A 71,780-nucleotide genomic window follows, 5' to 3' on the forward strand; every position below is an offset into this window, starting at 1 on the left:
ATAGAAGTAAATATTTTGGAAGCAAAACTTAATAACATTTGGGAGCTAAATTTTGGGATCGAACTTAGTCAACAGCTGAAACTAGGCAAGGAAGAAAAAATAAAAAAAAGAAAGGGAAAAGAAATTGGACATAAATGTTTTGAGATCGGTAAATTTTGAAAGAAAATTCATCATTTAAAATTTTTGTACAAGAAAAATTAGGAGCCAAAAAAGTTTATGCAAAAGATTCTGAAATAGAGAATTTGGAGGTAAATATTTTGATACAAAATTTCAAGAAAAAACAAAGAGACGAAAAAAGTTTAGGACAAAAATTAACACAGGAAAGTTGGAAAAAAGAGAAGGTGGAAAAGTGGAGCAACGAACCGCAGTACCTGGTGCGTGGCACCGTGGCCCACTAGCCTAGGACCCTAGGTGCATCCGTGCCTGGCAGCGCATCGACCGCTGGTAGCGCTCCGCGCGGTCGACCGCGGAACCAGCATTGAGGTCTGACTCAACGAAGCAACCTAAATATTTAATTATTGACTTGACACAGACAAAACTGACTGACCAGGACTCTAGTTGATTAAACAATTGAACCAGCTAACACAAGGCCATGCGCCACTTTAGAACATATTAAAATAATGCGGCACCAATTCTAATTACCCTATCTCGGTCATTTTAGCATGCAGCCTTGCATGTGGTCTAACATGAGACTTGTATTCATTCGTTCCTTGCTTCTCTTCTTTCTCGCGTAAACTGGCTCCAATAAATAAATTGTTGTATGGTATAACTGAAGCATTCACGTCAACCAAAAATGAATCAAACTTCATAAAAGAATTTGTTATTGTTCCAGATTCTTTTGCAAATCTAGAAACAACAACTTAATGTGTCATTGGCTCATCAGATGGTTTGTAGGATTATGCTCAGAATATGCAAGAAACAACACTAAATAGAGCATCTACAAGGATCGTGAAACATGGATACAAGATGACACCATTATAGATATTTCCAAAAGCCAAATTTAACATTGCCATGTTGAAAAGCTCGTCGAGATGATCGAATTGGACACTTGGATCACCCAATTCGGAGTCCGGACGCAAAAGTTATGCAAATCACAAATTTCGGACCCGTGTCGTGCAGAGGTTGCAGGCCGGCCGGCCTAGGTGAGGCCGGCCAGCCCGGCACCTTTGCAGAACACATCTCGCCTTGCCACAAGACCACTAGAGACCCTCCAATGGACCCCTATGAACTGGATATACAAGCAAATACAAAAGTTATCACCGAAAGGCCTACCACATGGATTAAATGATCCATTTTCAGCACTTGTCGAGATCTTTTAGACCGGAGCACCACCATGGACTTCATACACATATTGATCAGCAAGCCCGTGAAATGAAGGGCCGAGACGTGCTAACTCCCTTAGGCCGGCCAGCCTAAGGGAGGCCGGCCAGCTTGCAACTTTCAGCGTTGAACCAACACAACCTACACCGACACCAGGAGGAGATTAGGAGCGTCCACGAGAAGGTCGGCGCCAAACGGAGGAAAACACAGGCCGGCCGGCCTAAGGGAGGCCGGCCAGACCCACTTTGAAGCATCTCGAGCTCATCTTCACGTGGAAGCTACGTCAACTGACACTCTTGCGTACACCCGACGCCTCGGCCAAACACCGACCTCTAGCATCTATAAAAAGAGAGCAACACCCTCACTCTCAACACACACCAAAGGAGCTCTCTTCTCTCACTTTTCCTTTCTAGAGTAGGTTAGGTAGTCTGGGAGTTAGAGTTGAGTCGAGCTTGTCTCGGGATTCCGGAATCGTCATCGGAAGTCGGGTATAAGCTCTTGTATCTTTTCCTTTGACATTTATCAATATAGTTATCTTCTATATCTTTTAAAGTAAGCTTTACTTTCCACATTTATTTATCTTCTCAAGTTATCATACTTATGTGCAGAAGTAATTCCTTTAGCTTAGGCTTTGTATCTTTCTTGTTTATCGGGATCTTACCTTACGGGTTTTCTCACCCGGACTAGGGAACTCAAGTTAGGTCCCTAGATTGAGGGGAATTTCTCTTGTTCGCGACAAGGGAAATCCTAACACCGAGTACGGACGTGGTGTCTGAGCTTAGTGTTAGCTAGAAAGTGTGTTTCACCCCACGGTACCGTTGTGGTAGGCGGCAGGTGGTGACAGCCCTGTCCGTCACTTGTAGTCCACCACGTTCGGGTGCTTTCATAGCAGTAGTGCCGACTGCGGTTGACTCCCTTCTCACCCCAGTCTGAGTCCTTCCCTGAGGCTGCCGAAGTAAGCTCTAGGTTCCCGATAACCAGTTAGAAGCAAGGTTTAGTCTAGAGAGGCTAGCTCGATAGTTTAGAAGTGTTTTAGGAGTCTTTCTCGCTCGTTGTCCTCCTAGCTGCTTACCTCTCTAAGGATTAGAGTCTCCTGTGTCAGACGGTCATCGTGGCCATTATCTTATCTATCATATCAGGCTTACCCCCACTAAATTAGTCGGTTGATATCTCTAGTAAAGTTTGTCATTCGATTCTTCGATACTCTTTACCATAGTGCTTCCTTGAGGAAAATTACGATACCCTGGAATACTCTAAGGTGAAGTGCTATAGCGGTGATTCTGTGCGCCTGTAGAACCTATATTCTATTGAGCATAAGAAACACCAACATCCATAGCTTGAGAAGTTGACAGTGCTTGGATGACTAGTTCGGCTACCAAGAGTGAGATCTGAGGGGGCACGACACGAGGACGAACTCTTCGCAAAAGTGACTCTGGATTAGGCGTGAAATTTTGCGGCAAGATGAAACCGGTCATACACTATCCTGTTTTCATATCCACAAAAGACAGAAAACAAAGCCAAGTTAGCCTGTTTAGCAGGCGGATACCAATTTCGATTTTGTTCATAACTTTTGCCTTATGTAACTTTCAGCGTTGCGCCAAAAATGCTTGTTGGCGCCTACCAACATCACCACTGAATGACAGTGATGACGCTCGCAGACGCCAAGGGGGTGGCAGGTATTTCATGAACCACGAATAAATCCGCAAGCGCACGGAATACCGCTGTAGCATTTTACCCGCGAGTATACCGGGGTGTCATTTATATTTTCGCAGGGAAGGCGGCGAATGGAAGTACATAGGCTAGTTAATGAACTGATCTAGATTGGATATTCAATTGCATAAACAGGGGTAAGATAGATAACATGGTAGGAGGTAATGTGACACACACACAAACTACCCTCAGAGATAAATAAATAAAAGATGCTATAGGTAGGGAGAAAGGCAGAAGTTAGAGCTCGAGTCAGATGTGCTAGGCTAGCTATATCTATGCTATCGTATGGTTAGATTATCAAAGATTAAAATAATACAACAGGGAGAGCGCTCCTCTAGCTGACGGGAGAAGCCCGTTCACCTAGGCGGCTTTATGTACCTCCTACCTCCCAATCAGAACATGGAGGATTACTAGGGCGTGGACAGGGCTGTCACCACCTATCGGCTACCTCTCAATCTGTGGGAAAGGGTGACATCCAGCAACACTTATCTAGTCTAGACACCACGTCTACATTAGTAAGCGATACTATAGCATCCCGCGCCGAGCCCCCACCCTCCGGATGGACAGACATCACACTAGAGCAAACATACGAATACTGGAACAGTTGATAGAGTTCTAAGGCCAATATGTTAACCATCGCAAGCACAGGGCGATCATGCAATGCAAGCATCGAATGATAACGCAACCAGATTATGAAGCATATATCTGATAACTCAGAACATACTTCAAGCAGATATCGGTAACCATAGTCTAATTCTATTACAAACGACCAGAAATTACAAGAGAGGACTAGAGATGAACCCTTACCAGAACTCCCGAGCAACTCCGGGGACTCGATGACTCCTATACTTCTCCTAAACTCCACTAACCCTATAGACTAAGCAATAATGCCTTGAGGTAAGTGAGGTGAGGTGTGGTGTGTGTGTTTCATTCTCTACCCCCTCCCTTGTATTTATAGGAGGGAGCCACGGCCGTGCAGCAGCTCTACCATGGTGAACCGCCATTAGGAGCCAATGACACGCCACCACGTAGCTGGCTGAAGGCGATGGGGCCCATGGGCTGGCCGGTCGACCAAGGTGGTCGGCCGGCCCTCCCAGGGCGCCAACCGCCCCCAGCTGCTGGGGGTTGGGCTTGTCTGGGCCTCCTCTTGTCCAAAAGTTGTGGCACAGCTTGTCTTAACTGGATTTGCTTTGATTCTTGGGCTACACTTTGTCATTTGAGCCTGAATCGGTACTCTGATATTTTTTGTGATTTTATGTTGGGCCAAAGTGTGCTTGCAACCTACATATTAGCTCAAAAACACAACTTGCATATTTTTCTAAAGGTGAAGTGTGGTTCAGGGGTTTATTTGGATAAAGATGCATGTAAGAAATGCAAACCTTCATGATTTTTTGATCAAGTTGATGCTTAGAAATGGTCGTTAGTGAGCTTCAACAGGCATAAATAGGATTGAGAGGATATCCTAGAATTTAGACTCTAAGCTTAAAGAAGAACTAGCTTCTCCTCGTACTTCGGGCTAGCGTGTTCCCCTGACTAAAAGCCAGACGCTCTCATGATTACGCTCTATTTTCTGTAACCGAATGTGAATGATTACTGGGCAATGGACAGGGCTGTCACCACCTGCCGGCTACCTCTACAAACTGTGGGTATACTAAACAACCAAGTGGTAAAGTCTAGCCTAGACACCACATCTACGCTACACCGTACTGATCCTAATCCTGGCCAAAATTATCCGTCTCTATCAGAAGTCTTAAGCTAGGATCTTTCGCTACTCTAAGCAAACACTCGATCTAGTAAAAGGTAGAAGCTAGAACTTGCAATTAAACTCTAACTCTAAATAACCAAGGAAGTGATGAACACTTACAATGACCGACTAAGCATCTGTTGAGGTACAAGCGGAGAAGAGTGCCGCCAAACCCGGCACTTCCCCTGACTCCTCACTCTCTCCCTATTTTCCTACACACCTAGGCTGCCGAAAGCACCTAGGATGAGCTCTCAAGCTCCAAGTGAAGAAGGAGAGGAGTTGTGTTGTTGTGTGTTCTCCATTTCTACCCCCCTACTATTTATAGGAGGGAGCCACCTGAGTACTACCTCGAGGATGAGCTGAAGCTACCCTGAACCAACCTTCTCCACCAACCAACTGCTGCCATGAGAAAGATTTGAGGCAGTGGGGCCCACTGGGTGGTCAGCCGACCAGGCCCAGTGGCCAACTGCCCCCAACTTGTCCTGGTGGGCTGTCCTAAGGGCCCATATGTCATAGGCATGTGGTGTGAGCCCTGGTTATGTCGGTTCCTTGCTCTGGTGGGCCCTCCAATCCATGTTATAACATGTGTCGCGCTCTGATTGGCCGAAACATTGTGTCTTGGATTATGCCTCACCATATTGCTTCATTTTTAGCTCAGAATCACCTCCACACAATTTGAAACCAACATCTATGGAATACGTTAATAAATAGCCCTATACTAGCATTTATCCCACAGTATGCTTGATTTTTGTGCAGGAGTTAACGGTCGAAGTGGGTCAATATAGACCGTCAACAGGTACCTAGGATTATGCAGCTAAATTTTCTTCCATCTCCTACAACTTAATGCACAAACATGTATAGATATACAAACATATAGATGTAACTACATAAGAGGTAAAATATTGGAATTATGCTCGGGGCTTGACTTCCTGGGCTGTGTTAGTCAAGTCAGCAACAGAACTCGGGTTCAGGTCTTCAATGATTATAGCTCGGTTCACCTGGGCTTCCGAATTTCCTCCTTCATTGTTCTCTAGCACTAACTCGTACGTCCCGTCAGCTAGAGTAGTCGTATCTATATGAAAGCATATGCATGAGTTGTGCTGAAGATGAAGTTTCATTGTTTCCTTCACTATAAAGTAGTAATCCAATAAAACACAAGTGTTGTTTATGAAGCAATTTTAAACTATACTTTACTGGGCAATCGTTTATAGAGTAGTAAATAACTTTACTTAACTCAGCAAGCAAGTTGGGTTTGTCATGTTTGCTTTGTTTTATTTCTCAGATTGTAACTTAGTTTACTTCTACCATTACTAGAAAGTGTTTCTGATGCTATAAAAATTTATGCAGAGTTCATGGTTACATTACAACTCACAGGAATATTTTTAGCTAACAACCACTGCACAGTTTAAACATGAGAAACAACTTAAACAGCTTCTATTCTATTAAGATGCATGTATACAGAGCAAGGGATGCAAGTGCTGGTGCTAAAACCTCTTATGCATGTTTCAGACTTGACACAACCTACAGAAAAAGTTTTAGTACAAAAACATTTACCAAAACAGGAAGAACAACAGTGTAGCATTTAACTCTAACCTAGAACAAGATTTGATAAAACACTTAGTTTTAGTTGGTTTCAGCTTTAAGAAACATATATGAAAGACTCTACTCAAGGAAAAGAAACTATCATGCAAAGATTAGTTTCAGTTCATGCATAGAAATACTAGAACACTTATGTCTCATTTAGCTCAAGTTTTAAATCTAGAACAGAAAGTAAGCAGAAACTGGGTATGCATGTGGGAGCAAGTTACAGATCTTGGTCCATGGATTCTAGAATAGGATGGTTTGCATTTTTAGGATTTTTCTACGATTTACTATGTATTGTACAAGTTCACAGCTTTAGCTCCTACAGTCAAGCTCAGGTTCTTGCAACTGTCTTAGTTAAACTTTCACTCTATACCCTAAAAAGATTCAAATTCTTGCAATGTGGTCCCTGGGCCGGGTCTGAGTCGAGGGAAAGAAGAAACATGGTCGTGTTCCGGCGAGCATGGTTACCGGCGTCGAGGGCTACGGGTGGAGAAGCTTTAGGGGATCAAGGCGCACCTGCACAAGGACTCAATGTGGAGAAAGATGGTCGGAGTCAGCCCGTTGGCCTGAGGGTAAACGCGGCAGCGAGGGCTGCTCAGCTCGACGGCGCTCCAGCGGGAGAGAAGGACCGAGCTCGGGCTCACAAGCTTCGCAGGGATGTGGGAAAGGTCTTGAGCTACTGGTTTTGGACAATGTGGGGCGGAGAGGGTGTTCCCCCGGCGAGTTTGCGCTCACCGGCGCAATGGCGGGCGGAGGAGGATGAATGGCCCGGCATTGGGGCTCTGCTGGGTTTTTAAAGGCATGAGTGAGTGGAGTGCGAGCTGACTAGCATGCACGTGTCGCCAGAACACTGCAATCGGTGGAGGGGGCAAGAAATGGCAAGGTGACTTAGTGATGGCCGTCGGCGTCGTGGCAAGCGCACAAGTGTGCATGGCCGCGTTTCGAGTTCTTGGAAAACCAGAGAGATATTTGTGGGCAAACCAAAGAAGAAACCGTAGGCGTGAGGTCCACTTGGCTGGAAATGGTTTGGCGCCGGTATTGGACTGCCACAGAAACCACCGACGGCGTACGGCACCACCAGGCGCAAAGGGAAAAAGAGCTAAACAATTCCTCTGAACTTGGACAGAACCATGCGGACTGTCTGCGAGTTAAAGGTGGAAGGTCTGGTGGAACTTGAAGAAAAAGAACAAAACATTGCAGACTGGACAGATCAAATGAACAGGAAACAGAGGATGTGCAACACAATAGCAGAAGCATGGACTCCAGCCCGGATACTCCGGGTATACACCCAGATAGTCTGGACAAAGGTTCGGACATCCGTTCAGAAGGTCGGATACTCCGGGTATATGTCCGGATACTTCGGATAAAAGTTCAGACACCCGATCAGGAAGTCCGGATACTCCGGGTATAGGTCCGGATAATCTGGACAAAGGTTCGGACACCCGTTCCTTGCCTCGGAGACTCTGGGATAAAGCCCGGAAAGTCCAGGTTTACTAGCGTGTTGGCTTTATTTAAATTTTTTCTAGCCTTGGGTGCAAAGGTTTAGGCTTTTAAGCTTTGTTTAGCCATCTAAAACACTTAGGGTGTCACAGGCCCGCTCTCTACTAGTATTCTAGTCGAGACAAGTAGTCGAAGTAGTCGATGGCGGGTCGCTGAATATCCCCGCGGCACATGCCAATGTTGAAAACTTGCTCCAGTCTCTGTTTTTGTGTGGAGTCGAACTCGCCATGGAGCCGGCCAATTAGCCAGACCGAGTTGTCGAAGCTGCGGCATGAACTGGAGTCTTTTGGAAGTAGTCTACGCGCATCGTCGAGGGTCCTCACGAAGTCGAAGTAGTCGTTGGTGCGTCAGCGCCGCAAGATGGAGTCGTGTCGAATACCCGAGATAATCCCAATCGTTGCGATCCGTATCATGCTTGCTGTTAGCTTGTGGCAATTCTTGTACATGCCGATATGCATGCATGCATGCATGCATGTACGTACGCACCAGTGGTGCTCTGTGTGCTCTCTAAGCTTTCTGCTAATTGTCTTGGATTATCAACTTGTGATAGCTTAGATATCTTCTCAATGTGTATGTGTCGTTGCTCCAACGGTGAGTTAAAGTGCAGTAGCACCAGATGACCCCATACACTGGTGGGTTATGTATCAGATTATATGTTACCCTGTTTTCAACCACATAAATGTTGGCACCCGTAGCCCCTGCCAGTCCTCCAAACCATCATCTAGTGTAGCACCAGATTTTTCAGTACTTAGGCCCCGTTTGCCGGTGCTCCATCAGTTCCGCTCCTCGCTAGATTCTGCAGAGCACTGCCAAATGGCAAAAACTACACCAGCTTCTCCAAGGAATCAAGGGGAAGCGATTCGCGTTTTTGTACATCATGTGGGAGCGGAAAACCTACTCCCCCCAATTCGCTTCGGCTTCCGTCCCTTTTAGCCGCGCCTGCCGAACCCGCACGCCCACCAGCGGCTTTTCTCCGCTAGGCCGCTCGTCCTTGAAGCTTGAACGTCGGCGGCCCAACGCACTCGTCCTCGTTTGCCTCGCAGGGGGGTCCAACGCGCTCTTCCTCACCCGCCCGCCCACCCGCCGGCCGCCCGAGGCGCTCGTCCTCACCCGTCCATACACCGGCAGCCCAACACCGCTTGTCCTCGCCAATTCGCCGGCCTCGTCCTCACCCCGCAGTCTATTCACTTGAGGAGGAGCTTGATTTGCTGCTCACCGCTGTCAATTCCTTGAAGTGGAGCTCGATTCCCTGCCTATGGATGAGTGTGGCCATCGCTTGGAGCTGGAGGCATGGAAAGCACCACCAAACGACGTATTTGAGGAAGAGAAGCTGGGAGTGAGAGCAGTTGGGATTGAGGAGCGGTGCAAAGGGGAGTTGATTTGGAGTGCGGCCAAACAGACTTATATACATATAGATTTTGAAATCTATATGATATATTTTAAGTGGTTTAAACCGCTCTGTTTAATCCAGATAAAAACAAAAATGCCTCACTTTCTAGTGCCAAGAATTTCTGGAGCTTGGAATATGGAGTTCCAATCAATTGAGGTAAGAACTCTACCAAATAGGCTCTAAACTGCAGCCATAGCTATTTATCTGGGGGAAAAAAGAAAGTCATGTGTCCCAACATACACTGTAACATTACTAAACAAAGTTCCGTTTGAATGAAAACCGCAACAGATAACTAAATAACTGCTTGAAAAAACAATGATGCCGTTTATGGACGCATCCCACAATGGGCTGTTCTATGCAATGCAGAACGCAAGATGAAACACAGGGCGGTATGAGCTGGAAGCTAAATTCGATCAATGGTAGTGTGTGGTTCGCTAATTTCGTTGCAGGGTACAATCTTCAGGGCAGTTCAAATCTGTTACACTATGATTTGGTTGCATAAGATCTGGTAGCTAGGTTTCGTTCAAAAAAAAAATCTGGTGGCAAGGGCCTGAGTACGACAGGCAAACCTTCCTTCTCTTCATTAATCTGCCCCTTCTTCTACCTCATTTACCACGTGAATCAATTACCTTTGCCTTTATATTACCCATCCATGAACCAAACACTAATGCATTACCAGGTACACCGAGCTCCAGCACATTTCCCATGGTTTTGGGACAAAGAAACAAGATAGAGAACACGTTTACAGACCATTTATAATTACAAGTCTTGACACTGATAGAGATGGAGCTGTCAACACGACAAACTAGCTGTAGCAAAACTTCAATTCATACTGCAGCTAAAACAACCAGATCAGGAACGGTACTTGTGTTTTTAGGGAACATCGAAGTCTGTAGCTCCAACACCAAGCCAAGTTCACAAATAAACAGGGTAGTAGATTCATAAGTAGGCATCGTTCCACCCCAAAACATTGCTTTGCATGAGAATGCTCAACGGTTGGCCTTTGCAACACGCTCGATCTCATCCTTCTTCTTGATCGCATAGCTGTAACCAAGGAGCGAAAAAGAAGAAATGTGAGATGCACAGCATACAATAGCGGGCTCAGTAAATTAATGGGAGGGCCAAATCAACGGCCATAGCCATCTGATGCAACGAAAAACAACGACAGTATGGGCAGTAAGCAGCAGCACTGTCAGGCTCGCGTTATATTGATGGTGACAAGACTTGGAGATCCAACGCCTCAGAAAGGTGTCACCATGTAAGCAATGGCAATGTTTCCAGAACTAAGTCAGACCAACCACTGGCTCACAGGCCAAAGTTGATCAGGGAATGGAATTTTATTCTCCTTTGGTAAATTGGTCAGATGTTCTAAACCATTTGTAATCACAAGAATACTGGTATAACACAGAAGAGTAAAACATACCTGTTAGAAGAACCTTTAGCTGCATTGATAAGCTCATCTGCAAGGCACTCGGCAATGGTCTTGATGTTCCTGAAAGCACTTTCCCTAGCACCAGTGGTAACCAGGTAGATTGCCTGGTTCACGCGCCTCAATGGAGATATATCAACAGCTTGCCTTCTAACAACACCAGCAGATCCAATCCGGGTCGCATCTTCTCTTGGCCCACTAAATGAAGCATACAATATGGCCCCATTAGAGACAATAAAGCATGGTGGGCATTTGGTAGCAAAACAAAGCACCAAAAAGTGTGCATTTGTAATTTATTTCACTCATTTATCAATAAGGTATATTAGGTGATTAAGACAAGTACACATTTATTAGATTTTGTAGCAGGTTAGACAAATATTAGCCACATCCAATGTTATCAGGTTATATAGATGTTAGCTGTATCCAATGTATGGAAAATGACAGAACAATAGCACCAAGTTAATGTTCCTGAGTTTCACTAAACCATTCAAAGCCTGCATCAGGTTTTCTTCTGAAAGATAGCTTGCAATCCAGTAACATCAAACTATGCACACGCCATGATCTCAAGTTTCTAACTGATTGCCAGGGTAGCTTGCAATCCAGTAACATCGAAGTATGCACACGCCATAATCTCAAACTTCTAACTGATTGACAGGGGGGAAATAACACACAGGATATGATGATAATTTATACAACTATAAAGGGGAATAACAGGGCTAGTAATGTATATTAAACACTTGATACTGTCAAGTAAGAACATATAATAAACTATGTTCAAAGGGTTAATTTTCAAGGAATCAGGAGTCATCAACGTAAAAGAAAGCACTTCGGTTACACAGTAATTACCTGTTTATGATGGCATCGACGATAATTTGAATAGGGTTGGCATCAGTCAGCAGGTGAATAATCTCCATGGCATGCTTCACAATACGAACAGCCATGACCTTCTTGCCATTGTTGCGGCCGTGCATCATCAGAGAGTTTGTCAGCCTCTCAACAATTGGGCACTGAGCCTTGCGGAACCTCTTAGCAGAATACCTTCCAGCAGTGTGGGGAAGATATATGGCGTGCTTTGTATGACTGACGGCAAGGTAATCAGCCAGAGAAATGTCATTGACCTGCAAATAAAAACATTAAAAAGAACTTAAGATATCATAATCAATACTGCAGACCTAACAAGTAGAACAATTTGACATTTAATGTAGACTTCTAGACTCTAGAGTGTGTAGCCCACTGGAAACAAGCAGTGGATGGCATACGCCAGTTTAACTTCCACCAGTTGGAAACAAACAGTGGAAGGCATACACCAGTTTAAGTCCGACGAGTAGGGCACATGATTAGAAACCTAAATTTCTACCCGAGTCTTAGTTTAGATTGGACAAATCGTACTAATTTCATCCCTGGCGCATGCCAATCTGGTACAAGCTCATGTTCACAAACACGTCTCCAACTAAAGAATTCCCAAAACACATATTATTCAGCCTGATAAATAGAATCTCACCACACATAAAATGCACAAATCGAACCATTGATTTACAGACTAAGCCCCAACTTATAAAGTGGTAATGACCAGAACTAAGACAAACAGAATACTCCCAATACCAAATACGGGAGTCAATACTTCCAATATCAAATCTAATAGTCCGACCGCTCGTCAACGTACATAACCTACAAAGCGGAAACCCAAATCTGAGAAAAATCAGATTACACCAGCGAACCGCTAAACCACATGATACAGGAGATAGAACCCCAATATGTTCGCCAGATCAAGCGCAAACAGAACCTACGGAAACAACCATCTAATCCTCCAGATCTAGCCAACAAGATAAATTGGAAGCCCAATCAAATTATTTATTGCATCTCAGCACGCAAAACACCGATGAGATTTGGGCAGGGGAGGAGAGGAGCAGAAGGGAAGGGAAGGAGAAGCGGGGATACCTGGACGTCATCGAAGGACCAGCGGCCGAAGAGCTTGACCTCCTGGGTGGGCGCCTCAACTTCCGCCATTTCCGCCGCCGGTGAGATCGAGGAGTGCAAGAAGAAGCAGAGCGAAAAGGGCACGGTATTTTTTTTTTTTGAGAAAAAAAGGGCACGGTAGGAGGAGGCGCAAGTGACGGCGGTGGGCAGGAGTAAACCCTAGGCACGCGCGTGTGGTTTATCTAAGGGGTTCGCTGGGTGCTTTAAGATCGGGGAAGATGCTGACGAGGGCGCCCTTCGCAGCTAGGCGCAGATAGCTCGTGAGAATGGGCCGTGTCGAGTCTACACGGTAAGCTAATGGGCTAACGTGTGGATGGGAAAAAGCCTGGGCTGGACCAGCCCTGCATCTCAAACACGAGAGAATTATAACCATCTTCTGTGAGCATCCATGTGCATGACATATGGTTGATTAGTGGGTATTTAATTATTTCAGATCTCAAACTTAAAATTACATTTTTTCTTTTTTCTTACTAGTGGAGGTGCGTGCCAACGGCACATGTTTACAGAAAAATTATTTAAAAATATTGGATTGTATCAAACAACTACTAAAAATTAAAAAAAATATTTATTAATTTGATAGCAATCAAATCTAATCTAATATAAACTAATAAACGAACTCATATCACTGCGTAGAGTTATGAAAAATTAATAAGTAGATTAACAGTGCACAACTAAATCTGAATCAATTATCAATTAAGTGATAAAAAATTATATATATATAGCAACTTCAAGATTTTGCAGCCAAGGATATGTCATGTTCAGTCTATGTGATGTTTGTCCGATCACACTTTTCAAAGCAGTCTGACATGATCCATGGTGAGTTACAAATTGTAAAATATAAAATAATATGAACTGAACGGTTTTTTTTTGAAAAACTGGCAGGAGCACTGCCAAATCATATAAGAAGGGAAAGCAAGGTTAAACGGTACATTAGAGAGAAATTACATATTACATAAAAAGGAAAAGACTCCAACTCCACAAGAAAGAAGGATAACATAGCAAAACTAAGCCACACTAGGCACTCTCAAAGCCGTCTGCCTAAATCCGATATCCTTTTCACAAAAAGAAAAATCCAATATCCTCCAGAATGCAATTGAAAACCAGAGGTGCTATCATTGTTTTGCCTTCAAAAACTCTCCTATTTCTTTCCTTCCAAATGTTCCACGTTGTGTACATGAGCAATGTCGCAACGTATCGCCGCTAGTGTTTTGGGATTGGCTGCAACGAAGAAGTCCACCAAAGCTCTAACTCCACCCCTCTCCGGCCTCCTGACAGGATTATTCGACCAGACTTTTGTATCAAGTGCCAAACTTCCTATGCAAAGACACAATCAAGACATAGATGGGCTGCAATTTCTGCTTCCTGATCACAAAGGGGACAGTTTGGATCACACGGCCAAGCTCGCTTGATAAGCTTGTCTGCAGTGAGTATTTTGCTTGATAAGCTCACATAGATGGGCAGTGAACTGAACGTAAATGTGATGATTTGATGCACTTCTATCACGATTTACAAGCACTCCAATGACCATCAAGAAGTTGTTGCCAAGTTCAACATCAATAAATTTTGCACCCATGGTTTGGTCGAAGTCCGCAACAGGATGTCGAAAACCAATATGACTTTAAAAAGGAATAAAATTTACATAAATAACAAAATTCATAATTCGCGTAGAGTTAAAAGAATACCAGCCTCGAGTCCATAAGGCATGTCTCCCTAGTGCAGTACAGATCCAATGAATACCTCGACCTCACTGGACCAACAGAAGCAACAACAGCGATCAAGTGTACCTGTGATCCATGCGGCTTTGCAAGGGCATCATCCAGGTCCACGAAAAATATGGTAGTAACCATCCTCTTCTTTCTTAGCTTCTTCTAATTCTAATTATTACTACCAAGAATTTTGGAGCTGGAAGGACTGCCCTTGCACTATGTGTGACACATGAAAGAGATTGCATGTATATTGAACAAACCAATAAAATCATGACTTTTCTAAAAGCCAAGTATGATGACTCTGCATTTTAGTTGGAAAACAAACTTAGTTGGAGAACAATGAACAAACTTAGTCCTCTGGCGGCGACGCGAGCATCCTGAACAAACTTAGTTGGAGAACAATGAGCTTTTTTTTTGTGGGTAGAGAACAATGAGCTTAAAGAGCTTAGAGCATGCAAGTACAAAAGCAAATAAATATTAAGCAATGTTCTTTAACCAAAGAGCTTAGACTATGTTGTTGTTGTTGTTCTTTAACCAAAGATAGTTCCTAACTATTAAATGATGATATTCTAGAAAAACACAACTGATGATATAATGATAGTCTTGAAAAAATTAACTATCTCGCACTTATCCGAGATAGCATTTTCTTCAAGCGTTAGGAGACTGATTTCTAGTCAAACAAAGTGGTAGTTAAGCGCAAAACACAAAGAAGTAGGAGTATGGCTGAGATGCAAGAAAGAAGTAAATTTGTCTGGTCGAATTGACTACCCCTCCAGGGCTTCTGTTCTAGGCGTGCTGCAGCTCCGGGGCTTCTATTCTATGCTTGCTGCAGCGCCACCTTGAGCTTGAACGACCATGAGGATGGCTGGGATGTTTATATTAGTATCAAGCACTTCGATTGAACAGGAAGCATAAAAATTGATTATTGCGGGCTAAGGACTGATCTTCTGGGAGGCCAGCGGCTACGGCGATCTCCTAGGAGGCCAGTCAGCCTCTCCGATATGACTGCAAGGCAGTGGCCACACAGACAGAGAATGTGAAGATAACGACAATCAACTTACCAGCAGGAAGAGGCTGAGGCGGTGAGGTGACGCCGTCTGAGCCCCCCGATGCATGTAACCGGTATTGCCCTGCCGAGCTCGAGCCTTGACAGACTCTGACGGTGGCTTGTTGCTCATACCAATCCGTGTGAGGAAGACCATAGAGCAAAAGGGTCAGATTTCATGTTCCTAGAGATCACAAACTAATGAACATTTAGGCAACATGGATATGCCTGCTACCATGAAATTGCAACAAATCTTGAGAAAAATAATTTGTTTCAGAAAGCAAATTCTTTCAACATGAGGGTTTTATTACATAGGATTTCATTTAGCTCTATGCTAAAGAATTGAACTTACCTAATGGTGCCAAAAGGTCGGTCTCCTTTTCCATCTTCAGCACTGCTGACCCATTCCTAAAATTGGGAGATACATCATATTGAGCACAAACATAAAAGCAATATTATCAAAGATCTACTATTCCATGAAGAGTCTAAAAAACCAGAATTGTATACATTGGCTTGAACAAATAAATGCTTAAAATTATTTATGTTCCTGGCAGTGAGGCCTGGCAGGAAAGCGCGAACGGGAAGGGGACTGATACCGCTAGGCCTTGATCTTGAGGGTGTACGCAGGGGAGAGACTAGAACAGAGGATGAGAGTGGATTGGAGAGGAGGGGGTAGCGAGGAACTCTGGAGGTCGAGGACAAATCGCCGGCGGCAGAGGAACCTTTCCTCGCCACGGTCAAAGAGACCTCGCCCCCTTGGGAGAGATTCTATTCCTTCGATAAAGAGTCTCAACTGATTACAATGGGCCTTTATAGATATCAGGCCTAACTTTCCAACTAACACATCAACTAAATAAAAGGAAATACCCTAACTAGCAGCCGCAGGCCCTTTTTTCTCGCCAGGAGGCTGGCGCCTGCGGTAAACTTTACCGACGAAGGCGTCGGTAACATTACCCCCCTCGCCGAGAAACAGCTCGTCCTCGAGCTGGAATTCTGGATAAGTGGCGACGAAGGATGATTAAGAGCTCCCAAGTAGCTTCAGCCGGATCAGAACCTTTCCACTGAATCAACAATTCCCAAATGCCACGATTAAGCCGAGCCCGAACAGCACGTTGTGGAGTAGGAACAACACGACCTCGAACAATTGGAGGCAACTGAATTAACTCAGTGGGAGGAGTGCCAATAAATTTCTTCAAGAGCCCCACATGAAACACATCATGAATCCTGGCAGTCTCCGGCAAACGAAGGCGATAAGCCACAGCCCCCACCTGAGCAGCAATCTGAAAAGGACCATAAAATCTCGGAGCAAGCTTGGATGGACTGGAAGGAGTAATACCCGAAGCCGAGCGATGATGCAGCCTTAACCAAACCCAGTCCCCAACAGCAAATTCCAACTCATGACGTGACTGATCCTGAGTTGCTTTCATCACATCTTGAGCAATCTGTAGGCGCGCTCTAATGATTTCAGAGAGAAATTCATCCTGGTCCGTAATTGTCGGTCTACTGCAGCAACCCGGGCTGAACCCTGCTGATACGGAATCAGCGCAGGAGGTTCGCGACCATACACCACCTGAAAGGGAGTGGCCTTGAGAGATGACTAAAAAGATGTGTTGAAACAATATTCCGCCCAAGGAAGCTACTGCAGCCACGAACGAGGGCGACCACCCACCGAACACAGCAAATACATCACAATAATGCGATTAGTGACCTCTGACTGACCATCTGTTTGGGGATGAAAAACGGAACTCATATGCAGCTTTACTCCCACCAAGCGAAATAATTCAGACCAAAAATTACTTGTGAATACCGGGTCGCGATCACTCACAATGGAGCATGGAAAGCCATGGAGACACACAACATTATCAAAGAAGGCCCTGGCAACAGAATTTGCAGAATATGGGTGGCTTAGAGGAATGAAGTGGGCGTACTTAGAAAAATGGTCCACAATGGTGAGAATAACTGATTTGCCAGCCACTTTCAGAAGACCTTCCACGAAGTCCATTGCAATATCACTCCACATGTTATGAGGGATAGGCAGCGGCTGCAACAACCCAGCTGGATGTAAGTGCTCAGATTTATTACGCTGACAGGTGGAACATCCTTTAACAAATTCTCGAACACATCGAGTCATGTGGGCGTTGTAAAAGGATGACCGGAGGCGATGAAGCGTCTTCTCAGCACCTTCATGACCCCATTTATGAGCCTCCTGAAGTAATTGCTGCCAAAATTCAGAATCATCCGGAAGGAAAACCTTGCCCTGAAATAACAAGAGGCCATCCACAACAGACCACCCAGCTTGAGCAGTACCAGCCTCTAACTGTGACAGCAGTTCACGAGCCTGGGCATTAGAAGCCAATTCAGTGCGCAACCCATCAAAAATAGCAAATTGTGGGACTGATAAAGCATGGACTGCTAGCTGCTCCTCATCACGCCGCGATAAAGCATCGGCTACCACATTCTGCTTGCCCGGTCTGCATTCCACAGAAAAATCATAACCGAATAACTTGCTGACACAAGTATGCTGCGGAATAGTAGTGAGGCGCTGGTCCAGTAAGAATTTGAGACTCCAATGGTCGGTGCGAACTGTGAATGGCCTGCCCCAAAGATACGGTCACCAATGATGGACTGCTTTGACAAGGCCAATCAGTTCTCATTCATAGGCCAGCAGTTTGGCATGCTGAGGAGCCACCGGCCGACTAAAGAAAGCAAGAGCACCGTCACCTTGATGAAGAACAACACCAAACCTGGAGCCGGACGCATCACAGTCAACCACAAATTTCTGGGAAAAATCCGGCAGCTGCAACAATGGCGCAAACATGAGTGCTCGTTTAAGATCCAGAAAAGCCCGCTCAGCATCCTCGGTGAAAGCAAAATTTGAGAGGCAAAACTGGATGAATTGATAGAGAGTATAAGGGGTACAATATATAGGCAAGGAAACCCTAGGGATGGTTTATAGAATCAGCAGCAACCAAGGGATCCTTGCCTATCCTATCAACAGATCCACAAAACCTGGCCGCGGCATCAGGCCGGGCGCACAACCTACATGGGCCCCACATGGGCCGGCCCTACAAGGCTAATACTCCTGTCTAACACGCCCTCGCAGTCTGAGCGTCAGCCACTGCACACGTTCAGACTAGACCGAAACTCCGCAAAGACCGAAGAAGGAAGTCCCTTGGTGAAGACGTCGGCGTACTGAGAGGAAGTCGGCATGTGCAAAACACGAACATCTCCAACAGCAACTCGTTCCCTGACGAAGTGAAGGTCAATCTCAATGTGTTTGGTACGCTGATGTTGCACTGGGTTTGAGGACACGTAGACTGCGCTGATGTTGTCACAATAGACCAACGTGGCACGGCGCATAGGAGCATGGAGCCCTTGTAGAAGCTGGCGCAACCATGTTGCTTCGACAACACCATTTGCCACAGCGCGATACTCGGCCTCAGCACTAGATCTGGACACGATGGTCTGACGCTTGGAGGACCAGGAGATGAGACAGTCACCGAGAAACACATCATAGCCCGAGGTGGACTTGCGCGTATCAGGACAGCCAGCCCAATCAGTGTTAGTGTAGACCACAAGATCAGTAGCAGAAGACGGTCGCAACAGAAGGCCCAAGTGAAGAGTGTCCTTAACGTAGCGGAGAATGCGTTTCAGAGCAGTCAGATGAGGTTCCCGAGGATCATGCATATGAAGGTAAACCTGCTGGACGGCGTAGGCGATGTCAGGCCGAGTGAAGGTCAAGTACTGGAGAGCACCAGCAAGACTCCGAAACTCAGAGGTATTAGCAACTGGGGCGCCATCTGTAGCAGAGACCTTGGGGTTTGTATCCACTGGAGTCAAACAAGGCTTGCAATCCGCCATATGAGCACGAGCTAGGATGTCAACCATGTACTGCTGCTGAGAAAGGAATAGGCCATCATCACGGCGCTGAACTTGCATACCGAGGAAGTAGTGCAGGTCACCAAGATCCTTCATGGAAAACTCGTGCAGGAGAGCAGAGATGGTCCGACCAAGGAGCTCAGTGGAGGAGGCGGTGAGGATGATATCGTCGACATAGAGCAGCAAGTAGGCAACATCAGAACCACGCTTGTAGATGAACAACGACGTGTCTGACTTGGCTTCAGTGAACCCCACAAACAGAAGATAAGTGGCAAACCGGCTGTACCAGGCACGGGGGGCTTGCTTCAATCCATAGAGGGACTTGTTGAGCTGACAAACAAAATCCGGTTGAGCGGAGTCCTCGAAACCAGCAGGCTGCATAGAGTAGACTGTCTCGGTCAAAGTGCCGCGCAGAAAAGCATTCTTCACATCGAGCTGGTGGATGGGCCAGTGATTGGACAGAACCAGGGAGAGCACAGTCCGAACAGTAGCAGGCTTCAAGACCGGACTGAACGTTTCTGAATAATCCACGCCCGGCCGCTGAGTGAACCCACGAAGAACCCAGCGGGCCTTGTACCGCTCAAGTGACCCGTCGGCGTTGAACTTGTGCTTGAAGACCCACTTGCCGGTGACCACATTAGCGCGTGGGGGGCGCGGCATGAGATCCCAAGTGTGGTTCTTCAAAAGGGCAGCATGTTCCTCTTCCATAGCAGCGCGCCAGTTTGGGTCGACAAGCGCGCTACGGAAGGTCTTGGGCACTGGAGACAGCTCGGCGGCGGTGAAGAGAGACGGTACTCTGAAACCGCTCTTCGCGCGTGTGGTCATGGTGTGCTGGTTGCTCACTGGTGGGACAGCAACAGCACCCGTCGGCAGGGACATAGTCGTACTAGAGGACATCGGGGGAGACGCGCCAGGGGATGGCGCCGTGGTGGGCGCCGGGGCTGGGCGCTCCCGGCAGGTGTACACCTGCTGGAAGAGGTGGTCAGGGCGCGCAGAGGGCGCCGTGACCGCCTGGTGCGGCGGTGTCGTCGAGGAAGGGGCCGGCGCTGCGCCGGGCATCGGTGAGGCCTCCGGGGCCATTCCAGGCATGGCTGGAAAACCCGAAGGGGGTCCACGAGCCGCGCGTGGCTGCGCGGAAGGAGCAGGAGCCGCACGTGGCTCTATAGACGGTGGTGCAGCTGCCGAACCGACCACGGGCGCGCCGGGCGAGGCAGGACCGGCTGGGAGCCATCTAGCGCTGCTGAACCAGCCGGAGGAGCGCCGGGCGCAGCCGCACGTGGCTGTGCGGGGTGAGGAACACCAGAACCTGCAAGGAGAAACTTATGCACATGACCGATAGGTGCTGGCACACAGTCAGTAGTATCCAAAAAATCAAGGTCAACCGGTGAGGGAGAGGGGCCCTGCTCGGCATAAGGGAACAAGGACTCGTCGAAAACGACGTGTCGGGAGATGATGACTCGGTTGGTGGAAAGATCAAGGCAGTGGTTTCCTTTATGATGAGCAGAGTAACCCAAGAAGACGCAGAGGGCCGACCGGGGGGACAGCTTGTGGGGAGCGGTACCCGACAGGTTAGGATAACGCTTACACCCGAAAACGCAGAGATGGTCATAGGTAGGCGCAGTGCCAAGGAGGGCGGCATGCGGCGTGCCAGACGCGAGCGTTTTGGTGGGTAAGATGTTAAGGAGGTGGGTAGCTGTCTGAAGTGCTTCAACCCAGAAGCGAGGGGGTAGGGAGGCCCGGAACAGAAGGGAGCGCACAACGTTATTAGTGGAACGAATGATGCGCTCGGCCTTACCATTCTGAGAGGAGGTGTAGGGGCATGACATGCGGAGGTGGACACCGTGAGTGAGGAAGAACGTGCGGGAGCTAGAGTTGTCAAACTCTTTTCCATTGTCACACTGGACTGCCTTCACGGTGCGGCCAAACTGGGTAGACACGTAGGCAAAAAAGTGAGCAATCGTCGGGAAAGCGTCAGATTTAAGTTTCAGAGGAAACATCCATAAGTAATGTGAACAATCATCAAGAATGACCAAATAATATTTAAAGCCCGAAACACTGAGAATAGGGGACGTCCACAAATCACAATGTATAAGATCAAAATTATGTGTAGCTCTTGATGTTGACACAGGAAAAGGAAGACGCAAATGACGCCATAGCTGACAGGCATGGCATAGCGAAGAGCTAGTGTCGTGACGGCAGGTAGGGAGACCCGACGAAGCAAGCTGGGAGAGCGCCTCTTGTCCATGGTGGCCAAGGCGGAGATGCCAAAGGGTAGACTCAGTGGCGGCGGCGAGGGTGTGGGTGACCAGCAGGCGGAGCGGGTACAGCGGCCCGGAGCTATTGCACCTGGCGATCAGTCTCCGGGACAGAAGATCCTTCACAGAACAACCAGACGGGTCAAATTCCATTGAGCAATTGTTATCGATGGTAAACTGTCGAACGGAAATAAGGTTCTTAATAAGTTGAGGTGAAACCAAAACATTATTAAGGTGAAGCTGGGGAGTAAGATCAGTATTACCGGATGTGACAGGAAGCAAGGAGCTGTTACCGACAATAATTGAACAAGGGGTACGATACCGCATGGGAAAAATATGTGAAAGAGAACTGGAAGAAGGAGACATGTGAGAGGTAGCACCTGAGTCGAAGTACCACTCGTTGGTCTGCTGGGGCTGATTCAGCGCCATAGTGCTGAATGTCGATGCCAGAGATTGCTGATCCCAGGACGAGGGACCAACCGACGAGGGGAAGAAGCCGGGGGGCAGTGGAGACCACTGGCAAGCAAGCTCCAAGGGCGCGCGGGGCATCACCGGCTGCTGGGGGTGCTGCTGCGCCAGGAGAGCCTGCTGGGGAGGGCGCGCAGGCAGGGGCGCCAGTGGAGGCCACGGACCGGGCCACATCTGGATGGTGCCGGTCCACGGGTTGTAGAAGGACAGCTAGGACGGCGTGGTGCGGTTCTGGGCGGTGCTGGAGGTGCCCGACTGGGAGCCTTAGCCCCTAGAAGCCTGGCCAAAGGATCCCTGGCCGCCAGAGCCCTTGCCGCCACGGCGGCTGCGGTGGCTCTTGGCTGGCGGAGCAGAGGAGCCGCCCTGGGAGGCGGCGGCGCCCCCGGAGCCCAAGCCGCCAGTCGCCGAGGTGGGGGCCCGAGGGGGGACGGTGGAGGCTGCCAGAGCCGTCGCCTGCGTCGAGTGGTGCTCCATCGTCATCTCCTCGAGGAGGAGATCAGCCTTCGCGTCGACGAAGGTGGGGAAGGGACGCCACCGGCGAAGATGCATCCCGACGGTCTTGAATCGCTCGTTCAGACAGCGGATGACGTTGAGGACGAGGGTGCGGTCGGTGACGGTCTCGCCCAAGTCCTCAAGCATGTCCGCCATGCGCTTCATCTCCTTGCAGTACTCGGTGACCGACAGATCACCCTGGACGAAGTTGCGGAACTTCGCCTCGAGAAGTAGGGCACACGTCTCCTTGTTGTTGAGGAACTGGGACTCAACAGCAAGCCAGGCGACGCGGGCGGTGGAGTTGCGCGCGGAGATGGAGGCAGCCAGGTCATCGGTGATGGTGCCAAAGATCCATGACTTGATGAAGCAGTCCATGCGCTGCCAGTCAGGGAAGGAGGGTGCCGAGTCATTCTGTAAGACATGATCCTGCAGAGAATACTTGCCGACGGTGAGGAGAAACTGGTCGCGCCACCGGTTGTAGTTGCCGGCGGTGAGGTTGAGAACAACCGGGATGAGGGTTCGGATGTTCGAAACCGCCACCACCTGGGCATGAAGGTTGGCGAGCGCAGTAGCTTCATGGAGGAGGAGCACCTGACGAAGTTCGCGGTGGTTGGGAACCTCCGCGTCCTAATTAGAGGGGGCACCATCCACTTCGGGGTCGTCATCGTCAGAGTCGGGTTCGCCGGCGGCCGCGCGCTCCTGCTCGGCGCGAGCGAGGGCGTCGCGCTCGTGAATCGCGACGGCTTCACGCTCCTGAGCGGCGGCCTGGGCCTCCTTGGCGGCGGCAGACACGCGGCAGCATCGGCGTCGGCTGCTGCAGCGGTCGGGTCGGGCGGCGGGAAGGCGGCGGCCGCGGCAGCAGCCTTGGCGGCGGCGACCGCAGGGGGGAGCCGGTTATCGCGGCCTGGCGAGGGGCCGGCCAGAGATCGGCGGCACTGCTAGGGAGGCGCGCCGGGGAGGAGGGCGGAAGCGGATTAGGTCACAGACCGAGATGGACTCTTGATACCATGAAAGCAAAATTGGAGAGGCAAAACTGGATGAATTGATAGAGAGTACAAGGGGTACAATATATAGGCAAGGAAACCCTAGGGATGGTTTATAGAATCAGCACCAATCAAGGGATCCTTGCTTATCCTATCAACAGATCCACAAAACCTGGCTGCGGCATCAGGCCGGGCGCACAGCCTACATGGTTCCAAATGGACCGGCCCTACAAGGCTAATACTCCTGTCTAACACTCGGACCAAGAAAAAGCTTCCTTCTTCAACAAGGCCATGAGGGGACTTGCCACAGCGCCATAAGAAGCAATAAATTTCCGATAATATCCGGTCAGCCCCAAAAATCCGCAGAGAGCCCGCGCCGTGCGAGGCCGTGGCCATGCCTCCACTGTAGCAACCTTTGTAGGGTCCATTGCCACCCCATTCTCTGAAATAATGTGGCCAAGATAGCCCACTGAGGAAGCCCCAAAAGAACATTTGGACCTCTTAACACATAAATGATGTTGACGCAGAAGCTGAAAAACTGCTTTGACATGTTTAAGGTGGTCAGTCCAAGAAGTACTATAAATCAATATATCATCAAAAAATACCAGCACAAAGCGTCGAAGAAAAGGACCCAAAACTTCATTCATTAAGGCCTGGAACGTTGCCGGTGCATTAGTCAAGCCGAAGGGCATGACAAGGAACTCAAAAAGGCCTTGATGTGTTCGGAATGCAATCTTTCCATTATCATCAACATGCATATGGACCTGGTGATAACCACTTCGCAAATCAATCTTCGTAAAAATTTTTGCCCCTTTCAATTCATCCAAGAGCTCATCCACCACTGGAATTGGAAACTTGTCTTTAATTGTGCGGTCGTTGAGAGCACGATAATCCATACAAAAGCGCCAACTTCCGTCAGGTTTCTTTACCAAGAGAACCAAGGATGAAAAAGGAGAAGTTGACGGACGAATAATCCCCTGACTCAACATGTCAGCACACTGTTTCTCTAGTTCATCCTTCAATAACTATGGGTACCGATACGGATGAACAGCTACTAGCACCGTATCTGGCAATAGATGGATCCGGTGGTCATGCCGACGCTGGGGTGGTAAACCACGAGGCTCCGAAAAAATATCAGCAAAATCGGACAGCAAGACTTCCATCAAATTATCAGTGGTTGTAGCAGCAACAGTGGGCTGGAAATCACTGCCAATACCGTGCAAGCACACAGGCAATCTATCACGCCAGAAAGCCATCCAAAGATCCCCAAAGTCAAAACTAACAGGGCCCAACGTCTTGAGCCACTTAACACCCAGGACAATGTCAAAGCCATCTAGTCCAAGAGCGAAACAATCAATGAGGAAAGTGTTCCTGCCAATATCAATCTTTGTTCCTTTGCACACCCCTGGACTAGTGACTCGATCACCATTTGCCACCTTCACAGAAATCCCTGGCAGATATTCAATGACAAGACCCAAGCAACGAGCAACATCCTCATGAATGAAAGTATGAGTCGACCCGGTGTCCACCAGTGCTTGCAGCTGCATTCCAGCCACCATAACAGACAAACGGAGAGTATCCACTGTATTTATACCTGTCAGAGCTGCCAAGGAGATCCCAATATCTTCCTCTGTAGGCTCACTGTCATCATCATTATCCATGGCTAATAGGAAAACCCCTTTTGTGGCGCATTTGTGATCCTTGGAAAAATTTTCTGGGCAAAAGTAGCACTGCCCGTTAGCTCTCTTCTCTGCAATTTCTTCTGAAGATAAATGGCGAAAGCGGGGCTTTGCCGTCTCTGTCTTGGGTGGCTCACCGGATAGGCTGGAAGCTGCAAAAGCACCCGGCGCCTGGAGCTGCTTGGGTCGGAAGGTCGACTTCAATGGTGGAACCATGTTCACTGACCGCCGTTCGTAGGCCCAAGCGAGGCTCATGGCTGACTGGAGGCTTGTGGGTCGCTGCATCTCAACGTCGGAGCTTAGCGGCTGCCCCAATCCCACAGTGAAGAGGTCAATCTTGTGCTGCGGGGTGAGATCATCACAGCGACATAGGAGCGCCAAAAAACGTCGCTGGTATTCCTCCACGGACGATGTCCTCTTCAATTCCTTCAATTCGCCCGGGGAGTTGGAACGGATTGGCGACCCGAAGCTCAAGTTCAAGTACTCGACGAATCGCGCCCACGAGACCATGCCGTAGTCGCGCTCCAACTGGAAGTACCACTTGGACGCCACCCCGTCCAGAAGCAAGGACACTGTCCACACCTTCTCCTCTTCCATGGAGCATGCCCCGTGGAAGAACAGATCACACTTGTTCAGCCATGTAAGCGGATCAGACTCGCCATCGTAGCGGGGGAAGGAGAGCTTGGGTGGCCGCGGGCTACGCCAGCCATCGTCGCCGCCCCGGTTGTAGAAACCTCCCTCACTGTAGTTGTTGCCGCCGCCACGAGGGTTGCGGCGGAAGCCGCCGCCAAACCAATCGCCGCCGCCGCCATACGCACGGCGGTCCATACCCGTGAAAGGCTATTGTTTGGTTTTGGTAATTGAGTGACAACTTAGGTGGACTAATAAGTGTTTATGTTGAGATACACAGGAGATTAGTCCACACAAAGACACTAGTATGAGCAACATGTGCCATGGAGGAGAAATGGCTAAGGGTTGATGCTACGCTCATATAGTGTGATGGAGGAGCTCATTGCATATGAGACATGACATGAAGTCGTGTGACCAAAATGGAGAAGATCAAGACAAGACTTGGCTCAATGGACCGGTTGCAATGGTGAAGGGCAAGTCAAGGCTTTGAAGCAAGGGACCGCGAGGCGGTGAAGTTTGAGCAAGACTTGGCGCCGATGGACCGAGGCAATGGTGAAGAGCGGGCAAGGTCAAGATCGATGGACCAAAGAGGTCATGTGATGATATGGAGTAGATCATATTATTCAAGGAAGATCAAGCCAAGTGTTGACTCATGATGATGACCTAAAGGGTTTATGGAGTTTGGTGCTTGTGTGGCATCAACATTTGGAAAGATGAAATGGAATGCGCAAGGCAAAGTTATGACTTGTAGGGCATTTCATTTCACCGGTCAAAGGTTGTGTAGAGAAGTGCATGACCGGATTTAGGATAGATAGCCGTACTATCAAGAGGGGCAAACTTGTTTGCATATCGGTCATCTAGTGCCACTTGAGCGATCTAACATTGCGATGTTGCTAGGATCGAGTGGCGTGGTGAGATCAAGTGAAAGTTCTTTGAAAATGATTGTGAAATGCTAACACACATGCACATGGTGTTGTTCACGTGGTGGGGTTGGCACATTTGCAAAGGAGAAGGTGTTGGAGTTGATGTTGATCAACTTGTGGGAAAAAGAAATGATGGGCGGACGGTTCGGCCATGTTGGGCGGACGGTCTGCCAGTATAATTCATTTTTGTCCAGAGAGATTGCAGCTCTATTTAGGCTTGAAGGTCGTACTGCGGACGGTCCGCCCCTGGAGAGCGGACAGCCCGCAAGTGTTTAAAAGAAATCGTCCAGAGATGTTGTTTCTCTGGCTTGGGCTGAAAGGTTGGACTACGGACGGTCCGACCTAGGGGCGCGGACAGTCCGCAGGTCACTTAACAATTTGACCAGAAACGTGTTGGGTCTCTGGTGGGTTTTAAGAGTGAAGGGCGGACGGTCCGCCCAAGGGGTGCGGACAGTCCGCCTCTCAAACTTTAAGTTTGTCAAGAGACGCTATGTCTCTGAGTGTTTGGAGTGTCTGAACGGCGGACGGTCCGCCAATAGGGCGTGGACAGTCTGCGAAGGGCTCTAATGGTCGACTCTGACACATAATCATTGCAGTTCTAGCCGTTGGTTTTGAATGGCGGATGGTCTGGTCTCTGTGAGGCAGACAGTCCGCGAAAACTCTATTTTCACGGGATTTGAGTGTAACGGCTAGTTTGGGGCCTCCCTCTATAAATAGAGGGTGTGGCCGGACATTTGAGGTTGCTGAACACCTTGGGGACTTGGTGTCCTTGTGTGAGAGTGCTTGAGAGCCCTTTACTCACTCTAACTTGATAGTAATCATCCGATTGAGTGAGAGAGCAATTCTAGTGCGATTGCTTTGAGAGATTGCATCGAGTGGCACTAGGTGATCGTGTTGCATGATGGTGTGCTTGTTACTCTTGGAGGTTGCCACCTCCTAGACGGCTTGGTGGCAAGAGGCTCCGTTAAAGCCCGCAAGAAGATTGTGCGGTGCTCCGGAGAAGAGATTGTGAGGGGTATTGTGCTCACCCCACGGGAGCCGCGAAGAGCAACTCTAGTTGAGCGAGACGTGAAGAGCAACAAGTGGTCCGGCCGGATAATGTGCTAGAGCTCGGTGTGAGCACTCCATGTGGGAGAGTGTGACTTGAGAGTCACCACTAGCAAGAGGATCGGCGGCAACCTTGGAGCTTGTCTCAATGGGGATTAGCTTGGTGGCAACCAAGTGAACCTCGGGATAAAAATCATCGTGTCAACGTGTTCATCTCTTCTGGGTGGTTTGCATTCTCCAAATCACAAGCCTTGTATTTACATTCATTTATATCTTGTGTTTGTGTAGTTGCTCTCTTGTGATTAGTTAGCTTGTGTAGCTTGCTAATCATCTTCTTGCTTGTGTAGCTAGAAGTAAAGATCCTAGTGTAACTAGTTAGCTTGTGTAGCTTAATTAGTTGCTCTTGCTTAGATTGTGTAGCTAAGCAAGTTGAGCTCTTGGGTTTGGATTGTGTATCCTTGTCCTTGAGCATCTAGTGAGCTTAGGTTTGGCTTTGTGCTTTTGCTCATTAGAATTGTGTAGGAGCTTTCCCGGTTTGTGAAGTACTAGTGATTAGGCTTGTGTGGCTTGGCATTAGAATTGTTAGGAGAGCTCTTGCTAGTTTGGCACTCCATTTTCTTTGTGTAGGATCTTTTTGGAGGTGCCTTAGAGTCACAGTTAGAGGGGTGAAGTCTTGGCTAAGCAAATAGTTTCAATTCCGCATAAGTTTCAGTTAGTCGGCGAAATTAGTTTTAGAAAGGACTATTCACCCCCCCTCTAGTCCGCCATCTCGACCCTACAACCCGCCATATCCGTCGCCGCCAAAGCCGCCACCAAATTCACCGCCGCCAGCCCTCCATAACCACCGCCACCCGGGCCACCACCAAAGCCGCCGCCCACGCCGAAATCCCAACCGACGCCATGCTCGTGCCGTGGTGGTTCCTCCTCATAGCCATCGTCGAGATCATAGCCGCCCTGGAACTTCTCCGTGAGGGCAATGCGCCGGTCGTGGGTGTCCAGCCGATTGTTGATGGTGGCGACTTGGCCGAGCACGCGATCCAGTTTGGCACCAAGGTCCTGCAGGTTGGCGCCCAGTTCACGAAGCGTGGGCTTAGGATCTTGGGGGCCGGTCATGGTCGCCGATGACGATGACGATGCCCCTGCTACTGTCTCTGATACCAAATTGATACTGCTAGGCCTTGATCTTGAGGGTGTACGCAGGGGAGAGACTAGAATAGCAACTAAATAAAACAAAATACCCTAACTAGCAGCTGCAGGCCCTTTTTTCTCACCAGGAGGCCGGCGCCTGCGGTAAACTTTACCGACGAAGGCGTCGGTAACAAGGACAAGCACACAGATCAGACCAGGGCAAGGCGACACGAACGAAGAGAGGATAGACCCATAATTTTCCATATTTCAAATAGTATTCTTGAATGTTAGCTAAGAAACAATTGTTGAAATTATTGTTAGTAGCTCAATTCTAACTCTCATTGAGCTGAGAGGATGACAATGAACTTGGGGCAATTTTCTGATTTTCTCATATTCACAAACTCAAAGCCATGCTCTCCATAGGAGAGATGGTCACTTATTTATACAGTAGGCTGCTGGGCAGCTAACGACTAAGCCAATAATGCTAGTCTAAAGCTAGTCTAACTCCGCCTATGCTGACTGGAAGACTCTCTCTCTCCTGAGTCGTCTCAGCATAGCCGGTCCCAAGCCCGGGTAAAGGAGAAGGGTTGCGTTAGGTTTTGGCAAACCAGCATAAAAAATAACCACTCTAATGGATTTGAAACCCACAAGAAACTCGTTGGGGCGTAACCCTCTTAGCGACGCGCTACATCGGAACCCGGGTGTGGTGATAAATGGGCAAGGGCCGGGTCGCCATCCCCCCAAGGGCGCGTCGTATCGTGACCTGGGTACGATGATAAATGAGCAAGGGTCGGGTCATCACCTGAATGGCGTGCTGCATCTACGCCCGGGTGTAGTGAAAAATGAGCAAGGGTCTTCGCACTTCCCTCGACGGGTGCGAAGGGTAAGGAAGCTAGCCGAGCCAACTAGGATTCGTATAGGTAGCTGGAACGTAGGGTCCCTAACGGGTAAGTTGTGAGAGCTAGTTGATACAGCAATTAGGAGGAGTGTAAATATTCTATGCGTTTAGGAGACTAAATGGAAGGGCCAGAAGGCGAAGGAGGTTGAGGATACTGGCTTCAAGCTTTGGTACACGAGAGCAACTCCGGGTAGGAATGGTGTAGGTATCTTGATTGATAGGAGCCTTAAGGATGGAGTCGTAGAGGTTAGAAGGCAAGGCGACCGGATTATCCTAATCTGGTTGGTAGTTGGAGATTCAGTTTTGAATGTGATCAGTGCCTATGCCCCTCAGGTAGGCCTTAGTGAGAGCACAAAGATGCAGTTCTGGGAAGATCTAGATAGCATTGTTAGTACCGTGCCTAACAGCGAGAAACTCTTCATAGGAGGAGATCTCAACGGCCATGTGGGTGCGACTAATGTAGGGTTCGAGCGAGTGCAGGGGGGTTTTGGGTATGCTAGCAGGAGTCAAGAGGGGGAGGATGTGTTGAACTTCGCGTTAGCCTACGACTTGTTGATAGCGAATACCGTGTTTAAGAAGAGGGAATCCCATCTTGTGACGTTTCGTAGTCGACAACACTCGAGCCAGATCGACTTTATCCTTGCTAGGAGGAAGGATAGACGTGATTGCTTAGATTGTAAGGTGATACCTGGGGAGTGTGTTGTTCCTCAACACAAGCTTGTGGTGGCGGACTTTCGTCTTCGGGTACGTGTCCACCGGGACAAACGTGCCAAGATTGCGAGAACAAAGTGGTGCAAGCTTAGAGGGGAAGAGGCACAAGCGTTTAAGGAAAGGATGCTAGGTGAGGGGCCTTGGGAGGTAGGAGAAGACGCAGATGACATGTGGCTAAAGATGGCAACATGTGTTCGGAAGGTGGCCTCAGAGGTGTTTGGCGTGAGTAGGGGAGGCAAACAGGAGGGGAAAGACACCTGGTGGTGGAATGACGAGGTGCAAAGGGCTATTAAGGAGAAGGAGTGTTTCAAGCGCCTCCACCTTGACAAGAGTGCAGCCAACATCGAGGGCTATAAATTAGCGAAGAGGGTTGCAAAGCGAGCTGTGAGTGTTGCAAAGGGTAAGGCGTATGATGACCTGTATCAGCGGCTAGGCACGAAAGAAGGGGAGAAGGACATTTATAAGATGGCTAGGATCCGCGAGTGGAAGACAAGGGACATCAACCAAATCAAATGCATTAAGGATGGGACAGATCGACTGCTAGTGAAGGATGAGGAGATCATGGATAGATGGAGAGAGTACTTCGACAAGTTGTTTAATGGGGAGAGTGAGGGCCCTACCCTTGAGTTAGATGACTCGTTTGATGATACCAACAGACGTTTTGTGAGGAGAATTCAGGAGGTAGAGATCGGGAGGCTTTGAAGAGGATGAAGGGAGGTAAAGCGATGGGCCTTGATGGTATCCCCATTGAGGTGTGGAGATGCCTAGAAGATAGAGCAATAGTATGGTTAACTAAGCTTTTTAATCTCATTTTTCGGTCAAACAAGATGCCGGAAGAATGGAGGAGAAGTATATTAGTACCTATCTTCAAAAACAAGGGCGATGTTCAAAGTTGTACTAACTACCGTGGGATTGAGCTGATGAGCCATACGATGAAGCTTTGGGAGAGGGTTATCGAGCATCGCCTAAGAAGAGTGACAAGTGTGACCCAAAACCAATTTGGGTTCATGCCTGGAAGGTCAACCATGGAGGCGATTTTCTTAATACGACAATTGATGGAGAGATATAGGGAGCAGAAGAAGGACTTGCACATGGTCTTCATTAACCTTGAGAAGGCATATGACAAAGTACCGAGAAATGTCATGTGGTGGGCCTTGGAGAAGCACAAAGTCCCAACTAAGTACATTACCCTCATTAAGGATATGTACAAGGATGCGACGACATTTGTCCGGACATGTGATGGCAACACCACTGACTTTCCTATTAACATAGGCCTACACCAGGGGTCAGCATTGAGCCCTTATTTATTTGCTTTAGTGATGAATGAGGTCACAAGGGATATACAAGGTGAGATCCCTTGGTGTATGCTCTTTGCTGATGATGTGGTGCTAGTTGACGAGAGTAGGGCAGGGGTTAATAGGAAGTTAGAGCTGTAGAGATGCACGTTAGAGTCGAAAGGTTTCAGACTTAGTAGGACCAAGACTGAGTACACGATGTGCGATTTCAGCGCGACTAGGCATGAGGGGGAGACGTTAGTCTAGATGGGCAAGTGATGGTCCAGAAGGATACTTTTCGGTATTTAGGATAGGTGCTACAAAAGGATGGCGACATTGATGAAGATGTTAGGCATAGAATTTCAGCTGGTTGGTTGAAATGGCGGCAAGCTTCTGGCATCCTTTGTGACAAGAGGGTGCCACAAAAGCTAAAAGACAAATTCTATAGGACAACAATTTGTCCGACGATGTTATACGGTGCTGAATGTTGGCCTACAAAAAGGCGACATGTCCAGCAACTGAGTGTAGCAGAGATGCGGATGTTGTGGTGGTTTTGCGGGCACACAAGGAGGGATAGAGTCCGGAACGAAGTTATTCGGGATAGGGTCGGGGTGGCACCAATTGAGGAGAAACTTACCCAGCATCGGCTGAGATGGTTTGGACATGTCCAACGAAGGCCTCCTGAGGAGATGGTGTGTAATGGGGTTCTTGAGCGGGTCGATAATGTAAAGAGGGGTAGAGGTAGACCTAAACTGACGTGGGATGAGTCGGTTAAGAGACCTTAAGGATTGGAATATCTCTAAAGAGATAGCTTTGGATAGGAGCGCTTGGAGACTAGCTATCAATGTGCCTGAACCTTGAACTTATTTCTTTCGGGTTTCATCTCTAGCCTACCCCAACTTGCTTGGGAAAAAAGGCTATGTTGTTGTTGTTGTTATTGTTGTAAAGCTAGTCTAACTGCTGTCCTTGGGAGGACACTAACTACTGTCCTAGAGAGGACACTAAAGCTAGTCCAAGATGCTAAAGGGTGCTGCTATGGTCCATGCAAGGACTGCAACCCCACAAAGACCAAGAGGACACAAGAGTTATCCATCATTCTCCCCCAAAGTCTTGTGCGTCGTCTTGTGGGAAGGTTGGACCATCCCGGTTCTGGAGCAGAGCTCAAGGAACTTGATCCTCCCAAGAGGCTTGGTGAGCAGATCCATAAGCTGGTCCCTGGTGTTGATGTAGCTCGCCTTGATGCTTCCTTCCTCCAAGCAGCCTCGGATGAAGTGGTACCTTACCCAGATGTGCTTGCTCCGTTCGTGGAAAACGGGGTTCCTTGCCAGGGCCAGAGCGGACTTGCTGTCCACCCTAAGCTCCACCGCTTCAGTGTCTCTGCCGAGGAGATCACCAAGCAGTCGAGCGAGCCAGAGCGCCTGAGTCGAAGTGATGGAGGCCGCTATGTACTCAGCCTTGCAGCTGGACAGAGCCACCACCTGCTGCTTGACCGACTGCCAGCTGACGAGGCACTTGCCAAGGAAGAAGAGGATCCCGCTCGTGCTCTTGCTGGTGTCGATGTCGCCGGCGTGGTCGCTGTCGCTGTACCCGACGAAGTGTGCCGCCCCAGGGCACCTTGGGTAGAGGAGACCGTGATCGAGAGTCCCCACAACATAGTGGATGATCCTCTTCACGGCCAGCTAGTGCTTCGTCGTCGGTCGCTGCATGAACCGACTAACGTAGCCGACGGAGAACGCCAAGTCCAGCCGTGTGTAGGCAAGGTAGCGAAGGATCCCCACAAGGCGCCGGTACTGGGTGGTGTCCACCTCCTCCGCCGTGCTGTCATGGCTTAGCTTCAGCCTCTCCTCCATCGGAGTGAGAGCTAGGTTGCAGTCGGTGAGCCCAGCTAGCTTAATGACGCGCTTGGCATAGGCGGTCTGTCGAAGCGTGATCCCGGAGTCATCTTGGTGCACTTCGATCCCCAAGTAGAAGGAGAGAGGCCCAAGTCGCTCATCTGGAAGGTGGCCTTCATCTCTTCCTTGAACGCCGCCACCTCTACATCCTTGACGCCAGTGATCACCAAGTCGTCGATGTAGATACCCACCAGCAAGGCATTTCCGCCGTTGCCCTGCTGGTAGATGGCCGCCTCGTGCGGGCTTTGCTCGAAGCCCATCCCCTTGAGCGTGGAATCCAACTTGGCATTCTACGCCCGTGGTGCCTGTCGCAAGCCATAGAGGGCCTTGCGCAGGCGTAGCACCTTGCCCTCCTTGCCGAGGATCGCGAATCCCAGCGGCTAGTGCACGTAGACCTCCTCCTTCAAGTCGCCATTGTGAAACGCTGACTTGACATCCATGTGATGGACGCGCCAGCCCTCCTGGGCAGCTAGCGCAAGGAGGAGTCACATGGACTCCATCCATGCCACGGGAGCGAAGGCATCGTCGAAGTCGACTCCCTCCTGCTGCACGAAACCTCGTGCCACCAGGCGAGCCTTGTGCTTGACGACGGTGCCGGCCTCATCCCTCTTCAGCTTGAAGACCCACTTAAGTGTGATCGCGCGGTGACCACGAGGGAGATCAGCAAGCTCCCAAGTGCGGTTCTTCTCAACCGCGTCCATCTCCGACTGCATCGTAGCACACCATGCCGTGTGTCCCTCGGCCTCTACGAAAGACTAAGGCTCGCCGTCGTCGCACGCGAGGTGCAACTGCGCCTCCAGGTCATGAGGCACCAGTCCCGGCACCGGCTGATCGCCGAGAAGGTCCTCCATCGTATGGTACCGCAATGGCTCGCCGTCGTGGTACGCGTCGATGCGCTCCTCGTCGTGAGAGAGCGGAGTAGCAAACTCCACCGGGCTGTGCTCAGCACGAGCAGGTGTCGGAGTAGACGTGCCCGGAGGAGTGGCTGTCGGTAATGGAGTGCGTGGCGTCGCCGGCTGTGGTGGTGCAGGCGAGGAACACGTCGTAGCCAGAGTCGCGGCTGGAGAGCGTGGTGATGCCGGTGTAGCGGGCGCCGGAGTTGGTGGAGGCTAGGGGACTGGGATAGGCATGCTTGTCGAAGAGGAGTTGCCTACTCCCCCAGCTCCCTCGAAGTGAACGTACTCGACGGTGAAGTCGTCGTACGTCGGAGCCGAGCCATCGTCAACTGCCTTGTCCCACGCCCATCCTCGCCCTTCGTCGAACACAACATCGCGCGCTGTGCGCACACGCTGTGTCTCTGGGTTGAGAATGCAGTAGGCCTTCGAGCCCTCCGCGTAGCCGATGAACACTCCCAGAGTGCTCCTATCGTCGAGCTTGCCGATGTGGCCAAGCTCCTTGGCGAACGCGAGGCAGCCGAAGACCCTCAGGTGGGAGACCGCTGGCTTGCGCCCATTCCAAGCCTCATACGGCATCATGCCATCAAGCGCCTTGGTGGGCGTGATGGATAAGTCTGTGTACTTGGTTTTTGTGGGGCTACAGAAGAGGAGATGCTCTTGCTGCAGCACGTTGTGCTTTGCTGCCCCTAGAGGACAGCAAGTACAGCATCTTGACTACCTTTCAGTTGGCATCTAGGACAGCAGTTAGGACTAGCAGTTAGCATCTTGGACTAGTGTCCTTAGCATCCAGCTTGGCTGCCCTGCAGCCCCTTATACAAATGTATCCCCAGCCCCCCCTTGGGATGGCATGGCTGTGTGTTTGTGAATGAGAAAAAACCCCAGAAAATTGCCCCATTCTCCACTATCATCCTCTCAGCTCAATGAGAGTAAAAATTGAGCTTCTAACAACTGGTATCCGAGCCGTACTTTCTTGTAGGTTGGATATCTCTTGCTCCTCCCCTTCCCAAGTGCTGGTAGCAGCCCAGCCACCACCAGCAGTAGCTAGCGCAGCAGCAGCAGCACCGGATGCTTCCCCCTTCCCTTCCCCTTCTCCACGCAGCAGCCCATTGGAGGCGTGCCATGTCCGACGCACCGTCTCAACGCTCGGTCGCCTCGAGCGCACGGCGTCAGCGAGACGCCGAGCTCGCCGCGGCAGAGGAACGTAGGCGAGCGACGGCTCAACGGTGCTGGCAGCGGCCAAGGCGGAGGTGGAAGCAGAGGAGGCGGAAGATGCAGCGCGTGCGGCAGAGGTTGAAGTTGAGACCCTGCGCAGCAGCCTTAGCGGCTCCATCGCCGCCGACACCACCGCCGATAGGGACCATGAGGAGTTGGCGAGGGAGAGGGCGCAGGAGCGGACCGCGCGGTGGGTAGTAGCCCACACCCACGGCGACGGCCCGGACGCCGGAGCGCCCGGCGGCGGCGACCTGGTGGCCCGCGCGCCCGGCGGCGGCGCGCAGGCAGGCGGCCGGGCCCCTGGCGGCGGCGCGCAGGCCGGTGGCAGCGGCCCTAGAGGCGGCGCGATGGGGGGCGGCGGCGCTCCTGGCTGGGGCATGTGCGGCGGCACCCCCGGCTACCACGGCCTCCAGGCGGTGGTCAGGGACGTCGGTCCCGGCGGTGGGTGGCCCACCCTCACCAAGACCAACTACGTCGAGTGGGCCATGGTCATGGAGGTGAAGCTCCAGGTGCAGCATATATGGGAGGCAGTCTGGTACGGCGACGTCGACTACGATAAGGATCGACGGGCGCTAGATGCTCTCATCGCAGCAGCCCTGCCTGAGATGCAGTTCACGCTTTCCAAGAAGCAAACTGCCAAGGAGGCCTGGGACTCCATCGCTACGGCACGTATCGGCAGCGATCGCGCCCGCAAGACCACTCTGCAAGCACTTCGCAAGGAGTGGGAGAACCTGGCCTTCAAGCCAGATGAGAATGTTGATGACTTCGCCCTCCGTCTCAACACTCTGTTGCAGAAGATGGTGCAGTTCGGGGACGACACCTATGATGAGGAAGGAGCTGTCGAGAAGCTCTTCCACTGCGTCCCCGAGAGGTACAGGCAGACCGCTCGCTCGATCGAGTCTCTGCTGGACCTCTCCACCATGACGATCGAGGTGGCGATAGGTCACCTCAAGGTCGTCGACAGCGACGAGCCACAGCTTCCCTCGGGAGGCATCTCGATCGGTGGGAAGCTCCACCTCACTCAGGAGCAGTGGGAGGCCCGGCGCGGTGACAGGAGGAGGGGGGAGCCCTATTCCTCGACTGGTGGCCGCAAGCGCGGCAAGCCGCGAAAGGGGAGCGAAGGCGCCCATGCCGGGGTACGATGGCGCGCCGAGGGTGGCGCCCGCGGAGATGCTCAGGGCGGCGCCGTCGAAAGGCCCAAGGCGGCACGAGACGACGCCTGCCACAACTGTGGCAGGCACGGCCGCTGGGCCAGGGACTGCCCGCAGCGGAAGCGTGGGGGCCAAGCCCACGTCGCGGAGGCCAGCAGGATGACGAGCCGGCTCTGTTCCTACTCCACGGGGACATGGAGCCGCATCTAACGGCACCGCCTGCCACCACTGTACTCCACCTCGACGAGTTGCGCGCCCGAGTCCTCCTCGGCAACAGCTCTGACGACGACAGGGTCGACGGCTGGTACCTCGACTCCGGCGCCACGCATCACATGACCGGGCGGCGGGAGTTCTTCTCCGACATGGACGTCGACATATGTGGCTCCGTCAGGTTCCGGGACTCCTCCGCCGTGGAGATCAAGGGTGTGGGCTCTGTGATCTTCACCGCCAAGTCCGGAGAGCACCGGATGCTCACCGGAGTCTACTACATCCCGGCGCTGCGGAACTCCATCATTAGCCTTGGTGTCGATCACCACGCGTGAGATCACCACGCGTGAGCCGCTCTCATCGAGCTGCCCAAGGCTGATGATGGAGTTCCGCAGCGCCGGGATGTAGTAGACTTCGGTGAGCATCCGGTGCTCTCCGGACTTGGTGGTGAAGATCACGGAGCCCACGCCCTTGATCTCCACGGCGGAGGAGTCCCCGAACCTGACGGAGCCACCTACGTCGATGTCCAGGTCGGAGAAGAACTCCCGCCGCCCGGTCATGTGGTGCGTGGCGCCGAAGTTGAGGTACCAGCCGTCGACCCTATCGTCGTAGGAGCCATTGCTGAGGAGGACTCGGGCACGCGGCTCGTCGAGGTGGAGTAGAGCGGTGGCAGGCGGTGCCACCGGATGCGGCTCCATGTCCCCATGGAGTAGGAAAAGAGCCGACTCGTCATCCGGCTGGGCCTCCGCGACGTGGGCTTGGCCCCCATACCGCCGCTGCGGGCAGTCCCTAACCTAGTGGCCGGGCCTGCCATAATTGTGGCAGGCGTCGTCTCGTGCCGCCTTGGGCCTATCGGCGGTGCCGCCCTGAGCATCTCCGCGGGCGCCACCCTTGGCGCGCCCTTGTGCCCCGGCTTGGGCACCTCCGCGCCCCCTTCGCGGCTTGCCGCGCTTGCGGCCACCAGTCGAGGAAGAGGGGGGACTGTCACTGCGCCGAGCCTCCCACTGCTCCTGATTGAGGTGGAGCTTCCCACCGATGGAGATGCCTCCCGAGGGAGGCTGTGGCTCGTCGCTGTCGATGACCTTGAGGCGACCTATCGCCTCCTCGATCGTCATGGTAGAGAGATCCAGCAGAGACTCGATCGAGCGAGCGGTCTGCCTGTACCTCTCGGGGACACAGCGGAAGAGCTTCTCGACAGCTCTCTCCTCGTCATAGGTGTCGTCACCGAACTGCACCATCTTCTGCAACAGAGTGTTGAGACGGAGGGCGAAGTCATCAACATCCTCACCTGGCTTGAAGGCCAGGTTCTCCCACTCCTTGCGAAGTACCTGCAGAGTGGTCTTGCGGGCGCGGTCGCTGCCGATGCGTGCTGCAGCGATGGAGTCCCAGGCCTCCTTGGCAGTTCGCTTCATGGAAAGCGTGAACTGCATCTCGGGCGGAGCTGCTGCGATGATGTGAGATCCCAGATTTTTAAAATACTAAGCAAGAAATAATAAACACAGAATCATGCTTAATAAGGAAGAGCAATTCAAATTATGCATTTCCTTTGGGAAATAATATATGTGTGTGTTTGAATATGCATGTGTATGTATGTCTATGTGTATATGAAAACAGGTGAGAAAATAAAGTTTTGCACATGAAATGACGAGTTTTTCAAATCACAGTTTTTAAATGTTTAAATTATCTTTCAAATTGAAACCAACAAGTTTTAAAAATAAATTTCAAATCATTGCTTAAATGGACCCTTGCCCAAAACCAATGTTATAGGCTTTCGAATGAATAACAACTTTCGTGTTCCAAAGTTTTTCGAGTTACCACACCAAAATGGGAGAAAAATTTGAATTTGGAAGCGTATAGGGCCTTTTCAAATGCACTCAAGTTTTAAATTTTATCTTTCAAACCTTTGTTCAAATGAAAAAGTGTCTAAAACAAAAGTTGTAGATCTTGAAATTTTAAGCAAGTTTGGTATTCAAAAGTTTTTTGTTTGAGGCCACGAAGAAGGTGAAATGCTGAGTTTACGAACTGGACATTGGAACTTCGAGTTATTTACAGAACTGCCCTCGCCACCATCTCCTCCTTCCCTGTCGCAACACCGTCGCCTCGCCGTTCGTCGCCGTCTAGCCGCCGGCCACGCGCCGCTCTTCCCGGCCAAACTCGCCTCCCGGCTCCCGGATCCTTCCCGACGCTTCTCGACCTCGCCTCGCGGCGCCGTCTTCCTGCGCGCACGCCGAGGACGGCCGCTCGAAACGCCACGGCGACGCCGCGGCCACGCCGTGCCGTGCGCCACTTCCCCAGCTCACTTACGCCCTTGCCCCTCTCCTTCCCCTTTGGCTCGCGCAACAGATGTTCCCGACCTCCCTTTCCACTCCCTTCCCATCTCCGAGCCGAATCGGGCTCGCCCCTAAGCGTCCGAGCTCCGCCGTGAGCCATGCCCCCCCCCCTAGGACACCGTGAAGCCCCCTCCTCCCCCAACACTGACCCTCTAGCGAGCTTCCCCGGCCTTCAGTAGTCCTTCCCGACCCCTCCACTACCGCCCAGCCACACCAGAGCGCCACTGCCCGCCTCCATGAACGCCGGCGAGCCCCTGCTCGCCGTGGCACCGCCCGTCCGCTCTCCCATGGCCCAAATTGAGTACCCCAATACCTTCCTAGCCTCTCTATGAAGCTCCTTAGCTCAGCCAAGCCGTCCCTACTTCACCGGAGTGCCGCCACCAGCGAGTAATGCCGCCGCCGCCCCTGACTCGCCATGCACCGGCCGCCTCCGAGCACCCCAGCCCCCACAAAGGGCCTCTGCAGGTGCGGTTCGAACTCCTCTCCATTTCCCCCAACCTAGCCCCCACCGCCGATGACTCTGCTCGACGGAAAAGGGCCGGCCGCCGCTCCTCTGTTCCTGGTCCGACCAGGGACCTCTAGTTAAAAGAAACAAAAATTCTAGGGTCTAGTTTGTAAAATGTACTTGAACTTCAGACAGCAAACTTTGAAAATTCGTATAAAATCATAGAAAAATCATAAAAATGCAAACTAAACTGTTTTGGAATCCTTAGATCAAAACCTACAACTTTTGTTACAGTCATATGTTCATATTATGCTTCTATTTTAATCTAGGATAAAAATTAGATTAAATAACACATGAATGTATCTCATGTTGTAGGCATGAACCAAGGCTAGTTTTTGGACAGAAGCTACAAACATGAAGGATGAGCTCCATGTAAAATTTCATGCCCATAAAATAATTTTAGCTATGGGTTTTACCTAAAACTTGTTCTAGGCTTGATTAGATACTACGTTTTTGTTAATGTTGTTTCATACTTGTGCTAGTGTTGATTTTGATACAGTAGAGGTATGTTGTCTCATAGATGTCACAGAAAAAGTTTGAAACTTTTTACTCCTACTTAAGCTGCTCATATGATTTTAGACATACATAAATACATTAATTCCAGATAAATGGTATAGTGCTCAGAAAAATATGAAAATTTTACCAGTGGCTTATCTAAGATAGCTGTTCATTCTAGTAAATTTTCAACTTTATATTCTTTATAAAACAGAAGTTACATACAAGTTCTTACTATGCTAGATCTAAAATGTTTATTTTGTTTCTGATGTTTTGCTACAAAAAAGTTTAGGATGTTTTACTTAACAAGAGCTAGCTCAAATAATGATGCTTATGCTAAGTTAAGTAAATGCAATACTAAATTTAACTAGTTTTCGTTAACTAATTGTTTGCGATAGGTTAACCAAGTTAGCTTGATGTGCTCATCCCTATGAGATGCTTGAGTGATGATTGAGTTAAATAGCTTTAGATGCTTATGTAAGTGTGTTGTACCTTATGAATGCTTTGCATGTTGCACTTCTATGCATTCATACATATGCATTGTTGCATTCCATTTAGGTACGATAGATGAACCACGTGAATAACACGACGTTGGAGTCGAGCCAGAAGACAGTGAATGGTGGACACATCCAGAAGATGGACGGATGGATCCCGATGTGCACGACCGAAGGAAGATGTTCGCCGAGCGAGTATTCTGTAACTAACACTGACCTAGTGTTAATCCCAGGCAAGCCCCGGAGTATGTCCTATCTATTTTAAATTTATGCAACTTATTATTCCTATCTACTTGCGCATTTAAGTTTAAAGGAGTTGCTTGGAACCTTAGCTGCATGATTCCTAGGTACCTATGCTTGAACACTAGTATGTGTAGGTCGCTAGATGGCTAGGCCAATGGTTCGGTATAAGTCGAGTGATTTCCTATCACTCGCGAGAATTATAGGAGTTGAATGTTTACTACATACTGCAACTATAAGGCTCGCGTGCGGGGTTGTGGTACTTGTGATATCCCATCTGTTTAGTGAAAATGAATAAGACCACAGTGTGTGGTAGTGGTGGTTAAGCTTTTGAACGTACTAACCATATGCCGAGAAATATAGTAATCGGTAAGCTTAAGTATTGGATTGAACCGAGGCCGGAACATACCTCCCCACCGTGTTTGAACGTTGTTCTCATGCGGCCACATGCGGGTGCAAGGAGGCTCACGACCCGGCGTCGTACCGTGGCGTGGATTCTTGTAGTCGAGGGCGGTTGGCCTGTTCCGTGAAGCGGGAATTGAAGGGAAAAGTCGCGTGGGCGAAGCGAGATGTCGATCCCCATGCGTGTGTGTTAGGTCTGCCTGGCCAGGTTAACAAATTCGATTCGAATCGTCCGTTTCTCATGGTTTGGGACTGCTTAATCCTTTTGCCACATAGAGTAAGAAGTGAAAGATGATGATGATGAATATAGCTGCTTGGATGATGAAAGATAATTGTTTTCACCATGTATGCTATTGGATAGATGCTCATTTAGAATGGTTAATTGAACTAGAACCTGGAAGCTAAAACCTGAAATTAAGGATCTACTCTTTACTGTTTTTCGGCAAAACAAACCCCTCAAGCCAAAATCCTTGCATGTCTAGATAAAGGACTAAGTATATACCCTTAGTCGGGTAAGCCTTGCTGAGTATTAGTATACTCAGCCTTGCTTGTGGCTTTGTTTTTCAGGTGGTACATCGGAGGTTACGTTTGACGTCATGTACGGGCTTCATCATGACGACTGGTTTCGTCGCTAGTCTATCGTGTATTTTGTGCTACACTTGAACTCTGTTGTAATTTTATAAATTCAAACTCGGTTTGTAATAATAATTCAGTTTCATACTCTGTATAGTAAAATTTGCGAAATGTTGTATTCTCTGAACAGCTTTTGTCGATCCTGTTTCAAGTGGTTTAATCGGGATTTTACCCGACAGCACTGCCGGGTTACTCCGTTTTAAGTGCGCGTTAACCCTGGTTGCCGTTTCGGTGATGGTTAGCGCACTTAAGCTGGATTAATTTAGGCGGGACTGCCACAGATGAGAGCATCCAGCGCCCGTCGATCCTCATCGTAGTCGACGTAGCCATACCGGACTGCCTCCCACATATGCCTTACCTGGAGCTTCACCTCCATGACCGCAGCCCACTCGACGTAGTTGGTCTTGGTGAGGGTGGGCCACCCACCACCGGGACTGACGTCCCTGACCACCGCCTGGAGGCCGTGGTAGCCGGGGGCGCCGCCGCGCGCGCCCCAGCCAGGAGTGCCGCCGCCGCCCAGCGCGCCGCCTCTAGGGCCGCCGCCACCGGCCTGCGTGCCACCGCCGCCCTGCGCGCCGCCGCCAAGGGCGCGGCCGCCAGACTACGCGCCGCCGCCAGGGGCCCCGCGCACGCGCCCATCCGCGCCGCCGTCACCGGGCGCGCGTGCCGTCGGATCGCCGCCGCCAGGCGTGCCGGCGTCCAGGCCGCCGCTGCCGTGGGGGTGGGCTGCTGCCCACCGCGCGGTCCGCTCCCGTGCCCTCTCCCTCGCCAACTCAAGGTCCCTGTCGGCGGTGGTGTCGCCGGCGATGGAGCCGCTGAGGCTGCCGCGCAAGGTCTCAACCTCGACCTCCACCGCACGCGCCGCATCTTCCGCCGCCTCTGCTTCCCCCTCCGCCCTGGACGCCGCCAACTCCGCTACAGCCAGCCCGGCCGCCCTCGCCGCTGCTGCAGCGGCTTGTGCCGTCGCTCGCCTGCGCTCCTCTGCCGCGGCGAGCTCGGCGTCTTGCTGATGCCATGCGCTCGAGGTGACCGAGCGCTGAGACGGTGCGTCGGACATGGCGCGCCTCCAAGGGGTTGCTGCGTGGAGAAGACGCAGCCTCAAACGAGCTGCTCGGGTGAGGAAGGAGGAGCAGAGGGTGCAGCAGGTGTTGCTGCGCTAGCTGCTGCTACTGGTGGCTGAACTGCTGCTTGGGAGGGAGAAGAGCAGGAGATGTCTAACCTATAGGAAAGTACGGCTTTGATACCAGTTGTTAGTAGCTCAATTCTAACTCTCATTGAGCTGAGAGGATGACAATGAACTTGGGGCAATTTTCTGGTTTTCTCATATTCACAAACTCAAAGCCATGCTCTCCATAGGAGAGGTGGTCACTTATTTATACAGCAGGCTGCTGGGCAGCCAACGACTAAGCCAATAATGCTAGTCTAAAGCTAGTCTAACTGCTGTCCTGGGGAGGACACTAACTGCTGTCCTAGAGAGGACACTAAAGCTAGTCCAAGATGCTAAAGGGTGCTGCTATGGTCCATGCAAGGACTGCAGCCCCACAAAGACCAAGAGGACACAAGAGTTATCCATCAATTATTGAAATAATAAAAGCAATTAGTGCATATCTGACAGCGAGGCTGCAATTATTGAAATAATAAAAACAAGTAGTGCATATCTAAAAATTTCAGCTGTGGTTCTGAATTAATGAAAGCGGACAAAGAAAATGATCCACATGTTAGGCTTTATAAAGACTATTCAAGCTCCAGCAACCCATCACCTAGTGCTAAGAACAGTCAATGCCAAATGCCCCAATGTGACAATGGAAAATTACTCAGTTTGTTATACCTATTGCTGCATCTAGAAAAAAAATGTCAAGTGTCAAGCAACACATCAGGCCACAAATCCTATCAATCTTAAATGAGCCAAAACATAAGGTTACTGACACAGACATTTCATGTAGTTATGACAGGTATACAATCATGCTAATGAACCATGCAGTTGATTTCTTAGCATTTTGCCTGGGCCTTGAGGAAGCAGACATTCTGTATGACTTGTATATTGTTATGAAGTGTAAATAAATTAACCATTATTGTTATTACTGGATCTAAAGAGGAGATGCATATTTACAACCGAAAACCATTGCTAGGTGGAATGCAAAGAAAATGACTTTATAGTAGATAGCAAGAGAATGACTAATTTGTGATCACTGCTGTCATTTTGAAAAAAAATGAACAAACATTCTACAGAATATTATTCCATAAAAAAGGACAAATCTTGCAAGAACAGAGCAAGGTTCAGGCAAAAAGACATTTGACATCTCTGTAGATATACAACTAACTTTAGAGCTGATCAAACTTCCATGATGACCATTCAAACATCCTACATGATTTTTTAACTGGTGCTCATTCAGCTCATCTATGACAACAAAATTATTAGGAAAATTGAATGACCAATTAAACCAAAATTTGGAGATGAACCTCAAAGCTATGAACTATTTCAGGACATCTGTATTTAATCTGCTAATTGAAGATTCTGATGCAAACAGAGGGTTTGCTAGGAGTAATGAAGGAAGAAACATAGAAAGATAATGGTCAATACCTGGCGACCAAGGCTCCCTGCTCTCATGTTGCTTACCTGCATGAAATTAAGACAAGCATAGGCTAGAGTCTAGACAGCATTTAGACGAAACGATGTATAGCCCGCTATACAAAAGTGATGATCATGGGTAATGAGATAAATACAAACAGACATGTTGCTGTCTAAAGAGCTCACAAATACCTGTATGATAGCTTGCGCATTCAAAGAATGTGCTGCAGCAGTTACTCCTCTGACCTCAGCACCATCCTATCATTTTGTTTCATATAAATGACAGAGGTCCACATATCAAGGTCACAAGAAACTACTGAAAAAAATCTAGGGGAAATACATGGGGCTGGCATAGGACGAGGGAAATATAAAATAGGGAATCAATATTATCATTTCCTGACAGCAATAAAAACTAATTGTACAAGGGGTTCTTCCTTTGCTAAAAGGAAGGAAGCTGGTCATGAGTGATACATTCAGACGAATGAGCAAGCTGCAGCCTAGAAAAGTGCCAATACCTCGCCAGAAGGGTCTTGAACTCTAGTTACACCAATGTCAGAGCCACCAGTTTCTTCACTACAGACAACATTTTCAAGATTTTCATTGGAGAGCTCCTTCATTTCATGTCAATAAGGAGGGATCCATTAATCAAAATCATGATGTACACATGTAAACAACATTGTATAGAGCCATAAGTGTAGCTTGCATGAGAGGTGGAGAATAAAAGTAGAGTGAAGAATGAATACTGTTACGTCATGTGAGCACAAAAAAAAAATTGTACAAGGGGGGTTCTTCTAATATTAAGCTTGATATGTGGTAACATTTTATCACCAGAACCAAAAATGTTAATCACTCGTATGATCCTCTATTCTACTACTGACAAGGAAAACTACAATTGAAGGTCAGTTAATCACTCGTAATAACAAAAAGAATAGGATGCAGACGTGCAGTTCCTAGAATTCAACCTGTCAATTCTGATAGATTTATTGGCATTGCCAAAAAAGTACTAATTGATGGAACAAATTTTGGAAGAAAAATGCAAGTGAAATTCAAGCATATCATTATGAAGGGGCACAAACACATTAATTTTGTAACGGAAATGACCCAGATTTTGGAAACCATGCTCAATAGCCAACCAAATCTGCAATGAGAAGATTTCTGAATCTCTGGTCACCAAAACAAATCATCAGACATGAACAAAGAAACAATTTTGAAGCACGATGAGCATTAGTGCAGCTATTGCTGCCTCAGGGGCATTTCGTCGAATACTTAAACTGCAGGGGCGCACCCAGTGCTACTTGCCTTCTAGGCTTGGCTCATGTTGCTCCGCAACCATGCTCCACCAAAGTTGGAGGAGGGTTTGCCGGCAATGGAATAGTCAATATATAAAATACATACATGGTCAGTACTCTAGATCAGGATCTAAATCAATTTTGGGGGGAGTTAGAAAACAAATGGGAGATAGAGAGAGATGAGAGGGCAAGAGACCTGTATGAACTCAGCAGCACGTGGAGACTGCGAAGGGGGTAAGTGTAGGCAGGGTTTGCGAAACCGTTGGAAACCGGTCCGGTTTGACTGGTTACCTGTCAAACCGGACCGGCCCGGTTTGTGAACCGACCGGCCATAATTCAAAATTCAAATTTGAATTCAAAAAAATGAAAAAATCCCAAAAAATTCCTAAAAATACTACACGGTGCGAAGAATCTAATGATGTAAAACTTTCTCAAAAAATCGTTCATTTAGCCTAATTTGAGGAATTTTGAAGTAAATTCAAAAAAGAAAAAGAAAAAACACGAAGGCCCATTAAGGCCCATGGTGGTCTGCATGCTTAGATAGGGTTCGGTGTCACCCGGGGGGGTCGCGCCCCACACTCGCTCCCTATCCACTCACAGCCGCTCTCTGTCCGCCACCCCACCGTCCCCCAGGAGGCGACCGGCGCCCGCGGCCGGTTAGCCGTGCTCCGTGCCCGGTTGGCCGCCCGGTTTGGCCGGCTTACCGGCGCCCCCCGGATCCGGCGCATACCGGTGCGCGTGGCCGGCTTACCGTCCGGGCGGAGCGGTTTACCGGTCGGTGTCGCCGGTTACCGACCCGACCGGGAGAGAAGGTAAGAGCTCAAAATTTTTGAGTAGAATGCTTGGTTAGGGCATATTTAGGTGTATGATTTAGAATATTAGATGATTTTTTTTAGGATTTAGGTTACATTTAGGTGTATGGCTGAAAAGTTATAGGTTTTAGGTAAGATTTAGGTGTACTAATTTAGGTAATAACAAATGTTTCGTGGACTCAAAGATACATTTCAGCGCATGACAGATCTCCAGAGCGCCGCCCAGGCATTGCAGGAGTTTGACGTGTTTCGGCAGAAAGTTGGCGAGTATAGCAGTGAAATGGCAATGCGGATGGCGATGGACCCAAAGACATCCCCATGTAAGAGTTATTCCATATGAAATTGGTGTTTTCTCTATTCGAATATATTGCTTACATACTCGGTTGCACATGCAGCGTCCTGGTGGATGATGTTCGGATCAAGTACTCCAAAACTGCAGTACCTTGCCATGAGGCTTGTTTCACAATGTTGTTCGTCCAATGGATGCGAGCGGAACTGGAGTACTTTTGCCTTGCTGCATACAAATGTTCGCAATCGGTTGTCGCACAAGAAACTTAATAAGCTTGTCTATGTCAACTACAACCTTCGTCTCCGACTTGAGGAGGTCTCCGGCCCACTGATGCGTGAAGAAGGTGATTTCATTGACCAGCTAGCCCATCTTTCTTTCTATGATGAGAATAATCTGGTGCAGGAATGGATGGAATATGGTAGATCTAACCGGGCTCCAGTTCTGGACGAGGATGATGATGACGGCGACATCCCTCTCCCGTCCCATATTGTCAGAGATCAAATAAACGTGTCAGATCTACGTGAGGCTACGGGGAATGATTCCATCAGCGATTGGGCACGTCAAAATATAGGTGACACTCACCTAGGGAAGAGAAAGTTGCAGAAGGGGCCTAAGAAGGGTGACCCGAAGCGTCGAAAAGGCAAAGAAACAGCAAAACCAGTGAGCAGCGACACCGAGACTGATGATGGCGAAGGTGAGCGTAGTCCTTCGTATCAGGAGTCCGAGGATAGCAGCTCGGCCGATGATGGTGATGATGGTGATGGTGCTGATCCTGATGCTGGAGGTGGTGGTAGTGGTGCTCATGCTGCTGTTGCTGGTAGTGGTGGTGCTCGTGGTGTTCGTTTCACAGGTATACATTGCACATATAAATAGACACATATTTCTGACTATGAGTATTGACTACTAATTATGAAATTTGGTTGATTGCAGGGGAGACTCAGTTCACACATGCTACTCAGGACACCGACCATGGAGTACCGCACTCGTAGAGGAGAACAGGTGGACCGACGGACTATGACAGTCCACAACACTCTTCTTCCTCCTACAGCGATTCCAGGCAATCTTTTCACTACCCCATTCCTAACATCAGCATGCAGCCACCGACGAGATGGGTGTACGAATGGGAAGACCCCCATTTTTATACTATGTTAGTTCAGGAATGGCAGACAACATCGGTGTGGACGGGCCAAACTTGGCAACACTACAAGGCTGAGCTGCTTAGAGTGCGAGGTATCGCTTTGATGTCCACTGCCGAATACCAAACCGCGTCCCAAATGGGGGTCTTCCCATTCCTATGTTGAACTTTCATTTCATGTGTATATGTGTATGACTCCATATTTGTATGCACGCTTATTACTATTGTATTTGTATGCATGATTATAAATTATTGCTTTGGTAAGGTCATTTACATTAAAACGTGCATAGCTAATGCCGAAATTTCCTTTTATTTCACACCGGGGATCCATTTTTTAAGCGTCGGAAAACTGCTCGAAACCACCGGTATACCAGCCAAACCGGCCGGTAAACCGGAATAATCGGCCGGTATGCCGCTAGGAACCGGACCGTCCAAGTCACCGGTATACCGGCCAAACCGGCCAGTAAACCGGTCTAACCGGCCAGTATACCGGTTAGAACCGCTTCAACGGGGAAATTTGAATTCAAATTTGCGTTTGTCCGGTATAAACCGGTTACCGGTCCGGTAAACCGGAACCGGTGGCCGGCGGTTTGGGTCAACCGGTCGGGAAAAAAAACCTTGGGTGTAGGAGGCAAGCACCGGAGAGGGAGGAGATGGGGGAAGGGGAAGCAGGGGGTCCATGGCGGCCGGATCTAGCGCATGCCAGCCCCCACCCCCCAATGTCGGGCGCCGCCCGCGGCACCAGCAGTTAGAACATGGTGCCTGTGGATGGAGCTATGGTCATGGAGGCGCAGCCCGGTTGCCACGTCTGTGGATCTGTTCGGGCGGAGGTTCGCAGTAGAGTTTGGAGAAGGCTAAATTTGCCATAGGACACCGTTAGAAGCGTGACTTTGCTGAAAACCACTAAAAATGTTTGTCTTTGCTTAAAGTCATTACAAATACATATCCCTTTGTTGAAAGACACTATGGCTCATATAATAACAATTTCACCTCGAACAAGTAACAAGACATATAAATCTGGACAAGAATACCCCTGCCCTTCAAATAGATCTATTAGCTGCAACGGGAGCATATCCAACAATAAAAAATACATGGTTCATCGATATTTAAGTATCAGATTCAGCAATACAAAATGACATGGTTTCAGCCACATTTGGCAGCAAGTACATCACATGTTTCAGCCACATTTCCCTAGCAAGTGCAGCAATAGAAAATAACATAATTTGAGCTATAGTGCTCCAAAATATTGCCTTCATGTTTTTTCAGCACACTCTAATTTTTCCTGGACCTGATAACCTTCAATTTTTTTGCCTTTCCCTTCTCAATATTAACTGGAGATGTGGTTTGAGAAGCAACTGGCTCTATGATGTCTTTAAGTTCTAGTATCCTTTTGCGGCTGCAAGTGGATATAAAAGCATATCAGCACAGTAGACATAAGAAATAGAAATGCATAAAGGGTGGAAGAGTTATACCTCCTTGTCATAGGGCTCGGTGTAGAAACTGTAGCGATTGCTCTAGTTGGTGTAGATGGCTCTAGTTCCAACAACCTCCTTGACATGCTGCATGAAGATAGAAAGATGTGAAATTGCAGATTTGAGAAGAAAGACGAATATTCAAATTCAAATTACAGGTCTACCTTCTTGTCACAGGGCTTGGTGTAGAAGCACAACTGATGGCTCTAGTTGGTGTAGCATTGCGAGTTATTTAGATATGTAAGATACATGTAAGGATTGTAAAAAACTAACAAAAGATTGAGTTAAAAAAGCTCACAATGGATCAGCACATGATGGTTGTTCTTGCAGCGAGGCAACAACACTAGATGGTACTACAATGACACTTTTCTTGCCTCGCTTTTTCTTTGGCTTTGGAGGAGCAGGTGGTGGGGCATCAGAACCATATACGTATTCATTGCATGTTTTTGCCATATGTCCAAACTGTTTGCATCTTGTGCATTTTGTGGTTCTTCTTACAGTTCCTCCTTCTGCAGCTGATTTGTACCTTCTCTTTCTTGGTCTTCCTGCTGCCCTCTTTAGAATTGGAGGCCACAACTTAAACCCAGGGTCAACTTTAGGCCATTGTTTGCTATCTGTCATTGGCTTCACACTCTTCTCATAGGCTTTCTTGAACTTGGCAACAGAGTAGTACTCATGAACATAGCATTCAATATTACAACCTCAAATTGAGGTGATAATACACAAGGCATGTGTACATGAAAGACCAGTAACTTGCCAACTCCTGCAGGTACACTTCCTCTCTTGAAGATCAACGGTATGCCTCCAATGAACTAGATCCTTTGTAACACCTTCGACTTCACCTAACATCTCATCATTTTGACCACCATCTTTGTGTGAATACCTCCACATATATTTCTGCCCCCTACTCCTTGAGTTGAGATCCTTCATGATGTTAGGCAACATCTTATCTTTAAGCTTCCGTGCAATTTTTCTTCTCAAGAACATTTTCTGCATCAATAGCTGTCTTATCCTATCCATAAGATCAATTACAGGTAGGGATTTTTCTTGCCTGATCCAGTTGTTGAATGTTTCAGCTATGTTATTTGTTACATAGTCACATTTGCTTGCCTCAGAGAATAAATGCCTTGTCCAAAGGTGCTTATGGTTTTCATGTATCCACTTCATTGCTTCAGGACTGGCTTCATACATCAGATCGTAGTGCTCTTCAAACCTGTGCCTTTGAAAAGCTCTACATGCTGGCCATAAGTGCTTCTCGAAGACCTCACCTCGAAATCGCTTTTGGAAATTTGCGACTAAGTGCCTCATGCACTCTCTATGTTCCACCCCATTTTTGAAGACTTGTGTAACAGCCGAATCAATTCCTTTGCCTGCATCTGTTGAGATCACTAGACCAGGAGGTGATCCAATAGCTTGATGAAGTCTGCTGAAAAACCATAATCAATTTTCAGTTGTCTCTGATCCAAATACACCATAACACACAGGAAACATCCAATTGTGCCCATCAATAGAAGTTGCGGATGCAAGTTGACTCTTCCATTTTCCAGTCAAATGGGTAGAATCCACACCGAGAAATGGCCTGCAATCATTGAGGAAACCATCCACACAAGATTTCAGGGCAACAAACATTCTTGTAAATCTCATCTTATTTCCAACTTGCTCATATTCAATATCCACCAAACTGCCTGGATTGGTTGTCTCCACCTCAGCCTTGAAACTAAAAGCATGCTCAAAACTATCATCTCACTTGCCTTTGAGTTGTTCTAAAGCCATATTTCTACCATCCCACACTACATAATATGACAGCTGCAAGTGATACTCTTCTTCCAGTCTTTTTTTCAATGCTGCAGCTCCAATTGTAGGATCCTTTGTAAGCCAATTAAGAACCCTGTCCCTGACCCAGTCGTTGGTTGCCATGCTATTCTTCTCAACTTTTCCGGTGTTGTGACAAGTGTGTTCAAATGGTATCATCTTTATCTACATCAAATAGACAAAAAAATAGTATACAATCAACACAGATTTGGAATATTAAAAAAATAGTACAAAATTAGCACTTCGGTACCTTCCATGTACTTTCACCTTGCATCTTGGAAGCATGTATCTTCCACTTGCACCCTTCAGCTTTGCAATAACCACGATACCTTGTCGACTCAGAATAGGCATCTGCAATTTCATATTCACCTTTTATTGCATATTGTCTAATAGCCTTCTTGAAAGTATCACCATCCCCAAAAGTTATACCAACTGCTATTGTTGGGTTGTCTAAGTCAGTCACATGGATAATAGTCTCACAACCCCATGCATCGTCAACAACTAGATCGTCCTCCAAGCCAACACACTCCACATCACCATCATTTTCAGAATCGGATGAATCAGAAAGCAAAGTTTTGAAAGGATCCTCATCATCAAAACTGACATACTCTATATCATCATCCACCCAAGGCACTGCAGCACTATTCTGATTTTGCAACTCCAGAAGAGGTGATGCAATTTCAAGTGGAGGTTGGGAATTAATTTGTTTGGCTGGGGCATCAGTGCTTCCTTGTAAAACCCAAGGCATGCTCTCCTGCCGCCCAACATCATGCATAAATTCAGAATCATTCTTTTTGATAACACACACTTGCAATGAGAGTCTTCTTATCTCCCAATACATGTCAATTGCATGCAACAATTTCTGATCAGATGTAATTTCTTCATAGTTACGACTCATTTTGTCCCAATAGGTGACACGCAACTTGTGGTTACATCCTAGGTTAATGTCTGTTGCAAGTTCATTTAGCATATCATCCCAATTCGAGATATCCCTGTCTAAGATCTTAGCAATGCTAAGAGCCTCACAATACTCACGACTGCCATCATCATTAATTTTAACATAAGCGCCTACATGAACAGCAAGCCTGTAGGACGAATTGGGATCCATCCTACACAAACAGTGACACAAACCATAGTACAATCAACACACAATATATATGATTTATTTAGAAAAAAATGAGTCTAACTGTTCGATAACAAGTCCAATTGCTCAAAATTAGCAATAACCCTAGAGGGAAATGAGAGAAGATTGTACCCATCAGGAATCCACGAAAGGCCAGCCGCCTCCTGCGGGAAAATGTTGCTGAGGTATCGTGGAGCCTCCATCTTGCGCAACAGCCGTCAGATTTGGCCGCTCAGAAGGGGCAGCGACGGAGTGGCGCGGCTGCACTCTGCGGGAGGGGAGGGGAGGGCCTCTGTGGAGCGAGTCGTGCGTGCCGAGGAGAGCTGCGTGCCGGGGAGGCCTGCCGCTAGCGTGGCCGCTGCCGGCGAAGGGCCGGCCGCCGGGGAGATCGGCCGTCCGCCTGTTGGTGTGGCCGTGTGTTGGACGGGAGGAGGAAGTCTCGTGGACAGGAGGATAAGGTAGGAGGGTAAAAGTGTCATTTCCTATCACTTCCCAATTAAGTTGATTATAATATTAGTTCTGGTGTCTTCCAGCCAATGCAACTGGTTTTACAGTGTCTCTCGGTAGGGATGTAATTTTTTAGTGGTCTTTGGCAAAGTAATGCTTTTAACGGTGTCTCTGGGCAAATTTTGCCTTTGGAGAACGACTCATGACTTTGTTGCAGACAAGCTGAAAGGAATTAAGCTAGCACTTACCGACCATGAGGCATGAGCGCGCAGGGGGAGGTGCTGGAGTCTTTTACCTCTGTATCATTAAAAAAGATGGTGCATACCTGTGTACCACTAAAAAGTTCGTTCGCACCTGTATACTATCGCGCGAACTTTCTTTGCTTTGTGTACCATTATGGAAGGAAGGAGAGCTAACAGAGGCTAATGGGGCTGCAAAAAGACTATTATACCCTTCCGTGCCTTCGGTGCCAAAAAAGACCCAATGCTGTCCGCCGCATCCCCGCTCAGGTCCTCTCCGCCATCGAGAGCGACGCCGCCGAGCCATGGAGGACGAGGGGCGAGCACTGCTAAGGTCGTGCTCGTCGACCCACGGAGGCTACGGAGCCGGTGAGTCCACGCACGCGCCGCCACCTAACTGTTGAGGTCACAATGACAGGCCCGTGAGTCTTCTAGGATGGCTTGCATTGTTTTGCTGCTTGCATTCTCGAGCCTTGACGTAATGTCGTAATGGTGTTGTTCAATTGAATTGTGCAGAAACAGCTGTGCGGCCAACAAGAAGCTATAACTCATGCCAAATGCCACATTAGAGATTGTAATTGATGTGAATTTTGAGTGGATTTCAGTGAATCATGTGATTGAATGTTAAACTCAGTTTGAAACTGATGTGAATTGGAATTGTAACTTGTGATTGTGCACCAACACAAGCTATTATCAAACTATTCTGTTATCAAACCAAAGTGAAGAAATTATATCTTTCTATCTGAAAGCCTTTATTTGGATGCAGACACTTCTGGAGTTCTGGTTTGGAGAGTGCTTGGCAGCAGCGGCTGCCGGGGTGCGCCTGGCCACGTGGCCACGAACGAAATCGATGAGGATGGCCTCAAAATAGGAGTTGTGGAAGCCATCGTCGTCAATTTAAATCACTCACCGTGCACTACCCGTACGGCCAGCAGGCGTCGCCCCACGGGTGGTGCAAGCTCGAACAGAGGATGCCGCTGTCGCGGCCACCGCACACAGCCTATAGGACCTGCAGCAGCAGCACCTCGGCAGCGCTACCCACAACTTCTTCCAGGCGTCATCGAGCTCCACGGTCTACAACAATGGCTCCAGGTGCCACCGGGTACCACCAGGGCCTCGGCGGCGGCTCCTTTCTCATGCCGTCAAGCACCGTTGTGGCCGACCAGGGCTAGCTACGGGGACGACCAGGAGGGGAAGCTCATTGGGTATGACGCCATGGTGGCAACGACCGCTGGCGGGGACCCGTACGCCGCCGCGAGAAGCCCCCGCGCGGCCTGCGGCAGCCCGGAGCTGCTTGCCCCCGTGCCTGCGGCGGCCGGCCTCGCCCGCCCCCGTGCCTGCGGTGGCCCGGATCCGCCCTCGTGCCTGCTGCGGCCGGACCCGGAGCCGCACGGGCTCCTTGGTATCCTTGGCGGGCGGTGGCGGTGGTTGTGGAGACCGACCCCCCACCCCCACCCCACCCCCGCTGGGAGGGAACGAGAACCTCTGCAGTACTGCTGAGGTGCTCGCAGCCATAGACACGTGGGCCCGGCCCCACGTGTAAGTGACGGAGTCCCTCTGCAGTAACGATGGGAGAGGATACAAGGTAGGAGGGTTCCCTGGTAACTACAAGTGCTAAGGGCAAGATGGTCAATTTACATGTTCGGTTGCACATGCCAGTGCTCTCATACCGTTAAATTCTAACGGAAGGTGCACAGAATGGTACACAGAGCAAAGAAAATTCACGCGATGGTACACAGGTGCGAACGAACTTTTTAGTGGTACACAGGTAAGCACCATCTTTTCTAATGGTACAGAGGTAAAAGACTCGAGGTGCTGGCTGCTTCAGCGTTGGTGGTGGGGGTGGGGGAGGCCGGAGGCACGCAACTGGTAGCCGTTCTGGGGACCGACGTGGGGAGTCCACCACTGCGCCGTCGATCCTGCACCCGACCTCCTCCCCGCCCGGGCGTCGTGCTGTGAATCGGGGAGGCGTTGAGGCGGCGGCGTTGATTTCACAAACGTGGGGTAAGGGAGGAGGGGACTGCCAACGTCGCGGGCGTGATTGACGGGCGGCATCGAAGGTGGGTACATAGGCGGGTAGAGAAAAAAATTAGGTGAGAAAAGTAGCATCAAGATGACGCAATCCTTCTCCTTCCTTTCATTTTTTTTGTCTCCCTAGAGGCTGTCAAACTTATGGTCTTGCATGTGGGCCTTCAAAAGGTGTTCTGTGAGGGGGTGGGTGGGTTAATCTTGGTGAGAATTGTATTCAATTCTTTCAACTTTTATAGTATAGATATAGATATAGATAGTATAGATGGATAGATATAGAAAAATGATGAGTCTGTTTTAATTCCAACCGCTATGTTGTTTACTCCCTCAATTCTCCTTTGATAGACCCATTGCATATATTGGCACCATGATCAAGGAGAAGTACCCTGCTTGTCATCCAATTAATCTTGCCATCATGTACTCCTTGTTAGTGGAAAACAATTTTCTGCGAGAATTCTTCAGTATCTACATTATCATATACATACAATATTTTTTTGGAAACGAACCGCGACAACTATCCACGTTAGATGATTGGATATATCTACTCAAATAGGATTATCAAAAGAGACTACAGGGAGTACAATAAATTCGACAAAAAATACCATATTTTTAAATTTTAAAAACAACATTTTATTAATGTGGTACTTTAACAATTCTTATATACTGCTTCAATATGTTAAACTAGTGGTTCCAAGGGATTCTTGCAATTGTTCCCAGAAACGTGTAATGAACTGCGCCCGACGATCAGAAATGATCGTCTTTGGAACCCCATGCAGATGGACAATCTGGTCGAGATAAATCTCTGCATACTTCTTGGCAGGATAAATTGTATTCACAGGAATAAAATGAGCGGCCTTGGTAAGTCTATCAACGATTACCCAAATAGAATCATGCTTCTGAGAAGTGTTGGGTAAACCAATGATAAAATCCATACTGATGTCCTCCCATTTCCAGGATGGAATGGGTAAAGGTTGGAGAGTACCAGCTACTTTCAAATGACTAGCCTTAACTCTTTGACAGACATCACACTCAGAAACATATTTGGCGATCTCTCTTTTCATTCGAGTCCACCAGAAATTCTGTTTAAGATCCTGGTACATCTTTTGAGATTCTTTGGAATGAAAAGATCATTATGTCATCAAAATGGGGCTAAAGATGAAAGCATGACTCAAATCCAACTTTTACATCCAAGAAAGTCTAGGTGTTTCAACAAACATGCTCCTAATACCAAGTGTTAACTCAACTTATTGTTTAGGCATACTAAACTTATTCATGATGATCCATGCTAGAAATTCCTTAAAATGGCTTATGCAACAAATTTTCAAATCCTAGGAATCAAATCAAACATCATCAAACTATGCATGCACGATCTATTCGTCCTCACAAGATAAACAATTGCCAACTACTGTTGGGCTTACGCGGTTAGTACGGTGGCATAACATAGATACGTCTCTCCCTATAATATCTAGTCGATAAATTCTAACCGTTCTTAACTTATCGAATCGGGGTTAGTGTACCTGTAGAAGATTGACAGAACATATATATATATATATATATATATATATATATATATATATGTGTGTGTGTATATATATATATATATATATATATATATATATGTATATATGCATTGAACCTTTCATGCCAGCACTCATGAAAGCGTTCTCAAACATTACCGCTCACTATAGAAGCGGCATCCATGCGTCCAACACTGCATGGACAGTACTCATAAGCTACCGGGGCAACGTATTGGTAGTAGCTCAAGTAGGCCACTGCTTGAGCATAGCGTTCGGTTCGCATTGCTGACGGGAAGGTCAAACTCCCTCAGCTGACTGAGTATACTTTACTCCCAACATAGTCATCTAATAGTTGGTATATTGGTAGCACCTCAAGTAAGCCACTGCTTGAGGGCAGCGTTCGGCTCGCATCACCGACAGGAAGGTCAGACTCCCTCAGCAGACTGAGGATCCTTACCTTCTTACCTTAGTGTAGGTGCGTCGTTACATAATTTAAAAAGTTGATTGTGCACAAATGTAAGGTTTGACAGAAATGTAAAGTGCTGGAAGTCAGATATACATAAACCATAAGTAAATAGCCATCTAGTAACTCCCTTAACTTCCCTAGGGCTTTACAATCTATGCATAATCCTTATCGAAACCAGCATAGTTTTATAAATTCTTTGTGGGTCCAATTTTTATACGGAAATCAATTTTTAAGGTTCCAACACCTCTGGTGTACACTTGCAGCTCTGATACCAGCTGTGGCAGAATCACCTGAATTATCCCGGCTCAAGTGCGCTGGCCATCACCATAAAGGCAACACCGACTCAAACGCACTTCAAACGGAATAATTCTTGGTCTGTCGGGTAATGTCCCGATACCACCACCGGATCTCGGATCGAATAAGCATACCCCGCACGAAGGCGAGTCCAGAGATATTACAACTATATATTTTACAACACAGGTAAAACAGTTATTACATCAAATTTCAAGCATTATTACAGGTCCAAACCTAGTAAAAAGTTATACAAGACATAAGTTTGAAGTTCAAAGGTTTAAGCAGCGGAAAGAAAACACGACGGCTACAACACGTCGCAAAAAGACACCAAGCTAGCCGAAGCAAGGTATCACTCGTCAGGGTCATTGCCGGCCGAAGACGAATCTCACTCTATGGACCAGCCAGGGGGCAAAGAATAGGGCCAAGTCAGACTAGCGATCTGGTCCTCAAAACTCATTCCTGAAAAAGGATTCAACAGCAAGGCTGAGTATACCAATACTCAGCAAGAATTAACCGTCAACGGATATACTTAGTCCACTTAGCTAGACTATGCAGAGTTTTGTGAGGCTCTGGTTTTCCTTTTGCTGAAAAGCAATAAAGAGTAGGTCCTTCTTTCACATTTTAGCTTTCAACATTATAGTTGATTAACCATTCTATGTAAGCAACTAATTCTAATCAACCATGGTAGAACTATAGTCAAACATCAAGTTTGATCAAGATAACATTACTCTTGTTACTCTGTGTGGCAAAGAGATCAAGCAGTCTCAATATCCGCAAGAGACGGACGATTCGAATCGGATTTCCAACCTTGCAAGGTAAACCTAACACACACATTTGGAACGCCGTCGGGTCGTTCCCAAACAACCGTTAACTTTTCATTCCGGCTTGTGGATAGGGTGACTCTCCCCGACTACAGGGCACCAACTTCCTCCTTGCACCCGTGGTGTTGCGCAACATAAACATAAATAAAAACCTATCTCTAAGAGAGAGTGAAAGGTATATCCACTCACCAGTCTGATCAGCTACTAGGCTTACCGCGTACCATATTTACGGCATGTGGCTAGTACTTTCAAACACTTAACCACCGCTACCACACACCGCAACCTTAACAGATTTCATCAACACAGACGGGGTCTCACCCAAGGTCATCATATCGAACATGACCCCGCCCGTCGTCCTTATAGTGATTGCAGAAAGTAAACAAGCAACTCCTATAGAGCTCGCGAGTGACAGGCAATCACTCGATTTTACCAGTCCTATTAGCATAGCAATTATTCAAACTCAATTCTAGTGTTCAGTACATAGGTTTCTAGGATCATGCATCTAGGGTTTCAATTTAAATCCTAAGAACTATAAATGCACAAGTAAGTAGTATAAAAAGTGCATAATTTGAAATACTGGGTTTATGTTCGGGGCTTGCCTTCGCGGTAGTCACTAGCTAGATCAGCCTTGGGCTCTTCCGGACTTTGGTCCGGGTCTTCAGTCAGTATAGCGGCGTTCACCTGGGCTTCTTGATCAGCTCCTTCGGAAACCGGGATCAGCTCGTACGTTCCATTAGCTAGAACAGTCGTATCTATATGTGATGCAAGAAACAGTATTATAACACATACACTTCACGATAAAGTTGTAGTCTAACAAATAACAATCAAACTTAGCATATGGGCAATCGTTTATAGAGTAGTTACTTAACAAGTCTTACTACATCAAACAACATGATTAACCTCACAAAGTAAGTTTTAGTTAACTCATATAGCATGTAAATCATGGTTTGCTAAGAATTAAATAACTCAGCACACAAGTAGCATTTAAATTCAGAAAAATTACTGCAAACAGGAGGTACAGAGAGCAATCTATCCTGTAAATTTTATACCAAATTATGCATCCAATTATTCAGAATAAAATATTTATTCAGACAGCACCTAGAAAAACATTAAATTCTACAGAACAAACTGCATCATTTATGAAGCTTAAAATTTCTCATAACATGCTTCGTATGTTATGAACATCCTATAAATTTTTCAGAATTTATCTAGGCATAAAACAGAAGTAATAATTTTGACAAAATTAAACCACATATGGTAAAGCTAATTAGCACAGAAAGCTCTATAGTGGTTTTGGATCTCAAATTTTACAGACACGAATATGTGACCAAAATAGAGTTCCACAAATTTTCTCAGATTTTTCTAAGCAAGGAAACTATTTACCATAATTAAAGTATACTTAACAAGCATTAAATCAACGATATAGTTAAACAGATCTAAAATTTCCCAAAATTGTGCAACAGCAAGATTTTAATGGAATACATGCATGGAAAAATTGTCACACCCAGAACTGTAATATTTCTACCAGCACAAATACATTAGTAAAACTAGTAGATCTAGGAATCTTGAAACTTTGACCTAGTTAAACAGGTCAAAAAGGGTTCAAATTTGTACCAGGCACTAGTAACACTTCAAGACATATTCTAGCCAAAAACCACATGAAGTTACTGAGTACAACTCCTAAAACAATTAAAGCCTATTTAATCTATTTTTTTTCTTGGATTAAAATGCATACCAAAAATGAAGATGTGTATGTAACAAAAGTTGTAGGCCTTGTAACAAGGATTCCAAAACATTTGCATTTTTATTTTTCTGATTTTTCTACGAATTTCTAGACATTTTCAAAGTTCAGCCTAGAAACAAAAGGAAAAGGACTGAACTCTTGCAGCTAGGCCCCTAGAACTAAAAAGATGCTTGCAGAGAGGCCCTTGGCCGGAGTCAGAGCAGGGAGGGGCGGTTGACCGCCCGAATTCGGCGGCTCTGGTCATCGGCGGCGAGGGTGGAGGTGCTGTGGAGCTTCAGGGCGCCAAGCGCTACCTGCTGATGGGTCTGGGTCGAGGAGGAGGCAGCCAGAAGGGGGTCATCGACGGTGAGCAGTGGCGGTTCGGAGTACGGGATCGGTGGCGAGGGTGCTTCGGTGGTCGATAGGCGACAAGGAGAGGTCAGGGAGCTGTGCGAGGGCGAGGCGGAGCTGATGGCGGGGTCTGCGTGGGCGGAGGAGGTCTGGAATGGCGGGGCGACGGTGAGCTCGAGCTCGCCGGTGTGCGGGTGGACGGCGGCGGTGTTCTGGGGGTTCGGGGTGGGGAATTGGCGAATGAGTGCGAGGATTGAGATGCGGGGATTCTGCTGGTGCCGATGCGTGCGAGAGATGGGGAGCTGGGGTTCTCTCCCGAGCTCGCCACGGCGGCGGCGAGGTGGCGACCGCGGAGCTCGACTGGGCGTTGTGGCAAGGGGAGGAGAGGTCCAGCGCGAAGGGGAGTGGGGCCAGGAGGTCGCAGGGTGCACGTGCGGCGGTGGAGCAGCAGGAGGTGGCCTGTGGCCCTCCACGGCGGCGGCGGCGCCGCTCTGCTCCGACGGCAGGTGAAGCAGAGAGGGACAGAGGTGGAAGAAGACTGTTGGACCTTTTTGCAATTTCTAAAAAAATCCAGGGATCCTACTGTAAAACAAAAATAAATCCTAAACTAGGGCTCAAATGAAAAAGTACCCAACATGAAAGTTGTTCAACTTTTCAATATCTACAACTTTGATGTTGTGCAAAAATTTATTTGACCAAAGGTTAAAGAGTTATTTTGAAAACGTAGGAAGGATTTTGAATTTTAATGGACTTTTGTCTTTTCCAAAGCAAATTCACCTCAAATTTAGATTGAAATGTAAAATTTTCTGCCATGTAATGATTACACTGAATCTTGCAAATAAACCCTCCACAAAAGCAACATTTACCCCTCTTATTCAAATTAAACTATAGAAAAGACCTTGCATAAATTCATATTTACACATTTAACCTTATATTTTTAAAATAAGACCCTTTTGCAAGCAATTTAAGCACATGATGCATAAAAGAAATACAGTTCTACTGTGCAGACACCTAGGGTGTCACAATGCGCACTCTCAGGCTTGAGACCGTAGATGAAGTGTTGCATCAGGATTTCCTCCGGGATTTGATGTGGTGGCCCGGAGTCTACCAAATGCAAGAATCTAGCCCACGCTACTCCAAGTGATTCATCTCCTTGCTCAAATGTCATCAATTGATTTCTATGAGCAATCACTTTGGAGATAGGATAGAAGAACAAGCAGAACTCGTCCTTTAGTTGGATCCAATCTCCTCCAACTCCTCTTGCAGTCCGGTTGTACCAAAGTCTTGCTCCTCCCGTCAGAGAGAACGGGAATAGCTTCCACCGTAGAGTGTGTTGAGTCACACCGGGTATAAGCAGAAGAGAACAATTCTCTTCAAAGACCTGCAAGTGAGCAAAGGGGCATTCGTCCTTTCTACCAGAGAAGGACTGAGCGTGAACCATGGCTACGAGACTGGGACAGATCTCATAACCATCAGATAGGATGGGATGGCAGGATGGTGGGGGTTCCAAATACTCGCTAGATGGAACTACCGGATAAATAGGAGAAAACTCCATGAGATAAGATGGAAAGTCGTACGGCTGACTAACTCTAAATCTAGTGTTGCTACCGTTCCCCGGCAACAGCGCCAGAAAACTTGTTGGCACTCCTTAGCCTAAACGAATTACTCCGCAAGCGTACAGAGACCAATGTAGCCTTCACCAGGGAGTATACCTGGGATATCGAATCCAAGGAACGGTAAAGCTTCGACCGAATCTAGAACTACTCAACCGGACACACCAAAAGACAAAAGGTAAGAGGGTAAAGGGCCTAACTCTAGATAACTTACTATTCTACCTAGCGACAAGCTAACTACTAACTCGATCTGCTTCGGTGGCCTCAGGGAAGGACTCAGACTGGGGTGAGAAGGGAGTCCAACGGCAGTCGACACTACTGCTATGAAAACACCCAAATGTGGTGGACTACGAGGGACGGACAGGGCTGTCACCACCTGCCGCCTACCACAACAGTACCGTGGGGTGGAACACAACCTGAGATAGCTAACCAAGTCTGGGCACCACGCCCAGGACTATCGAGCTACTTTCTTCTACCGTGTACTTAGATAGAAAGCAACCTCAGATAAGTAGAACTTGCTACTTACGCAGACTCAGGATCTTGCAGATCAAAGAAAGTAATTAAACAAGTAACTAATGCAGAAAGTAAAGCTAGCGAGATACTGAAGTAGAGACAAGGAACTTACTCAAAGATATATTCCTCTGAGGTGGATACAAAAATATAGAGTAAGACCCGAGAAAACTCGAGCCCGCTCCTTTAAGCCTGGTTTGCACCAAAGCTTCTTACCTCACTCTCTCCCTATTTTAATACAAAGAGAACTTCAAGAGTGAACTCTTCTCTCAAATGATGGTGTCTGTTACAAGTGGGAGAGTGAGCTCTATTTATAGTGCTCTAAGGTCGGTTCAGCAGGTGGCATCGGTTGTAAGCCGGTAAGGCAGTTATGCTTAGCTTCCACGCAAAGGGGGGACTCCAGACACTGCCAGGTGGGGCCGGCCGGCCTCCCCTAGGCCGGCCGGCCTGGGAATTGCGCCATCTGGCGCCGACCTTCTCTGGGTGGCTTGGATTGTTTCCTGGAGTCAGTGGTAAGTTGCCGCGGCATTTTCCACGTGCTTCTTAGGCCGGCTGGCCTCACCTAGGCCGGTCGGCCTAGCTCTGGCACATCTCGGCCCTCCATTATCGTGTCATGTTGGTCCAGGGTCTTGTGATGTTCCTCAAGTCAGTTGGGTCTGGGTCAAGTAGTTTGTCACTGAGTTGTGGACCCAAATAGATTTGGTTTGTGCCTTTCGATCTTGTTTAATTGCAATCGTGTTGAACACTTGATCTTGGCTTGATATCTTGCTCAGGGCCATCTCCGAGGAGTCACACTGCGAGAATGGTGCAGGGGTAGACCGGCCGGCCTGGCCTAGGCCGGCCGTGTCGGTATTTACCGCCAAGCCTGCTCCGGGATACCCTTAGTTGTAGGGTTTGTAGGTAGGGATCGACGGCTCTGGAACTCGATGGTGCAAGGAACATGAAGATTTAGACAGGTTCGGGCTGCGAGTTGCGTAATACCCTACGTCCTGTGTGGTGGTTTGTATTGCCTTAGGTATTGATGTGTTTCGAGGGGGCCCCTGCCCGCCCTTATATGTTCGGGGGGACAGGGTTACATGGGAAGTCCTAGCTGAGTACAGTTGGAGTCCTTCTACAACACGATCGGGTAGTTTCCTTGTACTGTAGCTAGTTCTACGCCTATTCGGGTAGTTACAAAAGAGGTAAGGTACATCCATGAGCTATCCCTTACTCTAGAACATTCTATGTCTGTAAGCAGTCCTGCTGCTCCGGGTCTGACAAGCCCCCGAGCTCTTCGTAGCCGAGTCCTGCAGGCGTCGAGTACTTGGCTGGGAGTCTTCGAGTTCTTAGAGTAGTCAGAACAACATTCTGGTTGCCTCTGAATCTTCCTTCAGATACGTCGAGTAGTCCTTCAAGTACTTCCGTTTGCTTCGAGGCTGTGAGGTGCTCAAGCCCCGAAATCTTGATCATATATGGAGCACGAAGTACTCGCGCTCCATATGGAGTAGCCCCCGAGCCTTAGGTTGAATCGTAGAATCAGGCCGAGGGTCACTTCAGTCTTTTTCTTCTTCTTTATATTCCAAAAAATTTGAAAAATAAATCTCTGATACATATATTCCGCAGCCCCCGAGTCTTGAATTTAAATCCCTATATTTAGATTTAAGAATCAATGAAAACTCGTGGCAACAACTAAAAACTTTCCTGAGAAAGAGAGAATCCGTTGGCATCCCAAATATTCACAAAATTGCCCCTGTAGACTGTATAAAGCCAGTTGAAAACTTCCAAGGATTTAACATCTTGAACTCCCGGCCGCCGTCAAACTTAGATTTCACATTTGCCTCTTCTCAGTCAAAATCCAAAAGCCCCTCTCGAAGCCCCTGAGCCAAAACTCATGACTTTGAGATGGCTCCCAAGAAGGACAAATCCAAACTTAATAAGGGAACTATCGCCACTATGTCCACAGGTTGGCGTAAAAGCAAAATGTCTGAATCATTGGTCCGGGAGTTGGAGAATATGGGTCTCCTCCAAGAGCAGGGTGTGAGCCAATGGCGCACTGGTGAAGGAGAAGATTACCCCATGGAATGTACCCTTGAAACCATTATGTTTTGCGATTTTGTAGAACGTGGTCTCACTCTTCCCGTGTCAGATTTTTTCTATAGACTTCTTCAGTTTTGGGGAATTCAGTCTTGCATCTTGCATCTCACTCCCCAATCCATCTTGCATCCTTCAATTTTCACTCATTTCAGTGAGGCATTCCTTGGACTTCTCCCCTATTTCCATCTTTTCCAACATTTCTTCTTTCTTGTTCCAATCCCTAATGCCGCCAATCCGGCCGTCGTCGGGGGATGTGAATTGGTACTCCGCCCTGAGAACCGAGGCGAGTACTTGGCTTATGATCCGTCAGGTCAAGGAGCCGAGTGGAAGAAATTCTGGTTCCATGTTGGGAACTTTGAATCCCCTCTTCCAGAAAGGACTGCTGGTGCCCCCCAAGTCCAGGAGGGCTGGTCGAGTAGAGGACCTGGTGGCAAGCAAGTTGAAGCCATTCTTTGTGCGATTGCCATTATTAAGAAAAAAGGAGTCACTGGAGATCATGTGGTCTCCTCATTTATCAGTCACCGGACGCAGCCTCTCCAGCTGTGAAAGCATCCTGCCTTTAGATATGAAGGTACACAGGATCCCACTAGGATGTCCTCAGAGCCATTGGCACAGTCTGAAGTATTAAAGAGATGCTGCAAAGTACTCGATAACTTCGACAAGTCTTTGACGCTTCCAACACTCTTCTCGGCACAAAATATTCCCGAGACTGCCTGGGTGCATGCTTTGGATACCATGTCGAGTACTTATAGTTAACCAGTTTTGATCTTCTAACTAAGTATTGGATTCTTTCTGTAGAAGAATTATAAATCCTGGTATTGTATGCCTCCGACTTTTGCAAATGCTGATTCTGACGACAGCAAGAAACGGAAGGTGGCTCCCGAATCAATATTGCAGAGGAAAGTTCCAACATTTGTATCCCATTTGCCTCACCTTTTTATTCAGAATCTTGCTTGGCTTAGGGTCCAACATCTTTCGTCGCGTGAAAAAGATCAAATCCAAGACTTCCGCAACTGGGTGTCGAGTGGTTCAGAAGAAACTAGTCGATCAGCCCCCGATTCTCCTATAATTGGATTGATCGAGACTCCGGCTGCCAGTTTTCCGAGTGTAAACACAGCTGAGAAACCAAACGCACCAAACCCTAAAAAATCTGATACTCATGCGGCTGCTGAAAGAGCCTCCAAAGCTGGTGGATCTGGGAGTAGTGAAGCAGAAGGGTCAAAAGGTCCTTCCGTTCGATTGGTGCCCTTCCAGTCTATGCCTCAGTCAACCCAGGAAGAGTTGGGAAAGGAACTGTTTGATGATCCGCTGTTGTCTCTAGATAACATGAAGAAACATGCAGATTGTATGTAGTGGAGCTTTAAATTTACCAAGGTGAGACTTCTACCACTATTTGTCTTCGTCGAGTAGTTGTTAATGTCTGACCAGGTTTGCCTTGTATGCCTCAGGATGTAGCCAATCGATCTTTCTTGAAGTCTCATGCTTTATATAAGACTGTAGACAATCGGAAGATCTTAGAGGAGCAAAAGATCATGATTGCCAAACGACTGGATGAAGCTCTTGATACTCGGAACAAACTTTATGAAGCCATTCAGCAGCATCATCTAGAGATTTGTGACATGAAGCGCAAAATTAAGAACCTTGACGAAGAAAGATCAAAGCTTCAAGAAGAAAATTCCAGGCTTTTAAAGCAATTGCAGACTGCTCAAGCTTGTAAGCACTCAATCTTTTGTCCTGATTTTTCTTTGTCATATCAATATCTGAGATATCTTCCCATCAGGTTCTCCGAAAGACCATACTCGACTAATAGTAGCAGCTCAAGCTCTTGTGGATGTGGTTGATACTGAAGAAGAGTCATCGAGTAGCAAGTCCTTGGTGGAGTGTTTGGAAGAAGCTCCCCAGAAAATATTTGACGTTATGACAGCTACTTCCAAGAATTATCTAACCCACATGATAGGAGTTGTCAAGTCATACTTGCCTCAGTTTAATTTAGCTCTGATAGCTAAAGGAATAGCTCCCAGTTGCTCTGATGACAAATTCCGAGAGTATTGTAAGGAATCAGAAGTGATTGCGGAGGAAATTCTGAAGAACATGGCAGAGTAGACTACTTGTAACAACTCTTATAATCTTCAGTGAGCTTTTGTTGTTGTTCATAGCTTGTATCCTGTTGGTGTGTCTTCAGAAGCATAATCTGATACCGTAGGATAAGTATGAACTAGTCGATCAATCGAGTAGAATACCCGCATGGAGTAATCCTTAAAGTTAATCAGTTAGGATGAGTCCCGTTTGGACTATCCAAATAGAAAAAACTTGTAAAGATACCCATGAACTACTCGATCAGGCGAGTAGTGTGTCCTTACCAAGGACTGGAGTAATCCGTAGGACAAAACTGTTAGGTACGAATCCCGTCAGGCTACCCAAGACGTAAATGTCATAGGGATATCCAAGGCTTACTCGAGCAAAGCGAGTAAGGTGTCCTTTAATCAAGGACTGGAGTAATCTTTAAGGCAAAACTGTTAGGTACGAACCTCGTCGGGTTGCCCAAGATGTAAATGCCAGAAAGATATCCAAAACTTACTCGAGCAAGGTGAGTAAGGTGTCTAACTTGTAGACTGGAGTAACTACTAAGATTGACCTGTTAGGGCGAACCCCGTCGGGTTGCCCAAGATGGACAAAATGTAGTAGTATCCATAACGTACTCGAGCGAGCGAGTAGTTTTGCATTGACAGCAATGTTGGAGTTCCTCATAGTTGACCTGTTAGGATGAACTCCATCGAGTTATCCAAGATGGACAACTAGTAAAGGTATCCATTCACCTTTTCGAGCTAGGCGAGTAGGTTGTGCCCTTTAAGGGAAAGGATGTGGCTTGTTTAGTTGTTCTGATGGAAAACTGTGTAAGCTTATCCCGGACTGGTGATGCTGTAAGATTTCCTTTAATGTGGTCGATATGTCGATAAGAATCCTCACTTTATTAAAGAAATCAACTGACACCACTAGTCTGCTTGGATCAAGGATTAAACTTGCGCAAGTGCTCAATGTTCCAGGAATTCGGTACCTCATTGCCATCTGCATCAGTGATTCTGTATGAACCTGGTCTTGTAACCTTAGTTACGATGAAGGGACCTTCCCATCTGGAATTTAACTTGTGCAGTCCTGTTTCATCCTGAATCCGGCGAAGTACTCGATCTCCAATGTTGAAGGATCTTTGCTGGACGTTGCGATCATGATAGCGTCTGACTCCTTGAAGATATCTAGCCGATTGAGTTAAGGCGTTGACTCTGTCCTCTTCGACTGAATCTAGCTCCAGTTGTTGAGCTTCGTCTGCTTCTCCTTCTTGATAGGCTTCTACTCTTGGGGATTTCCACATGATATCCGCGGGTAGTATAGCCTCTGACCCATAGGTAAGGAAGAAAGGAGATTGTCCAGTTGCTTTGCTAGGCTGGGTTCGCAGCCCCCAGACTACATGAGGTAGTTGTCGAATCCACTTGCCACCTTTCTTGGTGTTGGCATCATAGAGTCATTTCTTCAAACCGTCGAGTACTAAACCATTGATGCACTCAACTTGACCGTTTGCCCGAGGATGAGCCACAGAAGCATATTTGACCTCGATGCAGGAGTTGTCACAGAAATCCCAAAATGATTGTGACATGAAGTTGGAGCCAAGATCTGTAATAATGGTGTGAGGAAAACCAAACCGATGGATAATGTCGTAGATGAAGTCCATGATCTATCTGATGAGATCTTGACAATAGGCTTATACTCGATCCACTTGGTAAACTTGTCGACTGCTACCAGCACATGATTGAATCCTCTTGGAGCGACGGTTAATGGTCCGATCATGTCCAAACTCCAACAGGCGAATGGCCATGATGGAGGGATTGTTATCAAGTTGTGTGCTGGGACGTGAGTCTTCTTGCCAAAGAATTGGCAGCCAGGGCACCGTCTGACCAAGTCTTCTGCATCCGAAACATCTGTTGGCCAGAAGAATCCCGACCTATACGCCTTGCCGACTAGTGTCCTTGATGCAGCGTGATTGCCGCAAACACCTTCGTGTATTTCTCGGAGGATGTTTTTGTCTTCTTCAAGGGTAACACACTTCATGAGGATGCCTGAAGCAGAGCGCTTGTCTAGGTTGTTGCCGACGAGGACGAAACCCTTGCTGCGCCTGGTGATGCGGGCAGCTTCAGCGCTTTTAGGATCAACATGTGGTGGAAGTTTGAATTCCTTGATGAAATCAATAAACTGAGTTCGCCAATCTTCATCAATCATCAGCACTTCTCTGACTGTAGCTGGGGCCTCCGTGTAGTGGCTTGTTGGCTTTGTTCCTTGACTGATGGATGGTGAAGTTCATGGACAAAAACTCCTGGTGGAACAGCTGCTCGAGTGGACCCAAGTTTGGAGAGGACATCAGCTCCCACGTTGTTGTTGCGATCGAAGTGGTGGATTTCCAATCCTGAGAACTTGTTTTCGAGCTTTCTGATTTCTGCAACGTATGCGTCCATTGTATCATTGTTGACGTCCCATTCTTTATTGACTTGTTGAATGATGAGTAGAGAATCGCCGTAGACAAGTAGTTGCTTGATGCCAAGAGATACTGCTAGTCGGAGGCCGTGTAACAATGCTTCATATTTAGCTTCATTGTTGGAGACCTTAAACAAGATTTGGAACACATACTTTAATTGTTCTCCCTTGGGGGAGATGAACAAAACTCCTGCGCCGCCTCCATCGATCTTGATTGAACCATCGAAGTACATCACCCAATGCTCTAGAATATTCTGGGGTGCTGGAATTTGATTTTTCCGCCATTCAGCCAAGAAGTCGACTAGTGCCTATTACTTGATTGCTGTTCTTGGCTTGAAGTTGATTTCCAAAGCTCCAAGTTCAACTGCCCACTTTGAAATTCGTCCAGTGGCATCCCGATTGTGGAGTATATCCCCCAATGGGAAGTCAGTTATGACTGAGATCTTGTATTCGTCGAAGTAATGCCGGAGCTTCCTGGAGGTGATTAGAATTCCATATAGTAGTTTCTGAATTGATGGGTATCTTACCTTTGATTTAGAGAGTACTTCGCTGATGAAGTAGACTGGTCTCTGAACACCGTAAGCATGGCCTTCCTCCGAGCGTTCGACTACTATCGCCGTACTGACTACGTGGGTAGTCGCAGAGATGTAGAGGAGTAATTCCTCACCGGGTAGTGGAGCTGTTAGAATCGGCGGTGACTGGAGATGATGCTTGAGATTCTCGAGTGCTTCCGCGGCTTTTGTAGTCCACTCGAATTTATCTTGTCGCTTTAAGAGTTTGAAGAAGGGTAATCCCCGTTCGCCAAGCCTGGACAAGAATCGATTCTAGGCTACCATGCAGCCTGTAAGCTTCTGGACGTCCTTGATGGTAGCTGGAGCGTCCATGGCAATGATGGCATTGATCTTCTCTAGATTAGCCTCAATTCCTCGGTTACTGACGATGAATCCGAGTAGTTTTCCAGAGGGTACACCAAAGACACACTTGATTGGGTTGAGCTTCCAGTGGAATTTCCGGAGGCTGTTGAAGGTCTCTTCCAGGTCAGTAATGAATTGATCCTGGGTCTTCATTTTGACAACGACGTCGTCAACATAAGCTTTAACATTGCGATGTAGCTGATCGGAGAAGCACAACTGTATCGCATGCTGGTAAGTAGCGCCAGCATTTTTCAACCCGAAGGACATGGTCTTGTAGGCATATGCCCCGTAAGGGGTGATGAAGGCCGTCTTGATTTGGTCTTCTTCTTTTAGGGCGATCTGATGATACCCTGAGTAGCAGTCGAGGAAGGATAACAGGACACATCCTGCTGTCGAGTCGATTACTTGATCGATACGTGGTAGCCCGAAAGGATCCTTCGGGCAATGCTTGTTTAGATCAGTGTAGTCGACGCACATCCTCCACTCGTTATTATTCTTCTTCTGGACGAGCATAGGGTTGGCCAACCAATCAGGGTGGTAGACTTCCTTGATGAACCCAGCTGCGAGCAGTTTTGCTAGCTCTTTCTTGATGGCTTCTTGCTTGTCCGGTGAGAACCGCCGTAACTGTTGCTTTTTTGGTGTTGCTTTAGGGTCGACCTTCAAAGCATGCTCGATCAACTCCTTGGACACCCCTGGCATATCCGCTGGTTTCCACGCGAATACGTCTCGGTTGGCCCTAAGGAAGTTGATGAGCTTGAGTTCCTATTTGTCACCCAGTCCTACTTCGATGATGGCTGTTTTGGAGTCGTCTCCCTCTTGTAGCTGGATAGTCTTGGTGCCCACACCATTGGTTGGTTTAACCGATGATTGGCTTGGCTTCTTGGAAGGCATCGGCTCCTTGAGTAAGAGTTCTTTAGCAGCGGCAAGTATTTTGCTGACAGAGCTAGGAACCCGGATAGTGGAAGCATGATCTATTGCTTCCTTGTCACACTCGAAGGACTTGAGGAGGTCTCCCCGTAGTGAAAGGACTCCTTTGTTGCCTGGCATCTTGAGGAGCAGGTAGACATAGTGCGGCACTGCCATGAAATTGGCTAGTGCAGGTCTTCCCAAGATAGCATGATAAGAGGACTTGAAGTCGGCTACTTCGAATTTGATGTACTCTGTCCGAAAGCTCTGTTCTGTACCAAATGTGACTGGGAGGGTAACCGAGCCAATTGGAGTAGAGGAATTTCCGGGGACGATGCCGTAGAACAGAGCCTTGCTTGGAGTAAGCAGACTCATATAGTTGAGGCCCATCTTTACCAATGTGCTTGCAAAGATTAGGTTGAGCCCACTTCCGCCGTCGATGAGTACTCGAGTAAGTTTGGAGCCCTGAATGACTGGATCGAGTACCAGCGGGAACTTTCCAGGTTCAGAGAAGCTGGTCCACTGATCCTCCCTAGAGAAGGCAATGGGGACCTCGCTATATTTGAGTGGCCTCTAAATTGCTGGTTCGACTGAGAGGATATCTCTGAGTAGGAGCTTCTGAGCTCG

The 71,780-nt window shown here is 48.1% G+C and overlaps 2 protein-coding genes across 2 annotated transcripts; both read right to left on the bottom strand.

Annotated features, from left to right (window-relative positions):
* Window positions 1-9,865: 9,865 nt before the first annotated feature.
* On the bottom strand, window positions 9,866-12,845 carry LOC120644502 (40S ribosomal protein S5). Its single transcript, XM_039921128.1, has 4 exons — window positions 12,616-12,845; window positions 11,524-11,795; window positions 10,672-10,875; window positions 9,866-10,292 (listed from the first exon to the last, which is right to left on the bottom strand). Exons 1-4 carry the CDS (start codon window positions 12,682-12,684, stop codon window positions 10,238-10,240), a joined length of 600 nt encoding a protein of 199 aa, XP_039777062.1. The 5' UTR covers window positions 12,685-12,845; the 3' UTR covers window positions 9,866-10,237.
* Window positions 12,846-13,463: 618 nt separating this feature from the next.
* Window positions 13,464-46,320, bottom strand: LOC120644506. The gene is made up of 5 exons (XM_039921135.1): window positions 45,314-46,320; window positions 44,991-45,056; window positions 44,811-44,846; window positions 15,758-15,813; window positions 13,464-15,589 (listed from the first exon to the last, which is right to left on the bottom strand). The coding sequence occupies exons 1-5, from the start codon at window positions 45,413-45,415 to the stop codon at window positions 15,535-15,537; spliced, it is 315 nt and encodes a 104-aa protein (XP_039777069.1). The 5' UTR covers window positions 45,416-46,320; the 3' UTR covers window positions 13,464-15,534.
* Window positions 46,321-71,780: the final 25,460 nt, after the last annotated feature.

Source organism: Panicum virgatum, chromosome 8K (assembly GCF_016808335.1).
Source record: "Panicum virgatum strain AP13 chromosome 8K, P.virgatum_v5, whole genome shotgun sequence".
Taxonomy (NCBI): Eukaryota; Viridiplantae; Streptophyta; class Magnoliopsida; order Poales; family Poaceae; genus Panicum; species Panicum virgatum.

Bases quoted from the DNA above. Each gene is read 5' to 3' on its own strand.
- LOC120644502 (XM_039921128.1), bottom strand. From the start codon at position 12,684: ATGGCGGAAGTTGAGGCGCCCACCCAGGAGGTCAAGCTCTTCGGCCGC. The intron at 11,796-12,615 runs GTATCCCCGCTT...TTTTATTTGCAG, and splicing joins GGTCCTTCGATGACGTCCAG to GTCAATGACATTTCTCTGGC. The intron at 10,293-10,671 runs GTATGTTTTACT...CCTTGGTTACAG, and splicing joins GCTAAAGGTTCTTCTAACAG to CTATGCGATCAAGAAGAAGG.
- LOC120644506 (XM_039921135.1), bottom strand. From the start codon at position 45,415: ATGAAGGAGCTCTCCAATGAAAATCTTGAAAATGTTGTCTGTAGTGAA. The intron at 44,847-44,990 runs GTATTTGTGAGC...AATTTCATGCAG, and splicing joins ATGCGCAAGCTATCATACAG to GTAAGCAACATGAGAGCAGG. The intron at 15,814-44,810 runs GTATTGACCATT...TCCCAATTTTAG, and splicing joins CAGGGAGCCTTGGTCGCCAG to GAATGGGTCAGCAGTGCTGA.